The sequence below is a fragment of the Mustela erminea genome, chromosome 13 (genome assembly GCF_009829155.1).
Source record: "Mustela erminea isolate mMusErm1 chromosome 13, mMusErm1.Pri, whole genome shotgun sequence".
NCBI lineage: Eukaryota > Metazoa > Chordata > Mammalia > Carnivora > Mustelidae > Mustela > Mustela erminea.
The window spans coordinates 72,849,431-72,904,651 of record NC_045626.1 but is presented as its reverse complement, the minus strand read 5'-3'; the positions used below and the strand labels follow the sequence as shown (position 1 = coordinate 72,904,651).

The following is a 55,221-nucleotide window of genomic DNA, read 5'->3' as shown; positions in this document are numbered from 1 at the left end:
GTGAAAATGCAACCAGGCCTGTGGTCTGTGGGCTAGTTAAGAGCGCTGCGTTATGGTCAGTTTCCTGGTTCTTATAGGACACAACAGTTGGTCCAAGATGTCAGAGCTGGGGGAAGCTGTGTGAAGGATCCACGGGATCCTGGGTTGTACCTTTGCAACCTCATAGGAGTCTATCATTATTTTGAAACAAGAAGGCAATACAACAGCCCATTAAAAATACCAACTGTTACCATGGAAACAAGGTCAGATCAGAATAATCCACACTTGTGAATGGGTTTAAGCTGGTGGAGGGCACTTGGTCAGGAGCACTTGGTCAGGAATTAAGAGTGGGTGGAGCGAGGGCTTTCACCCAAAGGAATGGGATTCTTTGTTCATTGTCCTCAAAAGTGTTCCCTGAGAAGAGAGAATGAGGACGGGGGTTAAGAGATGTGTTCTTGGTTCTCAGCCCAGATGTGGGGCTTCGGGAGGCCTGGAATAGCTCCCTCCATGGGAAGAACTGCCCCTGCTCCCAAGGCAAAGTGTGGGCAACCAAAAACGCCTGGGTTTCTGGACAACTGAGCCTTTTGGGGATCTAGAATCACTGAGCTTTCAACAGTAAAGGAAAGAGAGGTCTTTAGTCTGTACCTACTGAAGAAAGGGAACATTTGGCTAACGTTGCATTTCCCAGAGAGAAATCTCATAATCTGAGGAATTCCTACATTATTCGACAACCTCACAGGACGCGAGAAACTGGCTTGGATGATGGCCGTGGCCAGCTTTGCTGTCCCAAGACGGCCACAACGACCTCCCTCACCCACCTGGACTTCTGCGTTGTGACTTTGCCGCTCCACCTCCAAGAGGGGGAACTTCTCTATTCTCTTGAACGTGGTGGGCAGGTGCCCTAGGCCTAGGACAAAATCAGTGGCAGTGACTCTGGGCCAGGCACATCCCTCAATGGACTGGCTCTTCTGTTGCTTCCAGCCTCCGGCAACACCTGCTCTGGGAGAAGCCAGCCACCACTGAAGAAGTCTGGCTGGCCTGCAACCACCATGCCATCAGGAAGCCCCAGCTCACCACGTGGACAAGGCCATGCAACAGAGAAATGCAGGAAAGTCTCGTGATGCTCCAACCACCCAGGCCCAGGCAGTAACCACACAGCCAGGAAGTTGGCCTGACTCCAAAATCTATGCTCCAAACCACTAGGAAACCGAAAAGCCTGGCTTTTTTTGCCTTTGCCTTCTCAAATCCTTGAAGCAAGGGACTGTGGATAAAACACTTTAACCCTTAAAGACATAAAACTGCTCTGGGCCCTGCTGGTCCCTCAGCATTTGCAGACCACAGAGCAAACTTAGCAGGCTGGTACTATTCACATCCTGCATGTGCCAAAGCAAACAATGACCCTCTACCAGTTCTTGGGAGAGGATCTCTAAGCCCTTGGGATATCCTGTCTAAAAAGTTTGCATACCAGGGACCCTGGGCCACACCAGGCCTGATGCTCCATTCTAACAATGTGATTTATAGTGGGGCCCGGGATCAGGCCAGATCACTTGACCTCTGCAGGGCCGGAGACAGAGTAATTGAGATCAGTCATACAGGTGCCCCGTGCCTACAACTGATGTCCAATAAATCGCCACACAGCAAGGCTCAGGCAAGCTTTGCTGATGGAATGCTTGTTGCCTGTCGTGACCAGTAGAATTAAGAGTGCCTGTAAGCCTCCACTGGGTGAGGATCCCTGAAGTTTATGCCTAATCTCCCTATACCAGCCCTGTGCACCTTTTTCTTTTGCAGACTTCAATCTGCATCTTTTCATGGTAACGAACTTGACTGTGAGTCCAGTAGTTTGTCTGGGAGTTCCTCTAGCAAGCAGCCTCAGGGGACCTGACACAGGAACTCAGGGTGCCCTGATGAGCACCCGAGATGGGAACCTTGTTCGTCTGTCATCAATCCACCCAACAAAAATCCAATATGGAGAAAAAATAAATCCGTTCATTCCATAAAGTCAAGCAAAGACAAATGAGTCTCTGTTCACTTTATTCAAATAATTTTTTTTTTCTCTGAATCTGAGTAAAACTGAGGAAGAATCAAAGAAAACCTCATATATTAAATTCTTAAATAGATTCTTTGAATTGAAAAGTGAGGGTCAAATAGGAGAGGCACAGGTGTGGGCCTTGTCCCCGCAAACAAAGCCACCAAGGCGGTCCTGCAAATGAAGAAAAATGGCAAATCCATTTCTTTAAAAAAAAGTTCTTGAGGGAAAAGATTAAAAAATACCTAGGTTTCAAAAGCCAGACTACCGCCCAACCTTCCGCTCTCTGCCCCGGAGTGGGTGGGGGGGCTTCCAAAGCTAGAGAGTCTCCAGGGAAGTTTTCAGTGAGGCAGCTTTTGCAAACATACGCAAATACATTCCTCAGTAGCGGTCCTGTTTGGGCGATTAATAGCAAGCAATATGCTTGGATTAGAGGTCCGATTTCCACTCGAATGCCAAGTGTCTGCTCCTCTCAGCAACAATCTGCAGAGATCTGAACAGGGAGACAACTGTGTTAGGCCCAAAGTCAGACAGACGTTTCCTATTATGTGTGACTAGGAACGTATGGCCTTTGTGCATATTCACAGAATGGGGCTTTCGGGGCACCCCAGATGGCCAGAGAGTTTAAATTTAAAAGCATTCTTGGGGTTCTCACCCGCATCCCAACCTGTATCCATCCCAGCCTGTATCCGCCTGACCTCAAACACAGACTCTTTCTACTTATGAAGGGAAAGTGGCGATGATTACATCATAAACACCAGTGGGTTTTTGGAGGGGAGGGAAGGATGGGCATTTGTTTCAGGCCAGCTGACTACCAGGGACAAGCTGAAGTGCCCTGTGTATGGTATCTCATTTAAGGAGGACAGTGGGAAATATATCAGGCTTTTGTCAGCAGGCAGGTTCAAAATTCTGCTAAAGAATCTGCGGAATGAGGGGCGCCTGGGTGGCTCAGTGGGTTAAGCCGCTGCCTTCAGCTCAGGTCATGATCTCAGGGTCCTGGGATCGAGCCCCGCATCGGGCTCTCTGCTCAGCAGGGAGCCTGCTTCCTCCTCTCTCTCTCTGTCTGCCTCTCTGCCTACTTGTGATCTCTGGCTGTCAACTAAATAAATAAAAATCTTTAAAAAAAAAAAAAAAAAAGAATCTGCGGAATGAGAACGAGGGGAAGATGTCAGGGAGGCTCATAGAGATAGGAGGCTTTCCATAGGAGGCTTCTTGCCTCGGGGATGGGGCAGAACCCTGGGATCTCAGCACCACCCAAGACGGGATCCCCGAAGAAGCAAGGGCCTGAGGCTGGTGCAAAGTGGATTTAAAAAAAAAAAAGGGAAGGAAGGAAGGAAGGCAGGAAGGAAGGAGGGGGAGGGAGGAAGGAAACTAGAAAATATGCCGATTATTTAAAAATGAGATTGGAAGACTAAAAATAGAGCCCAGGCTGGAAGCTTCTTCATAGTCTAGAGCAAAAGGGAGAACACCCATGCGAGTTGCTCGTAACCTCTCTGTGGGGTCACGGACACAGAGGAAGTTCACTTCCTGGGGCCTTAACTCCATGCCCACATGCATAGTGCAGGCGCATGGCCTCCTGGATTCCCAGGCGCCCACCTGGTCCAGCTCACTTCCTCTCTCGGCTGCCTGTGCAGCCCCCCACCCCATTCCCCTTCTCTGGTGTCACAAACGGAGGCTGGGAGAAGGTCAATTTGAAGTAGGTTCCTAAATCTTTGACTTCCCAAGGTCAGAACGTGTCCTCCTACCACTGCACAAGTTAACGAGTGGATAGACATGCCTTCAAATTGTTCCTCAAAAGCCAACCCTGGAAAAAGATGCCCGGGGAAGGAGGAAATGCTGCCATGTGCTGGCTGTGTGGTCTTGGGCAAGACCGGCCCCCCTCTGGGTTCTAGCTTCCTTCTGTGTCAGCAGCCATCCCAGGGATCCTCGGGGTTAAAGGAGTAACCCAGGAGCAGCACTTGGTCCAAAGCCCTGGGGGTTATTCTTAGACCAGACCTGCCTGGAGCTTTTCTTAGGACATTAATTGCTTTGAGCCAACTCGATTCTGTTTATAGAAGCAGGATAAACAGACAACATTCTGTGCCAAAATGTCTAGAACACCCCCTCCCCATCACATGGGTCCCTGGTGCCCCCTCCCCAAAGTACAAACCTTTTTCTGGTTGGTTCTGCAATGATCCCTGCCCCCACCTGATCCAGAGCTAGGAGACTAAGCTGTGATTCTATAAATAGCTCCCCAGCTTGTTGCCATGGAAACCCCCCTTGGGGCTGGGTCAGCCCACCTTGGTGGACACTCCTCCCCAGGGAGGCTCTGGAAGGGCAAGCTTTTCAGCAGAGTCCCTCCTGGGCTTAGAAGGCATTGGCAGGGAGGTGGGGGGACAGAAGGGAAGTCTGCAGGCCTACCTGGAAATCATGAGCTTCCTAAGTGGGAGGAGGTGGTGTTCTGGTTCACCTGGAGGAAGACAACACACAGAGGAAGGGGTCACAGCCAGGATGGGGGGCCAGGATCTCACTGCCCTGAGGCTGAGCCTCAACATCACGGGGGCAGGCACGTACTTGCTCATGGGGTATTTACTGCACACCTACTACCGGCCAGGTGCTGGGGGTGCTGTGAACATGACCAACCTGGTTCTACTCTGCAGCTTCTATGCCAGCGGGCAGAGCCTTTACAAACACATATGCAGATGATGTCCCCTCTACCTCCAGGCAACATAATGGGCTGATATGAGTGACTTCGGGGTCCAGGAAAGGCCACTATTAGGGGATGACATTTAAGCTGTATCATAATGAAAAATAAAACATATGCTCTTTGTCCCGCGGTTCCTGGCACACAGCTCCTAAAACCCTAGAAACTCCGGAGTGATAACAAGCAGCTTTTGTATGTTAATGAGATGACAGGTGTCTGGCTTCAGGATGGGCGCTGGTGGCTTAGAAAGACCAAAGCATGACTCTGGGAGGGGACAGGAGCTAGAAAGCAGGTTAATACCAATGATTTAATCAACCATACCTACTTCACGAATGCTCCATAGAAACCCCTACATAATAGCTTCAGAAAACTTCCAGACTGGTGAGTACACAGGAAGTTCAGGAGAGTGGTATGCCCGAAGAGGGCCTGGGAGCTCCACACCCCTTATACCCTGTACCTTGCCCTGTATACCTCTTCACGGCTGCTCCAGGGTCATACTCTTTATAATAAACCACTGATCTAGCAAGTAGTGTTTTCCTGAGTCCTGTGAGTTGTTCTAGCAAATTCTCGACGTGGGAGGGAGTCATAGGAACCCCCAAATGTTAGTTGGCTGGGCAGAAGTGTGGGTAACCTGGGATCCCCACAGTGGCTGGCATCCGAGGTGCCGACAGTCTTCTGGAACCGAGCCCTTAACCTGTGGGGTCTGACATGACCTCTGGGGGTCACTGTGCAAACAAATCCAGGTGGTGTCCGGAGAATCAGAACTCAGTTGCTGGGGTCAGGAAACACCCCATAATCCTAGATCTAAAAGATGCAAATGAGAAGTACACAAAGGTCTGGCCAGAAAAACATTCCCAGCAAAGGGAACAGCAAAGATCTGGAATGGGGCGCAGAGGGAGGAGGGTGTGTTTGGTGCCTCGAATGAGGATTCTGTTTTGGCATTCACTGCAATTCTAACATGTGAGCTGCTCTGTTTGGCTTGCTTACTTTCTTCCATCTCTTGGGTTTCAGGATGATTATTCCAGATGGCTAAAGAGGGGCCCGTGGAATGCACGTGCTGTCATGCATGGAACTGTTGCCTTAAGACTGTTTTCCAATTTTTTGCACTACCCTGAAGGAAGCCAGGTGCCCCGTGGAGGACAGAGAGGGAGATGAAGGTAGAAAGCAGGGGCCGGATGCAGCTGGCAGGGCAGCTCTCTGGAGCGTGGCAGTGTTCAAGATGACAGTGCATATGCCTGCCATTCCTCCACATTCATTTGTCCCCGACAGAGCAAGAAACAGTCCCAGGCCAGCCAGAGATCTTGAGTACGCCACATACCGCGAGAGGACGTAAACCGCTCGGACTCTTCTTTACGACAATTTACCCTTCTGGGTCAAGAGTCTTAAAAAGACTTAAAATGCCCTTCCACCCAACAAGTCCGGTCCATAATGATGTCTTCTAGTGGAACGGTTCGGCAAAGCCCTCTACCCCATCCCATAGAAGAGAGGCAAAATCAAGATGAAGTACATGTGCCATCATTCAGGACACTGCAGAAACTGGACACGATCTTAGGGCAACAGTAGCTCGTAATGCGTTCTACAGAACACTATGTCACCATCCCAAATGGCAACTGCGAAACCTGAAAGATGGGAAAACATGAGGAACACAAACCCAAGCAGCTCATTTGATAGAACTGCAAGGAATGTCAAGTGTCTATTCAGGTAGGCAAAAAAGGATACTCTGCAAAAATGAAAAGGCATTTCGAGTGGCAACTACTTCTCCCCACCCCCACTTCTGTGTGTGGTTCCTGTTACATCATCTTTTTGGTTAAAGCAGGCAATAAACTAGTGCTGACTAATCCTGGCAACATTTTTTTTCACAGCGGCAAGAAGATATGTTGGGTCTCAGACTCCCAAAAGGGGAGCATGAAGCCATCCCCAAAGAACTAGGATGGGCCCAAAAAGCCAAGGACCCCGGATAACGAGCACTCTGATTATTAAACTGGAGACTGGCACCCTTTCTCTCCCAATTTAAAAAAGAAAACAATACACACAAACTAAGACACCTCATTTAGGGGGGGCTATCATGTCAGTGAAGGGAGCAGTCCTTCTTGACATGATCCCCAGACTGCACGCCACGGACATACCAAGGATGTGTGGGAGGCACAGCCAGGGAGGTGGGTGCAGGGATGCAGGGGTATTTCTATGTCTACACTTGTGGGAATACCTACACCACGTGACCCTTATGGTTCTCGATTTTTGGTTGACTGATGAAAATTCTGGGCTGGGTCATGTTTGGGGACTGCCACTTTATATAAAACTGAATTTCAGGCTAGAGACAGAGAGCTTGACAGAAAGCCCCCACCAGTCCCTCCAACTGCTCTCAAGCCAGGAGACAAGGTGATGGAAGGGCCACAAGCAGAAGGGCTGGGATTTGGCTCCAGCTGGATCAGACAGTTGGGAGGGCCTGTGGCCCGACCTACCCTCCCCCCAATCCAACTTTCTAACAAGAAAATGATCAGCCAGATTGGAAAGCAAAGTGTCCAAGCTAGTGCAAGCAAGTGCAACAGTCCAATGAACAGATTTCAGAATTCCCCTTGGGGTTTCTAACCTGAAAATATCCTTTCAGATCGGCTGGTGTTTTATAGTCTCCTTTCAAGACCTAGGAAAGAAAAACGAAGTATTTCTATCATGGAAATGATTAAAAAAATTTTTTTTTAAATAAAATTCACCCTGTCACCTCCACCTTCTCATCCACCCATTTACCACCCACAAATCTATCCATCTACCCACTCACCCATCCCACCTATACATTCATCCTTCCTCCTATCCCACCCACCTCTCCACCCACCCATCCAGCCACCCTCCTGTCCATACACCTATCCACCCACCCATCCACCCACCCATCCACTCTCCTGTCCATCCACCCATCTACCCATTCATCACCTATTCACCCATCCATCCGTGCCTACACACACACACCCACCCATCCACCCAACCAACAAACATTTACTGACCTCCTCTTATTTCAGGCATTATTCTAAACTCTGGAGGTACAATATTAAGCAAACAATTAAAATTCCTTTTCTCCTAGAGCCTCCATTCTAGAGAGGAAGCCAGAGGATCCACAAGTAATAAGCACAAACAAAACTATATCAAACCACGGGAAGTACCAGGAAAAAAAATAAAGGGATGTGTTCAGGAGTGACCAAGGGGTTTATTTTGAGCAGGTGGTCCCAAAAGACCTCTCAGAACAAGTGATCTTTGAGCCAAGCCCTCCAGTGTCAACACTGGAAAACCAGACAAGCCGAGCTCTGAAGGAAAAGCATGCCAGGAAGAGGTCACAGCTAGGGTAAACAAAATCCCAGGCTTTTCCACCATCTCTTCATATATAAGCACCACACAGACCAGCACTGTCCAATAGAATGTAATGTGAACGAACTATGTCATTTTAAATTGTCTAGTAGTCACATTAAAAAAAAAAAAAAAAAAAACGGACCCCCCAAAAGTGAATCAAGTGAAATAATTCCAGTTCTATCTTGTATCTGACCTGAGATATCTAAAATATTCATACTTCAACGTATAATTAATGTAAAAATTATTCAGGAGAAACTTGACATACTGTCTTCGCTACCAGGAGCTCAAAATCCAATGTGTAGTTTACACTTAACAATGCCTCTCAACGTGGACCAGATATCAACCGTCACATCCTGTGGCCACAGGAGGTTAGTGACTGGTAGCTGCAATGTGCAGTGTAAGTGCAGACAAGTTCATTAGTACCGGGGTCCTCCCAGCGTCCGTGTGTCCCGGATGGCCAGATCTGTTACAGGATCACCCGGTGTCTACAGCGAAGCACGTATGCACGCATGCGCAAAAACACGCACGTGGGTACACATGCGCAGAAACACACACGCAGGAACATACGCACGCATGCGCAGAAACACACATGCATGCACAGAAATACACACGCATATGCATGTGCTGTTTTCAATGCAGGAACTTATTTTTGCAGTAATAGCAAAACTACCATAAAAACTAAACAAGTGTCGGGCAGCCGCCTGTGAAGAAACCAGGGACATTTCCCCTTTGAAACAAATTAAAAACAGACTCAGAGAGTAGATCTTGCTCATCAAAATGTTTAAATTTCTATACAATACACAAAGTCAGGCCTTACCGTGGGAGCTTCTGACCCACATCCTGGGACAAGCCAGGGGCTTCCCATCTTTTTATTTATTTACTTTTTTTTTTTAATGTTTATTTTTTTTAGAGAGAAAGTGTGTGAGAGCGAGCAGGGGAGGGGGAAAAGCAGAGAGAGAACCTTTAAGGGGACATCCTGCTGAGCAGAGAGCCCAACATGGGGCTCGATCTTACAACCCTGAGATCATGACCTGGGCCAAAATCAAGAGTCAGTAGCTAAACCTACTGAAGCACTCAGGCACCCTGGACCTCTCTTGCCTTTTAAGAGACTTCAGAGCAGTTGCTGCTGGGCCCCTAACTAAGAACACAGGGTACAGAGATTCCGTCACCACGGTCCTCATCCTGGCCCAGCCACTGCAGGTGCGAAGAGCCTGTGGGATGGAGTTCAAGATCATGCCCGGCTGCTGTTTCTTCTTTTTAACCCAGTTAAATGATTTTTTTTTAATTATATAAAGATATATGCAATAAATACAAAAATATTATATGAAATACATCATGTGTACAGAAAAGTGTATGAAACACATTTAAGTAAAGCCTAAAGAATACTCTTAAAAAATAAACATAACAAATAATAAAGATTTAAAACAACTGAATAATAAAAAATTGACCACATCCAGGTTGTGAATATTAACACTGTCAACACGGCCTGCACATCTACACTGCATCTCTGAGTATTTCCACAAACACATGTTTGCAAAATCTACAGACGTCAAGGGGGAGAGAAGCGCCCAGACCCACTTCAATCACAAGGGCAGAGCCCCTAAAGCTCCAAGTTAAGAGAGCCCACCTCTGTGGGAGAGGCGTTAAAGCCTTGTTAGCACCAATCGGAGTCTTTCTCCTTGAGTCACTGAAGAATCAAAGGGGAAGTGACAACAATTATGACTTTGTTCCTTGGCTTGTCAACATAAGAACTGTTTACTTTTTTGGACACCTGGGTGGCTCAGTCAGTTAAGCATCTGCCTTCAGCTCAGGTCAGCATCTTTGTGTCTTGGGACCAATCCCTGTGTCAGGCCCCCTCTTAGTGCTGTCTCTCTCTTTTTCTTGCTCTCTTTCTCTCAAATAAATAAATAAAATCTTTAAAAAAAGAAAGAAAGAAAGAAAGAAAGGTTTACTTTCTAAAATCAGCAGTGTGTTTGGAAATGCTGAGTGTAGCCAGAATTAAGACTCTGGATCTTAATGGTGTGAGGGTTAGCAGGGCCTCAGGCCTGGGCCCCATGCTCAAATACTTTCACTAACTCAGTGCCTCTAAGGAAGTCACAACACCGCACCCAAAGGAGACTCGATGCTGCATGACAGCAACATGTAAATAAGACCATGAACTTCCTAAATGTTCATTTATGCAGGATTAGCTGACTTTTAATGCTTTAAAAACATCTCATCTCAGTCGTTTTCCTTGACCACCTCAACTAAGGAGAGCTTAAAAAGTACTTGAAACTGCCCTGAGCTCACATTTGTCTGAGAAATCAACATTAAAATTTATGGGGGCAATAAAGGGACCAATAGTTAATTCATACTCTGTCTCAACAAAGACCTGATGAGCTTTACAGACACACAGCTAGGGACATAGTGGGAAAAGGGTGAAAAATCACAGAGAAATCAGATGAAATCAGTACATAAATGGACCCACTGTTAGATGCTCTAGTGTGAGACAGACTGGCTACCAACTGGTTTTGAGCTTCCTTGTGGCCCAAGCAAAAATGGAAATACAATACAGTTCCCCATGTCCCACCCCCACTGCAGGCCGAGAGTGCAGTATGCACGCACTCACCCGGTGTGTGTTGTTGACAACGATGGGGTCAGGGTTGCCGTAGTTGGGTGGGTTTGCATAGGGGTCATAGCCAAGCCGAGCCAGCATGGGGGCGATCTGGGCCATGTCCCTCACCACGTCCCCAGGGATGTGGCCGGTCCACTTGGAGAGGGCTTCCAGGTTCACAGGCTTGATGACCTGGTCTGTGGATCGTTCAATCCTGGGGAGAAAGAACAGGCTGGGCGGGGCACAGGGAGACCCTGATGGCACCTTCGGCAGCCAGACAGGCTGGGGGTACTGGGCCCCGGGGCAGCTGTGCCCCCCTCGATGTGAGGCTGTGGGCAAGTCACTTGGCCTCCTCATACCTCCTCTGTACATTGGGGATAAAAGCACGCAGCAAGAAGCCGGAAGACAGTATCAGGCGATGTGCACTTAAAATTCTGTTTCCTGGACTTCATGACTTTTTAAAAATAACATTTTATTTTTGTGGCTAAGAAGGATATTTTGTTCTTGAGAAAGAATTATAAAACATGAATGGTAAGGCTAAGAGTGGCCACGACTCCCAGCATCAGCTCCCTATAGGGACCTCGTCTTACCATTTGGGCGGCCCACCCTCTCAATCTGTTTTCTGTGCTTTATACAGGAGAGTGGCTAAGGGCAGACTCCGGGGCCAGACTGCCTGGGTTCAAATGCCACCTGGACTGACACTGGCTGTGTAGTCTTGGAAAGCTACTTTACCTCTCTGAACCTCCTCTATTAGTCCTTGCTTACAAATGGGAATAATGGCAGAACCCACCTCACCGAGCTGTTCTGGGGAGTAAAGGAGTTCTTCTCAGAGGAGTATATGGCATATTGTGAGGTCTCAGGAGGTGTTAGCTTTCTCTCTCACACACACACACAAGGAAATCCTATAGTTCGGTTTACAGGTTTTAAAGCAGAAATCATATGCTGTGCTTTTTGGTTTATGACTCTCATCATTGCCTTGTTCTTTTCTCCAGCTGTGTCGTGTCCCTGAATAGCTTATTTTCCCCATGCCCCTAAAGATGGCAACTTTGGTTCCTTTCACCCTCAGCTGCAACAGTGGAACCGCCAACCTGTTGAATGTGCTTCTCCACTCTCCCCTAGGACGAGCTCAACCAGCCATCTGAATCATGAGGATCCTACCGACTACAGGTCAAGGGCCTTGTACGTTGGAGGGAGGGGAACTCCCAGGATCCAGGGTCTGTTTCTAGATGCTTCCTTCAGATAACTTGGGAAGAGCGGGGGAAAAGAGGCCAGGACCAGGAGGGAGGAGAGCAGGGAGGATGAAGGGTGGGGATGGGTGGGAAGAGTAATAGGTTTGCAGTCTGCAGACTCGGATGGAAATCTCAACTCGGTTCACTTCGTCAAAGACCTCAGATATACACATGGCCTTTCCAGGGCCCCAGATCTCCAGGACTGTGTGAGGCAGAAATAACACAGACACATACATCCCAGAACACAAATGGGAGCAATACTTGATAGGAGTAAAGAAAGCTGGAAAGAACCCATGTGTCCACGAACAGGAGATGTTGACTAAAACACTGTGCTCCGCCAAGTGGAATATTACACAGCTGTCCAAAATGATGTCACGGTAGCAGGTCGGGGGCCATGGGCAAGTGGTCCCAAACACAAAGTGAAAAATGGTTATAGGGAGACATGCTGGGGTTCACTAGGACTCGTGTTCTCAACAGCCCCCGACAAAGGACCAACACATACCACATCAATGTGTGCATGGTGGGACTGTAGACTGTTTTTCCTTTCCCAGGGAAATCATCCCTATTTCCTACAACAAAGATATCCTCCTTCGGTCCTCTGATTCTTTTTGTCATGATAATTTACAAAATCCCAGCTCTAGCATCTCCGGGATGCCTGGGCCTGATCGTGATGGAGACAGAAAGACGGCGCACTCTGATCCTGCATTGCCCACACGCTCTGGGTCTCAGGAGAAGGACGGCTCACCAAAGGAAGAAGGCAGAGAGCAAGAGACAGAGGAGGGAAAGAGGAGAGGTCCCGGATGCAGACAGCTTGAGAGCACAGGCTCTGGAATCCCCAACAGACCTCGGTTCAAATCCTGGCACCACACTTTGCCAGCCATGTGGCCTTAGGTAACTTCTCTCTGAGACTCAGTTTCTTCACCTGTAAAATGGGGATAGGAGTTCTTATGTCCTCAGGTTGCTGTGGTGATTAAAGAAAATATGCGTTGGGGGCTTAACTGAATGCTTACCACACCTTGGCACTCCCTCCATGGTAACAAGGATGAGAACGATGTATGTGCCAATAAAAGTCATGTCAGTGCTAACGTGATAACAACAACTATGATAGGAATAATAGCACCTAACATGTATTAACCTATTTGATGCTCACAGGTAGCTAGAAGGTTGATAGACTATACTATATACATACTATATATATATATATATATATATATATATATATATATATACTATACCATATATATATATACACGTATATATACACGTTACAGATTAAGAAAATGGGGCACAACAGAGAGGCTGAGACACTTGCTCAAGGTCACATGGCAGGGAACCCAGACAACCCGGTTCTGGATTAGTGTTTTTAAGTTAACCTTTGCCCATGATGGCTCACTACAAAGCACATTCAAAGCCTGCTGATTCTCAGAAAAGGGAAGAGCAGATGGTCCCACTTTTGTGGATATTTAGCTGAGGCTCAGAGAGGCACAGTGGCTTGGTCAGGGCCACAGAACTACGAGGAGGGAGGTACAATTCAAGGCTCTGCTCTTAACCACTCCCTTCCCAGACCTCTTCCATGCCCAGAGAGGAGGCTGAGGCTCAGAGAGGCACAGCGACTTGCCCAAGGCCCCACAGCTCAGAGAGACAGCGCTATTCTTCCCACCTGCTGTCTCTGACTTGGGGCCAGGGGGCTAGGTGGAGGGCGAGGGCTCCACTCACTTGGACAGGGACACACCCCCTGGCTTGCCAATGAGGTCCTCGTGGTGCAGGACAGCGTCGCTCCAGGCGATGCCCAGGAAGTCCAGGATGATCTTGAGGGAGCGCCTGGGGTGCAACACCAGCTGCTCGTAGTACACGGGCAGGCACTTGTCCTTGCCCACCTCCATGCACTGGGCGTACATCACCTCAATGGCCTTGTTCCACTTAGTGAGGCAGTCACGGTAGCTGCTGAGGTCGAAGCCGGCAATGGTGACCTTGCGGGTAATCATGGAGTGCACGGACGCCCGACCGTCTCGCACCATCAGCAGGAACTTGGAGTTGGGGAACAGGCGAGACAGGTACACAGAGGATTTGAGCGTGAAGGGGTCCTTGTTGCACAGCACGCGCGCCGGCTCACCGTGCTTGGCAATCACCTCCAGGATGAAGGCCTGCATGGCGGCGTCTAGCACCTCGTCCGTCACGCCTGCCTCGTCTAGCCGCAGCTTCTCGCGGCCGGACTTGGACCAGGCCTGGCGCATGGCGAGCACACGCGGGATGATACGCGTCTCCTCACCGCAGCGCACCTCGGGGTGGGCGTCCAGCATGGCGCGCATCAGCGTCGTACCGCTGCGGGGCACGCCCCCCACGAAGATGAGCGGCATGGCCTTGCCATAGCGGTATTCCACGTGGTCGGCGCCCACCATCACCAGGTCCTCCTGCTCCGGCCGCATGGCCCGCCGGGGGCCGCTTGGACCCCCCAGCACCGCGCGGCACTCCAGCACCTGCTGCCCCACCTGGACTGCCAGCACTAGGGCCAGGGCGCAGCCAGCCGCCAGCAGCGCCCTCCGCACCGACAGGCGCATGCTGGGCCTGGGGTGGCAGGCCTGCTTCAGTGACTGGTCAGCGGGGGGCCGGCGGCGCTCGCATCTAGGGGGAGAGAGAGAGGGACACCTGTGAGCCGCCGACCCTAACCAACCTATCTCGATGGCAGGCTTCGCCGGACAGGTGGAGGGGAGTAAGTACTCTCAGATCGACTCTCAGAATGTTTGCATAGTTAACAGTGCTCTGGGACGTCCCAATTCAGCCGCATATCCACTCGGCAAGGGCATGGTTTTTGCGTGTTCTGTTCCTGGCTGTCTCTCCAGAGTCTGGCACCTCGCAGGGGCTCAGGAAGGATTTGGGGGATGTGCTTGGTTGAAGGAGCAGGGTGAAGCCAGAAGCGCTAGGACATGAGGACCTTAGAAAGAGGAGGAAAGGGGCTCCTGGGAGGCTCAGTCAGTTAGGCATCTGCCTTTGGCTCAGGTCATGATCCCAGGGTCCTGCGATCAAGTACCACATCAGGCTCCTTGCTCGGTGGGGAGCCTGCTTCTCCCTCTCCCTCTTGCTCCCTCTGCTTGTGTTCTCTCTGTCAAATAAATAAAATCAAGAAAAGAACGAAAGAAGGCGGGATGGAAGGAGGAAGGAGGGAGGGAGGAAGGAAAGAAAAGAAAGAAAGGGAAAGAGGAAAGAAAAGAAAGAGGAGGAAAGGGGTGCCTAACTGGGGAGCACTTGAGCTGGGGTCCCAGGCCGGCCTGCTCCAAGGGACCATAGTGCTATCCAGGAGACGGCTTGGAATATCCTGTCCTGTTCTGGGCCTCTTCTGGAATCACTACCCATTCACTCAGAGTAAAATAGTAAATGGGTAATTCATTCGATAAATGGGTACTAAGTATAAAAAGGTGCCAGGTACCGCTTCAGTGCTGGGGACAGGAAAGTGGATAAGACAGCAGGCCATCTGAACTCCAGCAGCTCACCTCCTAGTGGGGGAAGCAGCAGGACACAAGCTAGAGCCACAGGGTAAAAACCAGGCTTATACGGTGAGAGGGATCAAGTAGGGCAAGGAGAAGGGAGGTCAAGGAAGGCCTCCCGGAGGAGGTGGCATTCAAGCTGAGTCCTGGGTGAGAAGGAGTGGGCCATGTGAAGATGCATGGGAGGAGTGCTCCGGCAAAGGGAACAGAGAATACAAAGAGCCTCAGATGGAAGAGGGTGTGGGGTGTTCAAGAACCTCAGGAGGCAGATGGGAGGGAGAGGGAAAAACTGGGGGGGAGGGCACAGAAGCCACACAGGTTCTCAGGGGACAGGGGAAGGAGCTGCACTTAACTCTCAGGGAAGACCCTGGGGAGAGGGCCTGCAGGGGTGAGAATGGAGGTCAGGGACCGGGCTCCTGCTGGGATCCTGGTCCTGGGGGGACTCAGGGATGTAGGGAGGGGGTGACGGATTCTACCTGAGTAGGTGAGGGAAGGCTTCCTGCAGGGGGAGGGCTGGTTTTCAAAGAGCCAGGTGGGGAAGAGAGAGGGGCTTGTTCCTGGCAAAGGGAACAGCCAATGCAAAGGCGGGGGCTGGGGGGGTGGGAAGGTGGGGGCAGGGCTGGGGAGCTGCACACAGCCTGGTGAGTGGGGCTGGGTCTGTGGGAAGGGAGCCCAAGCTGGTGTTTCTCAAAGGACACGAGGTTCAGCCGAAACCACTGAAGGACCCGGTATGCAGCTGGACTGATCCACACCCAAGGGTCTGGGCTGCCCGGGGCCCCCCGGGGCCGCAGCAAGTGGGAAATCAACATCTGACCCACAATCTCAGGCCTGGGGTCCGAACCGCTGAGAGGCCTCAGCATTTCCTGGCCATGTGGCTTTGGGAGAGTCACTTCCCCCACGTAACCCACAGCTTCCTGGCTGCAAAGAGGGGTGGGGTGCACTGACCTCAAATCCTGCTGGGAGGGTTCTAGAAGCAACTGACACAGCACAGATTCATCTCAGTCTGGGCTCCCTGGCTTCTGGGAGCATTGAGGAATGGCTGGGGACCCTCTCCCCAGAAAACTGTATCTGTCCTAAGCTGCCAACAATGGTAGGGGTTCCCTGGTGCCCTGAAGTCAGGGTCTGGGATGAGGAAATCTGACTCCAGAGCTATTTTCAGGGCAAAGGCAGGCTGGACAAGACATAAAGCTTCTTGGAAACCCCTCCAAGGACCTATCAACTTGTTCACGTGCTCATGAGACTCGAGACTAGAATTCTGTTTATTATTTCATGTCGGTGCTTCTGGGGGACAATCACATTTAAGTTTGAATTAGAGCCACCACCCTTTCCGCCTGGCACTTGGTGGGGAGCGAGAGAATGGAGCTTTGGGGGAACAGAAGTGATGGGAGGGGCGGTACAGAGACAGGAAGAAAAGGGGTAATTTGGGAAGACTGTTTCCAGAAAGGATAGGTAGTGTGCATGGTCGTGTGTGTGTGTGTGTGTGTGTGTGTGTGTGTGTGTATACTCTCTAGCTTATGTTTGGGGTTGGAAGTGGTTTGGATCCCAAACATCAGGGAGAAAGGCCTGGAAGAAAGGACAGGCAAGAAAAGGAAAATGTTACTGACACACCAGATTTGCTTAATGCTGATCATTCATTTGGTTACAGCACTTTATTCCCTTTTTTGGGGGGGGGTGGGTAGGCTCCACGCCCAGTGTGTGGAGCCCAAGGCGGGGCTTGAACTCCGGACCCTGAGATCAAGATCTGAGTTGAGATCAAGACTCAGTGGCTAAACCCACTGAGCCATCCAGGCACCCAAGATTATTAACACTTTAAAACGAGGCGCCCGATTTTTGTGTTTTTACATTTATGAAGCACTTGCTCAACTAAAACTTTTATTATCATGCCTCATGTAAAGGGACCGTCTCTACCACCCGTGGGGGTAGGGAAGCCCCACCCTCAGCAGCTCAGAAAGAAGCCACTGGCTCAGGGTCACATGGCTGGAGTGGCAGGCCTGGAGCCGCCAGGCTGAGGCCGAGCTGTTCGCGGGTCCTCAGACAGGACACACCCACAGGCCCGTCTTTGCCACCAGAAGAAAACAGCTCAAAGCAGACAGGTCAGCCCTGAGCAGAAAACAGCAAAGAACTGGGGGATCCCTTGAGAATAAAAAGTAGGGTGACCTTGTAGAGAGATATAGCCAGTGACCCACAGAGCCAAAGGTAGCTTCCTGGCCATCCACAGCCAGGGGCCCCAACTCTGGAGAGGCCAGACCGGTCCCCACTGGACGCTGTCCAGCGAGGTGTCCCAGCATCCTGGCAGTGAGCATGGTGGGTGAGAGCCACAGCCGTGGCATCCGACGGCCCTGGGTTCAAATCCTCCCTCTGCCACTTGCCAGCTGGTAACTTACACAAGGGGCTTCACCCCTCTGAGCCTCTGTTCCCCCCTCAAAAAAGCAGGGGGAGCATAATAACCCTCTCTCAGAGAGCTATTATGAGGTTTAGGGAAATCTGGGGCTCAGCCAGCACACCAAGGCCCTGGGCAGATGGGACACAGAGGGTTTGGATTCTGGCCATGCCTGGAATCTGCTCCACAGTCCCCTGTGGGACTCAGCCTTCTTCTACCACCAGGTCTCTCTCTAAGAGACCAAGAGCTGCCGAGGCCTGCCCCCTGCATGCTGTCGGGACCCAGCTTGTTCCAGCACTGTATTTCTACCAGAGAGGACAATGCCAGCTGGGGGAATGTGGCTGCCCAGGAACACAGCCCGGGGGATTGGAGCAGCTCTTTCTAGGGCAGTGTCTGGAGGTACCCAGAATCTGCGGGAGCCTTCTGGATGCACTTACCTTCCCTGGGCACTCTCATCGCTGGGTCCCAGCCCTTGAGGCCGCTCGGCAAGACTGTCCACTGGCTGACCCCTGCGGAGGTGAAAAAGAGGGTGCATTACGGGTGGGTGTTGGGGAGGGGCTGGGTCCCATCAGAGGGGCAGAGGAGGGGGTCAGGATCCCCAGTGGGTATCTGGCGATGATTCTGGAGGGAAGTTTTCTGGGGGACGAGCTGGAGTGCCAGGGGAGGCCATCTGAGCCCAAGATCAGCTGGGGTCTGAACTTGCCTGGTCCTACAGGGAATGAAATGGCATGTTGCTTAGGCAGAGAGGTGTAAGCTGAGAATGTGAGCTAAGGCACTGCCACCTTAGGGAGCCCCTGGGCCTCTGCCAGCCAGGGTTCTTCCTTCCTCTCAGCCCAAGGACCTTGGACTTCAGGAAAAGGAAATGTAAGGATAAGCAACCACTACCACCACTATACCACTAACCACCATCTGGAGCTGCTGGGTATGGTTGAACAGATTGTACACTGCCCAACTCCAAAAGGGTACCACAAACCTAGCCTAGGATAAATATGGCACCCTGGCAGTGGGACATTCTCCTGCGGCTGCCACCCAGTAGTGACCAAATGCCTACCATGTGAGTGCCTTGTATCATTTAGTCCCCCTACGAGGAGAGAATGAGGATCCCAGTTTTAAAGAAGAGAAAAAGAGGAAGAGCAACTGACCCAGGGACTGCTGGAACCAGGATGCCCAGCTATATCTGTGAGACTCAGATGCCCAGCTCTTTTTTCATTTTTTAAAAGAGTTTAATTGTTTATTTGAGAGAGAGAGAGAGAGAGAGAGAGAGCATGAGCAAGGAGAGGGGCAAAGAAGAGGGAGAAGCATGCTCCCCTACTGAGCAGGGAGCCAGACACGCGGCTCCATCTAGGACCCCGGGATCATTAACTGAGCTGAAGGCAGGCGTTTAATTGACTAAGCCACCGAGGTGCCTCCAGGCATCCAGCTCTTAACCATTGCACTAAAGGAACCGGGCCACGAGTACAATGGGTTCTGGCAGGAAGCTAGGGTGAAGGTGGAACCAAGTGGGCTCCTGGTGTACATCCCACTGCTGTGTCCTTACCCTTCACAGTGGGGAGGAGTTCTAGCCTGGTTCTCCCCTTCCCCCACATTACAGATGGGATGACTGAGGCCCACAAGGGAAATCACATCACAGCCTCACACGTGGAGTCTGGGGCTCTTGGTCCCTTCGCAGGACGTGGGGGTTTCAGAACACAGCTCTGCAGCTGGACGACTCCCTGAATACATAAATCATCGGTCCTCTGGGCCTCAGTTTTCCCGTCTCATAAAATGTGTTGTTTGTTGAAAGCTCTCAACGACCCTTTCATAGTGAGTACCCAGACTCTCCAAAGTATTTGTGTGGTGCTGGTTGTCTGCCAGGTGTAAGGCCCTTGCTGCACTTCTGTCCTCGCTCCCTCTTCACTCACTCCTCGCATCGGTCCTTTGGGCCTGTCCTCGAAAAGCGGGCTGCTGAGTTCTCACAAATGGAGAAGGGGGATGTCCAGGTGTAACCACAACGACCAGCACCCCCTGAGCTCCTGGGGCCCAGGTGGCCCACAGCCGAAGCCTGCCTCTTGGAACAAATAAAAACAATTAGGGCCAGGGCCCTTGAAGCTCTTCCAGCCAAGAGCGAGATGGCTGGGGCCCAGATGCCCCCGGCAGGTCCTTGAAATGCCACAGTACTCTGTGCGGTGCTTGTGCTCTGGGAAGCCTGCCAGCCACAGGCTGGGTGGTGGGGAGGGTGGGGTGCTGCCACAGCCTCCCAACCACTGGTCAGGCATTTACATTTAAATTCAGCTCCTTGAGTGCCCCCACATTTCAAGAGCCTGGTAGCCCTGTGGGGGCCGGGCGGGCACCCTGCTGGATAGGGCAGGTGTGCGGCGAGGTGAGCAAACAGTGGCCCTAGTGCCAAATCCAACCTTCACCCTAAGAATGGCTTTTAGCTCAGGTCATGATCATAGAGTCCTGGGATCAAGCCCTGCATCAGGCTCCCTGTTCAGTCGGGGGGGGTGGGGGTGTGTGTCTTCTTCTCCCTCTCCCTCTGCTCCTCCCCTCCCTGCTCCCTGCTTGCTTTTTCTCTCTCTTTATCTCAAATAAATAAATAAATAAATAAATAAAATTTTAAAAAGTCTTACTTTTTTCTAAGGGGAGGAGGAGGGGGAGGACGGGAAGAGGAGGGGACCCGGGAAAAGAAGAGAAGCAGCAACAAAAACCATACCCACTCTGCAAAACCTGAACTACTTAGTATCTGGACATTTTTAGAACAGGTCTGGGGCTCCCGCTCTAGAACATTCCCATCAAGGACAGGAAGTTCTACCAGAGGGCACTGACTTGGAAGACAAATGAGATGCAGGGAACCCTCCCCGATCTCCAGTTTACAAGTGACGCAGGCCCTTGTGGGGACAGGATACATATAATTATGCCCAAGAGCAAAACTGCCACATCAGCCGAACCAAAGAGCAAACACAAACCACAAAAAGAAAGAAAGACAAGAAGGAAATACCGACAATTCGAAACACCACCAGGAGTGGTGTTTGACGATAACATGTTTCTCCTCAAGACATACTTTCAGAGTGTTGGCATCTTGTCTTTCTCTAGAATAAAGTAATAGAACTAGTACATTTAGAAATCTATGCCACACAAGGTTGGGGGGAGGGGGCGGGCAGGCTGCTTGGGCTGGCTCTGATCCAGGTTCCACCAGCTACTGGCTGTGTGACCTTGGGCAAGTCACGAAGCCTCTCTGAACCTCAGTTTCTGCATCTGTAAAATGGGGAGAAGAGCAATACCTGAGAGGGCATTTGCAGTGTGGTCAGTGCCAAAAAGGAACTCGCCTTCTAGGGGTGCTGGGAGGTGGAACTAAGTTAGAACATGTTAGACCAGCGCTCCACAAACAGCAAGTGCTGTTTCCCCTTTGCCCTTTCCCATTCTTGTTTCATGCTGGCCAGAACCTCTTAAGGTGAGGCCCTTTATGGTCATGTGATGGGTGAGGAGACTGAAAGGTGGAGAGCTGAAGTGGTTTGCAGAAGCCACACATCCAGCAGAGAGAAGAGTCAGTTTCCAAAGCTGGCTGTGTCCCCAAGATGCTGTCCTGGGCGTCACGTCACGTGACTCATAAAATGGGGGCAAGCAGGGGAGGCCAGCAGGGACTCTGCTTTCTCTCTCTCTCTGCACTGGCTCATGACCACTGGAAGGGAGGAACGGGGAGAGGGCTGTTCACGATCCCCTTAGGCCCACGTTCATTCATTCCCGGACGTTTATACCTACTGTGTGCGAGGCACTGACCGGGACGCTAGGACACATCGAGGGTAGCAGACAGAGGGCCCAGCCCTTGTGGAGCTAACACCCTGCTGGGGTAGCAAAAAAACTAGCGTGAGGGATAATGAGGCCTGTGACAAATGCTCAGAAGGAAATGCCCACAGTGGGGCAGGGAGACGGGCCATAACGTGTCACAGAAGGAAGTGACATTAACACTGAGACCACGCCAATCCAATCCCAGGTTCAGGCTCCTGTGAATTTTCAAACTCAGCATGGTTCCTTCAGGCTGAGAGGTGTATCCCCCCCCACCCCCCGCCTACCCTCCACCCCGCACTGGGGAGGGGGGCTGGACCACAGGATGCCAGGGAAGCAGGCAGGTGGCTGCACTTACAGAGTGGCCTTGGAGCATGGCCCAGGGCCCCTGTGGGCAGGCTCAGCCATCAGCCCTGCAAACTCTCTCTGTGGGCATCAGCTCCCAAACATTCCATTGCCGTGGCTACGCCCCCACCCCCACAGATGTCAACACCCCGACCCCCTGGGGAGACAGGAGACCAGTGCTCTCTGGAGCCAGGCCCCTGGGGATCAGAGACCTGTGCCCCACTCTGGAGGGGCACCAGCCAGAAGAAGAGGTCAAAGGTTAATTCTGGAGCATAAAAGCATTCTCAGTGCTTAAAAAGGGAAGAAGAGAAGGTGGGCTGGCTCTCTACATTCAAGTATGAGCTCTTACTGAGCACTTACTTATTTTTTTAAAGATTTTAGGTATTTGAGAGAGAGAAAGAGAATGCAGGCACACAAGCAGGGCATAGGGGCAGGCAGAGGGAGAGGGAGATGGCAGGGAGCCCAAAGTGGGGCTTGATCCCAGGACTCTAGAACTTTTTTGATCCCAGGACTCTTTACACTTTTTACCGAAAATGACCTAAGCAGGGTCCCCCACATGCAGTCCAGTATCCCCCTAAGAGGCCCAGTTCGGCCCCCTATTAGACACAAGTTGGGAATGGGAGTGATGAGGCCCAGGGCTCACATCCCAGCTCTCCCACTCAGAGGAGGCTGAGGTCACTGTGGTGTCACTCATGTGACTCTGGACTGGCTCTCTGAGCCCCAGTGTTCCCACCGGACAAATGGGAATAACAACGGGAGGAACTGCGGCCGGAAGACAGGAGTGGCCTGGGGAGGCTGGATCAGCAAGTCTCCTCTGTAAAGGGCCAGCGAGCCAAGGATCTTGGCCACGTGGGTCACATGGTCTGTGAGGCCACCTCTCCATTCACAAAAGCCGCTGTACATGAAAGGAAGGAGGGTGGCCGAGTTCCAATTTACAAAATCGAGCAGCGAGCTCGGTTTGTCCCGCAGGCCTCCGTTGGCCGACCCCCTGGTCTGCTGTGCTGCAATCAGGGCAGCACACGCCCCCACCTGGGGTCGGGGGGGGGGGGGGTGGGGGTGGGGGGGGCTCAGGCTCAGGCAACCCCAGGAAATGCAGATGCAATTCGCCCCAGTGGGAGTTGCTGTGTATTTTGGTTCTGGGCTCCATCCCAGAAGGGCCAGCGGGAGACCTCAGGTGGCCAGCCTCCAGTGGGTGAGAGAAAAATGCACAACTCGGGAAAACAAATAGTTCATTTAAAAAAAAATAAAAAAAGCAGTAGCAGCACAAGCACACACACAGAATCATCTGGCATCTGGTTCTGTCGCCAAGTAAAGCCTCGGGGAGAGAAATTCCTGTGTGCCCAGTGCTGCTCTGGGCATTCTGTTTCTCACCACCGCCCTGGGGGCAGATACTATGATTAGCCTCTGACAGAGAAGGTAAGGCTCAGAGAGGCAAGGGAGCTCAAGGTCACACAGATGGTTAACAGCCTGAGCTGGGACCCAGGTCTGACAGAGGCCAGAACCCAAGCTCTTCTTAATCACTTCCCTGAAACCCTACCCAACCCAGTGCACAGATGGGGAAGCCATTTGTGGCTGCTCAAGGTAGCCACCAGCTCAGCCCCCACCCTGTGCACCGCAACCCCCCCACTCCCAGCATGGCCCATTCAAGGCTTCCTGCTTGGGAACATGGGGGCCCCTGCTTGGTAAACAATGCGACGGGACACACACACACACACACGTACACATACACGCATGTACATGCACCCATGCAAACCCACAGGGGACCCTGTCTCCATTCCTCTGCCAAGAAGCTGCCAGGGGTGGGAAATGAGCACTGGAGTAAAAGTCCTGGTTCTGCAGATGACCAGCAATGCAGTCCCCGTCAGGGTAAAGGGTGGGGGGACGTATTCCCTAACTTCTCCGTGCCTGCTTCCTCATCTGTGAAATGGGGATACTAACGGAGCTATGAGGGTTAAACAAATAACCTGCCAGTGCTCACAAAAGGCTCTGTGATTGTACCACTGTGAGTCTTCCCCTTTCCTTTGGTTCTCAAACCCCCATGCTGCAGACCCCTGGGTCCCACACCCAAACATTTGATTTGGAAATCAGGTGATGAAGCCCAGGGATCTGCCTTTCACCTCCCACCCCATCGCTAGAGGAAATGCTGCTTAGGGCACTGGAGCTGGTGGTCGAGTTGCCCACTGCCCAGCTAGGTCCCCACACAATGGTGCAGGGCAGCATCAGGGCACAGACCCATGTCTAGCTGGTCCTTTGACACCTTTGTGCCACCGAGCCCTTTAACTGTCTGGTGACACTGACAGGCCCCTTCTGCAAAGAGTGCTGTATTTTTTTTCTTTTCTTTTTTTTTTGAGAGCGAGCGAGTATGCATAAGCAGCTGGGGGAGAGGGGAGCAGGGGAGAGAATCTCAAGCAGACTCCATGCCCAGCGTGGAGTCTGACACGGGGTTTGATCCCACGACCCTGATATCATGACCTGAGCCAAAATCGGGAGTTGGCCACTTAATGGACGGAGCCATCCAGGCACCCCTAGGGTGCTTTGAAATAGAATAAAATACAGAGGATCAAAAGAACACCAATTATAGTGGAATCTGGCTAAGGACAGCATTACCAAAAAAATGCTCTGATAAAGTAACCTACATACACATTTAATAAAACAATAAACATGATCTAGGGGCAGGCCCCACAGCAAATGTAAGGTGCATGCTATGATAAGAAGAGAAATCTGTAGCCACTGGCAAGCAATATAAAGATATATGTGGTTTCTGGGGCACCTGGGTAGCTCAGTCACTAAGCGTCTGCCTTGGGCTCAGGTCAGGATCCTGGGATTGAGCCCCACAATTGAGAGCAGGAAGCCTGCCTCTCCCTTTCCCACTCCCCCTGCTTGTGCTCCCTCTCTCACTGTGTCTCTCTCTGTCAAATAAATAAATAAAATCTTAAAAAAAAAAAAGATATACATGGTTTCTGTTGGTCACCAAGGCCCTGCTGTCTGGATCTGTGACCTACACAGACCAGGAAGAATTGTTAAATCGGAGTCAGGGAAATCTTCCTCCAAACTCCCAGGCCCCTCAGAGGCCATCCAAAGACTAAGCCTCCAGGAGCCAGAGAACGTGTACTCCTGCCTGGGGAGGGGCAGGGTCTCCAGTTCCCGCACATTGCCGCATGACACTGACCAACATAAGAGCAAGAGGGGAAAGCCTGAGGGCAGAACCTAGAGCGTGGCTTGGGTCTTTTGGTTTCACATAAAAAATAAAAGGAGGAGACAATATGACTAGTAGGAAGAAACATGACCTCCACCCATGCTGGCAACACACACCAGCACGTGACCTTGGCTATGAACTCAAGTTCAAAGCAAGTGGAGGACACCAGGGACTGGAGTTGGGGCAACCTTGGCCCCAGACACTGAACACAACCCTGCAGGGAAGGAGAACGAGTTGTGTGTCTCAGTCGTCAGCGGGGCACAGAGCCCCAGGCGGCCACTCAGCCAGCCTCTGTGCCTCAGCTTCCTCATCTGTAAAATGGGTCCAACCATCCTTAGGAGCAAGGCTGCTGTGAGGATTCAAAGAGATGGCGAGATGGCGACTTCACCGAAGAGCGAGCAGAGGGCAGGCCCGTCTTTCTCCAAACCACACATCCCGCATGTAAAGTTGAGACACACAGGCTGTGGCCTTTGTGGTCCACCAACCCGGAAGGCAGAGCAGAGAGTAACATTCTGTGACCCAGGACTAGGGGAAGGGGCTTTTAATCTTACATGCTCTGCTCAGGCACCGTGCCACCAGGACATACTTCTTCCCTCTCCGGGACTCAGTTTCCCTGCCAGTGACTTCCAGTGGGTGGCCGAACTCTGAGGTTCCTTTCCCTGCCCCATACCCAGCTTCAATGGCTAGAACCTTCTTTGAGGCAACCCCTCACAGGGTGCCCCATGGAAGATTTCACTTGACAAGGAACTCAGGGTTAGCATTTTATTTTTTTTAACACTTTATTTGAGATAGAACGAGAGTGAGAGAGCATAAGCACGGGTAGCAGCAGGCAGAGAGAGAAGCAGACTCCCTACCGAGCAGGGAGCCCGATGTGGGGCTTGTTCCCAGGACCCTGGGATCATGAGCTGAGCTGAAGGCAGACGCTTAACTGACTGAGCCACCCAGGTGCCCAGGGTTAAAGAGGACAAGAGAGGTGGTTTCCTTATCTGTAGAATGAGAACAGGGAGTGCCCACCTCCTTCGGCAGCGTAGAGGGAATAAGATAATACCTCCAAAGTGTTATCCACGCCCTGACTCATGCTGAGCCCCCAGTACAGTACACGTGGCCCAGGATACCCCCACGCTCCCGGCTCTCGATGACATGAGCCCTGAAGGCAACCTGGGACGAGGCTTTTCACCCCTCTGAAACTTAAGATGGAAACGGCATTCCAGGCTCATGCGAGGGCTCCCCTGCTCAGGGTGACCAAAGCAGACGGCCAGGTACCGGGTATCCTGATAACTCTCTGAGGACTAGAAGCCATGGATGCTCCAGCCACCTACACACTCAAGTTTTGGGAAATCTGTCCAGTCCAGCCTGTCTGGATTACACCCCACAGAGCTCTGGCAAATTCCCATGGCAGCCGAGTGGCTCTCCACACCAGGCAGAGGCACTGTTCCAAGCAGAATACTCCCCAGGGCTGCAGACGGGGCCACTGTACACTACCGTGGCTTCTCCTAATTGGTCTTCCTTCCTTCTGTCCTTGGCCAGCACCCAGCTCATGTGTCCGCCTCAAAGAGAACACGGGAGATGAGGCGAGGGGCGGGGTGGCCCAACAGTGGTTAAGGGCAGAGGTGGACGGCCCAGGGGGACCCAGTCCAAGTTTGATTCTGCCAAGGAATAGGCCATGAGACCTGGGGCCAGTTCACAGCAATGGCCTGTGTCATCTGTAGAATGAGCTGAGTGGCCTATCTCGGAGGGTTGCTGGGATGACTGTTGAGGCAAGTGCTCAGGGCAGGACCCGGCAGGAGGAGGATTCCAGTAAACGCCAGCTATTAAATTATCATCACCTGTAATTAGATATTCTCATTAACCTTTCCACGGTATACACAACAGACCTGGATGCAACCCTATAAAAATTCACTATGCTGTTGGTGCCCGAGTGGCTCAGCTGGCTGAGGGTTTGACCTGATTTCTGCTCAGGTTGTGGTTTCAGGGTTGTGGGATCAAGTCCCGCACTGGGCTCCAAGCTCAGCACAGAGTCTGCTTCTCTCTCGCCCTCTGCCCCTCCCCGCCTTCTCAATCTCTCTCTCTCAAATAAATAAAATCTTAAAAGAAAATTCATTACCCTGCAAGACATCCAAGGTAAGTTAGGTGACAGAAAGGCTGACTGATCCCATGCTGGTAAATATTTATGTTGGAAAAATACTCTAGAAAGATATACCCTAAAATGTTAACTGGAACTTCATGTATTTCTCCTTTTCTTCCCCCTAATTTTCTAGCTCTCCTACAAGGGATATGTTTCAATGGCGTGATACAGGAGAAAAGAGGGGAAAAATGAAATCGGGGTGATTTGCTGCATAACTTGGACACCTTCAGCCCTGGAATACAGAGCCAGTTTTTAAGAAAGCCCAGGGGAAGCCCAGAGAGCACAGTCTGGTCAAGGTCATGGAGCAGGCCAGGCCTGGGCCCAGCTCTCTAGACACCCAGCCTCCTCTCTGAGGGCATCCTAACAAGACTAGGGTAGGCTGGCCTCCTGATTAAAAGTCTGGCTCTAGAGTCAGGCTGAGGATCCCAGCAGAGCCAGAATCTACGTGACCTTGGGCAAGACACTCAACTACTGTGGACATCAGTCTCCTCATATGTAAGATGAGAATCAGACTTGCAGCAGCGCCAGATAGTTTCTGTCTGGATTAAATAAAATAATGCATGGAAAGCACTTTGTACCTTTCCTGAAAACAGTTGGTGCTCTGGGTCCTATTATTATAGTTATCACTATAATTAGTATTTGCAATTTAGTGATGTCATGGAAAATCTTTTGAAGGGCATGGAATTATAACCCAGCAGTAACAGGAAAGAAATTCAGACTTGGGTACTTGGGAGCCATGGCAGGTATTTGAGCGAGAGAGGTGCAATGTGACTCTGAAGCTGCACAAGGCTGGCAGCCAGTGGCCATCTCCAGGAGCCTTCTTGGCCAGGGTCCTCTGTCACAGGCTCCACATCCTAGGCTGTCCCGCTGGTGCTGCGGGGCAAACACAGCACAAGCCAGGCCCCCATCACTTCCAGTTCTGCCAGCTTCCTGGGCACCAGCTGGGCTGGTGAACATCAATCGAGCCCCAAGCTGGGGGACCTGAAGCAACCCAGATGGCCTCAGTCCACAGGTGGGATGACCAGGAGGTCCGAACACCTGGCAGGGTCCCCGGGGCGACAGGGAAGAAACGGCACCTACTTCAGGGCCACGAAGACTGGTGCCCTTCTACTTTCCCGTGTGACCTTGGGACAGTCCCCCCTCTCTCAGAGATAATTTGCCCACATGCAAATGGGGTCTTAATGTTTCCATGTGCTTAAGGGCTGCCGGTGGTGGGGAACGTGTGCAACAAAATACAGCAATAAAGCAACAGTGGTTTCCTTCGGCTGCACTCCCACCGCCTGCCAGGCACCGTGCTGGGTGCCGCAGGCACATACTTTAACCAAACCCTCACAATCTAGAAGAAGTCCTGTACCCTTCCTAGTTCTAAAATTTACTTAAGTAGTCAAGTCACAGGTATCATCTCCATATTAAAAAACAAAAACAAAAACAGAGAACGCTTAAGTCTCTTTGGAGCCAAGTCTCCAACCACTACTGACGGGTTTGGGGAAGCTGACCGCCCTTCTTTCCGGGGGGTCCCAGTGGAACCCGCATCTGAATGGACGCCACACAGGGCCTCTCTCCCACCCTCCCAAACACCCATCCTCCCCTCCTTCCATCCACACGCGGTCATATCCCACCACAGACCGATTTTCCTTGAGGGAAAATTGTCCCAATTGGCAATGTCTGGAGACAGTTTTCGTTGTCACAAGTAATAAGGCTCGTCTCACGAGCAGAGGTGAGGGATGCCGCCAAGCATCCTACGATGTCCAGTCAGCGCCCCCACCCCACAGACAATCATCGGACCCCCAAATGTCAGCGTGGCCAAGAAGGGCTCATCTCACGAGCAGAGGTGAGGGATGCCGCCAAGCATCCTAGGATGTCCAGTCAGCGCCCCCACCCCATAAACAATCACCGGACCCCCAAATGTCAGCGTGGCCAACACAAGCTTCTGAAACTTGCTGGGTCACAGAGGTATTTCCACGCCAGCACACTGGTTCGACCATCCAGGAAACACTGCTTGAGCACCTGCTGTGTGCCCCATAGCCCAGCCAGACAGTCTAGCATGGGTCACTTTGGCTAATGACACAGGGAAAGCCCCTGCACTCAGAGTGGGCTCATCCTCACACAAGACCCATATGAATCAGACTGGATCGTCCTCCCTCCTTTTAAATGCTCCAGAGCATCCCCTTCCTCCCCCAGCGGGGATGGCCCATCATGCAGGGCCAAACCCTCCCTGCCGGACATTTAGGCTTTCTCCTTTGCTGCAACCCGCCCTACCACACAGGAAAAGGCCTCCTTGAGCCCACGTTGAGAGGCCCCCTAGGGCTTCCTGGAAACCGGCCAGTCCCTCCTGGAGGTTCCACATCAAATTGCATTTCAACAGGCCGCAGGGATTCCCATGCACCTTAGAACTTGAGCAGCACAGATCTAGGGAGCTATGTATAAAGGGGGTCAGCTGCCTGGCCAGGCATCCTCAGATCACAGCAGAAACTGCCAGAGTGCCCCCAAAAGACCCTCTGGCCAGTGGTCTTTAAGGTCCACCACCCCCGCCCACTGTCTGTACTAACTTCATTTGCCAGACGCTGCTGTTTTGATGAGGCAGATGGATCTTCCCCTTTTCAGCTATAAGGCTGATCAACGTGTCCAGACAACCAGGACCCAGGTCCGGTGACCTGTAAGGCCTCTCCCAGCTCTGGCTTTTTAGAATTTGGCCACGTCCCGGGCATGTTCCCTGCCAGCTTCCTGCCCGCCCACTCTGGCTGTCGGCACATGGCTCAAAGTGGGAAGGCGGAAAGGTTACAGCTCACCTAGCAAGGGAGGGAAAGTTCCTGAGGGAGGGAACAGGCTCCGTGGGCTGGGCATCCGTGAGTGCCCCTGGGGAGGCCGCCCTGTGCCCACTCATGTCCAGTCACCTGGGACAGAGGACCAGGCTGGGAGACAGGGCAAGCCTGCCCTCATGGAGCACAGGAGGTCATGTTGGGGTACTGGGGTGAGAACAGGGCCCAGGTGGGGAAGGGATGGTTGGGGCCCCAGCTTTGACTGACTAGGCACACATCTCGGCCCCATGTTCCTCCCCCGAAAGTGGGCTCATACCACTCACTGCAGAGCTACTGGGAAGAATGGAAGGTAGGGATCGGCCAACAAATAGTAGTGCTATCTGAAGGCCTGTCTCCCATCTCGAGCAGGCACTGTGCTGCTTCCCTCAACTACTCCCTCCTCGCAGCTGCCAGCTGCAGTCAACACTGCCATTCGCCCCACCAGACAGATGAAGACCTGGAGCCCAGCTCCTGTCCCTTGATCCAACACTGAGACATGGTCCTGGGAGTGGTGGCCTGGCACTGAGAAGGTCTGCATTCCCCATCTGAATCCTGCCCCTGCTGAGCTATGTGGACTTAGGCAATCTCCTTCACCTCTCTGAGCCTCAGTTTCCGAAGCAGTGCAGCCGGAACATAATCCAGAGATGGGAGATACCCAGTGAACAGGAGGGTGTCATGCCCCCCCCACCCAGAGCTCCACATGGTCACCCCTCAAAAGACCCAACCCTGAAAGACCAATCATCCATGGGCATCATAGATCTCTCCTATGCCCTAGGTGCGACAAGGGTGAGGCCATGCAGAGCGGGCAGCCCCCAGAGAGGGAGAGCCACTTGCTCAAGGTCACACAGCAGGCTAAACAGTGGAGCGCAGGGCAGGGAAGGAGGAAGTGGCGTATCAAACCTGAGAGGGGTGTGGGCTTCAGTCAGGGTGGCAGGGGAGGACCAGGTTGGGGCTGGCAGGTGTCTGGAGTGGAGACCAGCAGAAGGCTGACTTGTGGTGGCCAACATTACTCCTGCAGTCTCTCAGCTATGAGGCCCTTTGAAGAACCAGTCAGTCCTTGATGTGCCTGCCCCTCCCCAAAGGCTCCTCTCCTCTGGGCCCAGCCTGGTCACCTGCCTGTGCACTATCTGTCTGGGGCATCAGGGCTCCTTTCTGTGGCCACAGGCCAAGAATTTCAGGCTATGCAGTCTCCCCATAGATGGACACATCCCATCTTCTGGAATCTTCTCTCACCATGGTGGCCAGAGGGTATAACTACCATGGAAAGCTGACCACATCGCTTCTCTTCCTAAACCCTTCCATGAGCCCTCAGACTCAGCCTGATATTCCAGCCCTTTCCCAGGGTCCATAACAGTGATGTCCAGATTACGTCCAGGGTAAGCCACACGTGGAATTCAATTTTCCAGAAGCCACATTCAAGGAAAAAAAAAAAAAAAAACCACATGAAAAAGAAAATGGTGAAATGAAATCTGATTCTAGATTTCGTTTCACCCAACCTACCCAAAATATTACCATTAACCAATGTGAAAATTTAAATAAAGTCAACATCAACTATAAGTATCGTTTAAAATCAATATAAAAATTAAGATTATTGAGACATGTCCCCCTTAGTACTAGGTCTCTGAAATCCGGGGTGTACATTCCACTTTTCAGTAGGCATATCTGATCTGTATTTAGAGTTCATAAAATTTACAGTTGAAAAAGTACATTTGCATCCCGAAATAGTTCCACACATGCTTAAAAGTTTCCCAAGAACGGAATGAAGTGTCTGTTTTGAGATCTAAATTTAAGTTCAATTGAAATAAAAAATTCAGTTCCTTGGCTATGTTGGCCACACTCTAAGGGTTCAGCAACCGCATGTGGCTTACAGCTCCAGGGGGAGGGCGGGGAGGGGGGAGGACAGACAGGATACACAGACCGATTAAGTCCTTGACTGCCATCCACAGTCCCCACAGTCTGCTCCCGTCCCATTTCTAAGCCTGCCCTCGGGAGTGAAACCCCCAAGCACGTGAGCTCCCATCCGTACATCTCCATGATTCACCAGTGCCCTTCCTCAGCACCTCCAGCTTCCTGCTAGTTCCTACCCAACCCTTCAAAATTCAGCTTCAGGTTCCCCCCTCCCGCGATGGCATCTCTGACATCCTCTGGCTGGGGTGACATTCCCAGTCCTTCTGCTCATCGCCACCACTGTCCTTACTGTAACGCCGCAGGGTATTACAACTGTCTGGCTTAAGGCTTCCCAAACTCAGGGCCACAGACATTCGGGCAGCATCCCTCGCCTCTACTCATTAGATAACAGTAGTGCCCCCCTCCCCTGCCAAGAAGCAACAACCAAAAATATCTCCAGGCATCACCAGTGATCCCAGGGGGCACAATCATGCCTGGTTAAGAACTAGGGCCTGGCACACAGAAGACACTCAAGCATGTGCCTGATCACAAGAGGTGTACTTAACAATGCTCAACCCCCTGATGCCTGCCTCCTCCAGGAAGCCTTCCATGATGCTCTAGCCCAGTCAGTGCTTCCCCGGGGACTCCCGCAGCCCCCGGGGCACTCGCCCCTGGAGCAACATCCTCCAAGGGTAGGCACTGGGTCTTGTTCAGTGCTGTACTTTCAATGAATAACCTGTAGAATGGCATAAGGTAGGTGCTTAATAGATATTTATAGAACTGACCTGAGAAACACAAATGACTTGGGTTGAAAAAGCCCCCACAGGGTGAGTTTTACCTGTTTTAGTTCAGGGTTCTTTCATCCCAGCAAAGGTGCCAATAACAGCCAGAGCTCCATTTATGAAGCAAGCTCTGAGCTAAATATAAACACTCTGCAGGGTTTAGTGAGGGAAACTAAGGCTTACACAGGTGAAGGGCTGGCGTTGCCTTCAAATCAATGATTTGGAGGCTTGAAAAACCCAGTTCTTCCTCTTACTGACTGCAAGAATTTACAAATGGAAGAAGATATCTGCAATATACAAATAACATGAGGTATTTCTAACCAGAATATATAAAGAGCTCTTTGAAATCTATAAGAATAGGCGACTCAAGAGAAAAATGGGCAAATTTGAAGAAAGACACTTCATACAAAAGATCATCTGAATGTCAATAAGCATATGAAAGAGCACTTACTGTTATGAGTGAGTGATACTCATTAGATAACAGCAGCACCCACCCCCCAACCCAGTAGCAACTACCAAAAATATCTCCAGGCATCGCCAGTGATCCCAGGGGGCACAATCACGTCTGGTTGAGAACCAGGGCTTGGCACACAGAAAGCACTCAGGCATGTGCTATGACTGAGCAATTCTACTGCTAAGTACACATCCATCAGAAATGCACCGAACTGGGGCACCTGGGTGGCTCTGTTGGTTAAGCATTCGACTCTTGATCTCAGCTCAGATCATGATTACCAGGGAAATAAATGCAAATTAAAAGTCTACTATAAGACCACCATACATGCGAATAGCTTGGAAAAATATAAAAGATAACATGAGGTGTTACCAAGGACATGATGCAACCACAACCTTCATGCTCAGGGGACAGGGGAACCTGGCAATTTCCTTTGGGAAAATGGCATAACAGAGCCAAAAGCAGAACGTGCACCTTTTCTATGACTGAGCAATTCTACTGTTAAGTACACATCCATCAGAACTAGGGCACCTGGGTGGCTCCGTCGGTTAAGCATCCGACTCTTGCTCTCAGCTCAGATCATGATCTCACAGCTGTGAGATCCAGCCCTCCATCAGGCTCAGAGCTCATCACTGCTTACAAATCTCCCTCTCTCTCGCACTGCCCCTCCTGTTGTGTGCTCTTTCTCTCTCTCAAATAAACAAATAAATCTTTAAAAAAAAAAAAAGAAAAAAAAAGAAATGCATCTAACTGTTCACCAAAGAATACCTACCGAAGAGGCCCAGCCCCCAACTAGAAACTAGCCAAATGCCCATTAACAAGAGAATAAATATGTAAACACTAATAAGTTATATATACGGAACAGCCAGGCAAAAGAACAAGCCAGAACTTCACAGAACGATCTGGATGAATCTCACAAATTTATGCTGAGCCAAAAAAAATACAAAAGAGAGCACCTGCGTTTTTATGTACATAAGGTACTTTATATGTCTATAAAGTACAAAGACAGGCAAAATTATCTTCTAATAGAGATGTAAAGATCATGGCTACCCTCTGGGGAGGCCTTACCGGAGCAGGTACCAGGCATCTTTTTGGAGCCGGTACAAGGCATGTGCCTTTTTTCTTGATCTGGTACCTTCATGCCTTTTGAAAATTCATCGAGCTGTCCTCTTAGGAGTTATGCACCTTTCTGCACATATGACAGACTTCAACAAAAATAGTCTTCCAGAGCCACACTTGGTCCAACGCTGAGGAATAGTGGTGCCGGCTGGGGGCCCTCCCACGCACGTACCTTCCCATCAGCTACAGAGGAACACACAAGCCTCCATTCATTCCCTTCATCAACACCGGCCAGCAGGCGCTCTCCCAGGCCCAGGCTTGGTGCCGGGCGCTGGGAACAGAAAGGTCAACAGAGCGCAGGCCTCCAGTCGCGCCACCCAGAGCTCAGTTCCTGGCACACACCTCTGCCCCCAAAGGACTCGCAGTAAAGGAGTAGCCAGGCTGGGCTGGTTTTCATGAGAGGCCAAGGAGGTGATGTCTGCTTGTCTTCCTCTCTCTCTGTGTCCCCCACAGGAGAATGGTTTCAGGCTTTTTCCTTCCTGACACGGGACCAAAACTGATGATGCTGGCACAGGTCGCAGGAGCTTCCTACTGGATTAACACCTCCAGCCCAAAACTCCCTCTGCAACATCAGACTTCGGCAGGCAACAACCATCTCGTCACCTCCAACTGGGAGCTGAGCTGGCAGCTCAAACTTAGCGTATCCAAAGCTGATCTCCTGGCCGCCACCCCCCCCACCAAATACATTCTACCCCTACTTGGTGGCAGTATACTCTGCTCAGGCCAAAAGGCTTGAAGGCAGCCAGACTCTCCCTTCTCTTTCCCTCCCCAAACCAAACCAGCAGCAAATCCTGCCAACTTCACCTTCAAGATGCAGCCATGCAACCATTTCTTGGCTCTGTCACCAAAGGCACAGGTAACAAAAGAAAAAAGAAACAAACGAATGTCATGAAAATGAAAATATTTTGTGCCTCAAAAGGCACTATCCACACAGTAAAAAGACAATCGACAAAAACAGGAGAAAATATTTGCAAAGCCCGTATCTTACGAGGGATTAATTAATAACCAAAATATATAAGGAACTTCTAAAACTTAACAACAAACCCCAAACCACCTGATGCAAAAATGGGCAAAGGACTTTAACGGAAGTTCCTCCAAAGAGGATCTACAAATGGCTGACAAGCACATGGAAAGATGGCTCAGTATCACTGACCATCAGGGAAATGCAAATCAAAAGTGCAAAGAGAAGGCATCTTACAGGAACGGTGTGAATATCTCCCCCTCCCACCTAGTCCCCCAGCCTCCACCCTGCAACTCTCCAACAGTACACAGGCTCCCCACTATCCTTAAGATACAAATTTTTTTTTTTTAGGAGAGGGAGAGAAAGAAGGTAGGGAGGGGCAAAGGGAGAGGGGGAGAGAGAGAATCTTAAGCAGGCTCCATGCCCAGCACAGAGCCAGAGGCAAGACTACATCTCACAACCCTGAGATCATGACCAGAACCAAAATTATGAGTGGGACTCTTACCAATTGAGCCACCCAGGCACTTCAGAATGTGTTTCTCCACTTGGGCTTGTGGGGGGTCTTGTGATCACCCTCCTGTGCTCCAGACAAATGGAACATCTATCAACCCAATGGATGCCACACACCCCTGATTTTCCTAACCATTTTCTCTGTCTACCTCAGACTCTAGGCGTGGACATGTGCCCTAGGCCTGGAAAATCGCCATTTTCTGTTCCCAGGCCACAGTGTTAGCTTAGGGGGATACATAACTCATTCTAGGTCAATGAAGTCAGCTAGAGACTTCTGCAGGAACTTCTGGGGAGGCTAAGCAGGTAGGGTGTGGGGTTGAAGGTATAGGGACATCTCCAGTTACCACCTGTGGAGTCTAAGAAGCCAATCTAAGAAGATGAAACCAAAAGATGGAGCTGTGGCTCCCTGGTATTAGTTGAGCTCCTGGATCCAGCCATGCCTGAAGCCATCCCTACCCCTCAACTTTTTAGTTATGAGGCAATAAACTTATTACTTTGCTTAATTCCATGAGAGCTGGGTTTCTTTGTCAATCAAGAGTCCTATCTAACATGGACCTATATACCCTCTCCCCTACTTTATCTTGGCTTGTTATCACCTCAGCTCAAGCACTACCTTGTCCGGGAAACCTTCCATGAACACCCAGATTAGATTAAACACCTCTTATGTCTCACATTCCCCTCTACCTACCCTTCATCATTCTCCGTAGGAACTGCTATTTGCCCCTTCGTCTCCCACACTTGACTCACTTGACTGTGGAGAGCTTATGGGCTGAGGGAATCTGCCTTGCTTTTACAATTTCTCTCTTTTGTATTCCCACCCTTAACACAGAGCCTGGCACACCCCCCGGCATTCAAATTTTATTTTTCCAGCTCACTTTATTGATTGGTAAGTGTCCTCAGGTATCAGGGAGTGGTAAAAGAATGGGTTTTGCAGGAAGATGGACCTGAGTCTGAATTTTTCCCTATTAGCTTTGGTAATAGCTTAGGTAAGTCGCTTAGCTTTTCTAAGCCTCATTTTCTTATCCGTAAAAGGCAAACAGCAACTAAGTACACATAAAGGCCTCAATACCATAATGGAGCAGAGTAAATGCTCAATGAATGACGGTGCCTGCCTCCACTTTTCCCTCCAGGGTAGAAATCCTCCCTCTCCCTTTTATTTCTGCCCCGCCACTAGTATGAATATCTGTCAAACTGCCTGCCAAGCATACATTCTCTCATCTTCTGGGATCAGTCCTTGTGACCAGGATGGGGCTGATCCCATGCACAGAACCAGTGACGGAGGGCTGGTTAATACGAGGGTACAGACGTTCATGCACAGGCACAAGACCCCAGGTGGGTGAAGAGGAGTCAATCCGAGGATTTGCAAGAATTACTAGAGAAATGGCTCTTTTGCAGCCAAGACTGCTACTGTTAGGAGGATGTATGCCCAGAGGTGTTACTGGGGAGAGCATGCCTGAGAATGAAGCCACAAATGAAGAAAGCCCATCTGAGACATATCCTGATACGTTGGAGTACCTGGATCCAGCTATACCTGAAGGCGGTATGATTCCAGACTTTCCATTTACCTGACCCCCAAAATACAGATAGACAGTAGGCTCTTTGACCTCTGCCTACTTACCACTCCATAGTCTTCTCCTGGGCCCCAGGATGCTTTTTCCTTTCCGAATGTTTCAGTAAGACTAAATAAAACTGATCTCCAAAGCCTTACACGATGATGGTTGAACCTAGCTAAGCACTCGCACCCCTGCCCCAAAGGCATGGAAATGAGTTTTCTACGTGGGAAGCCAACTCTTACAAAAAGGTCAGGTTGTTCCCATGTATTTTTTTGGCTTACAAAAGAGCCAGGTTGTTCCATATATTCTGCTCACAAGGTGTTTGGCTAATTTCCCCCTTCCCCTGCTCCCGGTTGCAGCTTAGGGCAGGGCTTTTTTGATTGCATTACCCTCCACTTCTTTGTTGCGTTGGTTTTGCAATGGCCAATGGCCAAACAGTGAAAAGGCCTGACCAGGAACAAAGCGAGCAATAACCATTTGTGGGAGGTAATGTCCCCAGATAAGAAGGCCTACACCTTTTTTTATGGTTCATCCAAGGAGGGGGAGGGGGTCAGGCACACAATTAGCACACTTTGTTCTGGGGCTGTACCTACCTGGGCATCCAGTTTACTGACACTTCAACCTGCCCCTGTCTCCGTCTCAGACAAACCCAGCCCCGGACCAGAAGAGGTTCCTCCCTCACCTACTCACCAAGCAGGGAGAGGAGCCACGGTTTCAAACTCAAGAGCTATTCAAGAACACTTAACATATCACAACCCATGAGGAAGAAGGGGCGGCTCGTCAGCGTTCACAGTCTTCTGGGGGAGAGTTGGAGGGGAGACTCCAGATTCAGAGTGAGGGAGTGAACAGTCTTTCCCTACAGGAAAATGGTTTGGGTCCCAAGGACGCCGGGGACCTTGCTGGAGAGTACTTCTATCTGCAGACTTGCCTGGACATCAGTAGGAAGAGGGTCAGCTCAGGAGACAGTGCCTGAACTTCTCTGAGCCTGTTTCCTCATCTGTGAAATAGGTGAACAACATAATCCCTATCGCTGTGAATTACCGAGCATCTCTATGCCTCTAGCCCCAGAAAACCTTATTATCTATCATCTTCCCAATAACCCAACAGATGGTCACGACTGTGATCTCCGTTTTACGGTGAGGAAGATGGGGCCCAGAGAGGGGAAGTGACTGGCCCAAGGTCTCACAGCTTGGGCACCAGCCAGCTGGCATTCTGACTCCCATGTGTCTGACTCAGAAGGCCCCATTTTCCCACTGTATCAGGGCTCCTCCCGATGCCTGCCTCGCATCCCTGTGAGTTTTCAGGGATACCACACGCAAAAAGGTAAACGTGCGCCTGTTTGCCCAGGATCCGGGAAGTCTTAGGGATTCAGGGATCTGGGAACTGCATGCCTGGAGGCAGGTGCAGCTGGAGTCCTCACTTTCATCTGGGCTCTCTGTCCCCAGTGCGAGGTGGAGAAGGTCCCTAAAGATCACAGCTTGTCAAAGTGTCTGTAAGTGAGTAATCACCTTTCAGTGAAGCAGCACACACCTGGGCATCTGTGCCCTCCAGAACCTGGGCTTCCACCCACATGTCTGGCTGTGCTCATCACTTCCAGCCCCATTAGGAATCTGCCACACACTGGCAGCCCCAAGAAGTCAGATCTGGAGAAGTTTGTGGATCAGCCCAGGAAAGGGACACTCTAGTAACTGCATAACGGGCAGAATGAAAGGAGAGAGCCAGATCAGCGGAATAAGTAAGTCATGTGACCAAGGAGGTCGGAGGAAGGGGCTGTGGATTCTGGCTGAGGCAGGATGGGAAGGTGGCCAGGCAGGAATCTGAGAAGGACGCCCAGCACGGAACATGAGCAGAGGATGGGCAAGGGTGAGGGAGGAGCTTGAGCACAAAGGCCCAGAGGCATCCAAGCGCACTGGGAATCAAGAGTGGCAAAGGATTCACTATGAGCACAACAGTGTCAAGGTTGCGGTGGGGTTATAAAAATAACCATAGCAAGAACAGTAATAACAGCAAAGGCGCAGGTACTGCTAACTTCCTGCCCAGACATCGTTCCAGGTGGGACGGGGGGTGGGGGGGTGGTTAGGAGCACAATTTGCACGTGTACTAGTGTACTAGTCCAATCGATCCTCACAACTGATCTGTCAGAATGGTGCAGCTATTATCCCATTTCATAGACGAGGAAACTGAGGCACAGAGCAGTTCAAGTCCTGGCCTCAGAGCTCAAAGGTGGCGTGTGGGTGAGCAGGGTTTTGCTCCTACACTGTCTGGTTTTTAGAGTATGCTTAACCTCTACCACAGTGGTTCCCAAAGTGGGTTCCCAGACCAGCACTGGTAGCTCCCCTTCCAGACCTGCTGAATAAGCAGTGGCGGGGCGGGGGGTGTAGATTCTGGGTATGGGGTACAGCACTGCTCTTTACCTGTTCAAGAGGGGAGGGAGGCAGGAGAGGAGGGTGGCAGCCAGATCTTGGGGCCTCGAGAGCCATGAGAAGGGACTCCCCCAACTCCTTTGTAGGCAATACGATGCTAGTGAAGGCTTTTGAGGGCGGGAGCCATCTCTCCTCCTTTTGGGTTTTCCCAGCTAAGGCACAGAAGACCTTGTGATATAATGGTATCCTCGTGACCCAAGATAGAACAGGCAATATCTAACCAGAACACTGAGGCTCCTAAGGCCAAGGCAGCCACTGCCCTTGCCTGAGAGCAAGTGATCTCTGACCCCACTGATCTGATCCCCTATGCTAGTCTCAGGATCCTTGTGCTTCATTCCCTGGAGGATAAGTAGAGACCCCCCCAAGGATCTCAGGGGAGGAACCTGACCAGACTCCCACAGCAGGCGGGTTATAAGGAGCCAGCCTCAAAGCCTAGTGCCCCACCTAGGAGTGGGTGTTCACAGGACACCCACAGAGGGCCACCAGAGTACCTACCAGCTAAAGGCTCTCCCACACGGCATCCACCTTGGGGAACCCAGGCCTGCTCTGTAACTCCAAATCCATTTTCATGACCCAAGCAAATCACCTCCCCTCGCTGAGCCTCTGTCTCGGAGGCCTCTGTGAAAGGAAGAGGCTGGACTTATTTTCTACTATTGCTAGGATCCCCCAAATTTGCCAACAAATGTGCACTGCTGACGTACTGTGTGCCCCAGTAGAGCCGGGAACATAGCATGGGGCCTGCCCCCGGGAGCAGGGCCAGGGCCAGGGCCCAGGGCCACTGAGACAGAAAGAAAGGTGAAGGCAATGACCCACCCTGGCCCTGCACCTGCTGTGTGTGGACGCAGGGGGAGTCAGTCCCCAGAGGCAGGGTGGGTGATCAACATCTCCACCTCAGGTGACAGACCCCTGCTGAGCCCCCAAACCAAGTTAAACCCAAAGCTGCACTCTGCCCCCTCACTGCCAACCCAGGCTTTCCCGTTCCACTGCCTCCCCCACAGCTCCGGGTCCTGCCCTCTGGGGGCCCCCACCCCTGTACTAAGGGCCCTAGGGGCGGGGCTGTTGTAGGGAGGCGCCTCCAGACTTCTCTGGGCCTCCGCCTCCCTGCGCAGCATCCGCACACCACCTACTCCCACGCTACCCAAGGCCAGGTGATCACGGAGTCCTCGCGATCTGTGTAGGTTCGGTTCCGAAGGTTCTGGGGGCAGGATGTCACTCACAGCCAAAGGAAGTGGGACAGAGAGTTTCTAATGAGATAAAGGAAGAGCGGGGGTGGGGAGAGGGGAGGTGGGAGGGTGGAGGGGAAGTAGTGCCGGTTGGGGAGGGAGAAGACAAACAGATGGAGAGCGCCAGGCAGAGATAGAGAGAGACAGTGATGGAGGAGACAGAGTCTGAGAGACCTGAGCAGAGGGAGATAGGGATGGGAAGGAGACAGGGAAAGACAAAAATAGAGACCCAACCAGACGCAGGGAGCAGGAACGAGATGGGGGAGCAGCAACAGCCTGGAACCGGAACCGCAGCCCGTGTCCTTCCCCACCTCGCAGTCAAGGCTCCTGGGGCTTGAGGGAGGAACAGAACCTTAAGAGGAAGGTCACTTGCCAGCCTGGCCCCTGTGAGCCCCACCCCCTGTCACAGGGCTGCCCAGATTCCCACCTGCTGAGGGCCACCTTCCCCATTACTCTCACCCGTTTTGTACTTTTGTTCAGTGGCTTCAATATTACTAGAACATTTTCAAAGGAAACTAGAACCCACTGGCTTAAATGAAAAACATGCCCTAATTAAAAAGAAACTACAAAAATAAATGCAAATGAAGTGATCTTTCAGCCTCCTAGCTGGGGGCAGCCACCCAGGGAGCCCAGGGGGAGGTGGGGATGGGGGGAGGAGGAACCTAGGACGGGTGTGCTCCGCCTTAAACAGCAGGAGCTCGAGAGAAGTACTGGGTTAGCACCCAGCGGTGACTCCCTAGGAGTCAACAGAGGCTAAAGGGAGACCTGGAGAGGAAAACTCTCATTCTCCAGGGGAAACCCAGGTCCTCCAGGGTGCCACTGTGTTGTGACTCAACTCCTGCTGACCCACTCCACCCCCATGGGCACATCAAGCTTCCAGAAGTCTAAGCCATGAATTCTAGCAGAACTGCCAGGCCACGGGGTCACACAGTTCCCAACTTTTGCACCAGCGGTTCCCTCCCCCTGGAACACCTTTCCTGCCCTCTCTACCCAGATAACTCCTACTGGCACAATGTGTACTCCCCTCCGCCCACCTCCAGAAAGCCTTCCCTGACTGTCTCACATCCTTGTACCAGTATCCCCCAAAGCACTTAGCACCTGTACGACCTGTCTGGCCTGCTGTCTTCTCCACAGAAATGCACAGGGTCAGACATTCCTCACATCCTCGCAGGACCCGGCATAGCCCCCTCTGTTGACTAAATGCAAGAACAGACTAAAAAAAGAAGCGAAGGCCCCCGATGCCCACGGAACAGTCGAAATCAAAACAAAACCTTCTCTGAGCTGTGTGGGAAAATTTCAGGCAGAAGCCCCAAGAGCCAAGTATCCAGCACGCGTTCAAATATTACTATTTTACTCTCACCTTACAAAATATTATAACCTAAAGAGACCCAAGAGATAATCAGATCAGGGGTTGGCAGACTTTCTGTAAAGGCCCCAGCAATAAATATTATCAATTTTGTTGGATCTCACAGTCTCTGGCAGAACCATGAAACTCTGCCCCGTAGTACAGAAGCAGCCCCAGACAGAATGGAAATAAATGAGTGTGGTTGTATTCCAACAAAACTTTATTCACAAAAACAAGCCATGGGTCAGACTCAGCCCCGGGCACTGTAGTTTGTCAACTTTCCAGGCAGGCACCTAGGTGAGAGGTGTGGTTGACTTTTTTCTTGTCTGATGCCTCCACTGGAGAGTAAACTCCAGGAAAAATGGGACCTGCACCCCAGCATCTAGTTGAGAAACTTCTACACATTCCTGTTCTACAAGTAGTTCAGTGACCCAGGGCCATTGCCAGGTGCTAGGTCCGCATATGCCCATGGAGGGCAGTCCTCAGTGATTTCTGTGCAGTGACAGGATGGATGGGTGACTCCTTCGGGCGGCCTCTAGAGCTGGGGCAGATCTGAGTTAAAATTTCTACTGCTGTCACATCAGGCCTGTGTGACCTCAGGGCAAGTGACTCAATGGTCTCTGAGCCTCAGTTTCCAGGAAATGGAGTGGTCAGTCACAAATGGCCCCCTGATCCCTTGCAAGGACAGAGAAAGTATGGGATGGTGTTCCTGGAGCCATGCAGCTAGTGTAGATACACTGGGACACAGACACACACTCACCACGGCACAGGGACCTCTGCAGGCCCCGAGTATCTCACTGTGGGTTATGTGGAGACATGAATCAGGTAAAGTGGGGCCCTGGGGCCCAGAGACAGGGGCTTCCCACCCAGGGAACATGGAATGGGGACAAGCTCCCAATTTGTCAAAAGCCTCGAGGCTTCTAGGGGCAGACTAGGTATCAGGAGGCCTCAGACAACCTCCAATGTCCTAGAAAAGCAGAGCTGGAAGGACTCTTGACAAGGGTGGAAACCAGGGGTTAAAAATCTTTGTTTTTAAAGCAATGAACTATGTGTTCATGTGACACCCACCCAGGCAGGCCCATGGTGTTCTCAGAGCCCTGAAAACCTGTACTGGACCAGAGGGCCCTTGGGGCCAGACTGGTCATGCATGCAATGGTGGGGAATGGTGTGGTGGGGATCACAATGATCAGGAGAGCCCAAGACATTTAAGGGGGAGCTTCAGGCCACTCCAGTTTGGCCCAGGCTCCTGAGTTCCCAAAAGAAGTGGGAAATTGGATGATTCTCTAAAAATAATTGAATGGGAGCTAAATAGGAACCGCCTTGTGGGTAAAAGGCATCAGCTGGCAGCTTGTTACAGTCCAACCTGCCCATTTCATAGGTGGGGAAACTGAGTTTCAGAGAGAGAAAGCACCTCACCAATGTCACACAGGAAGCCCAGCTGGGACTCAGCCACCAACCAGCCCATAGCCGGCCCCAACTGCTCAGAAGAATTGGGGGGAATAGGAGGGAGTGGAGGGATCAGGGTTGGGGGGTAGGAATCTGGACTTCACAAGCCAGAACCCTGCTTGTTCTGTCATCCAGGATGGAGTGTAGACAAGTGGGCAGGGAAAGGGATAAACGTGCATTAATAATACATAACAATTTGTAACAGTATATGACAATACAGTTAATAATAACCGACACCTTCTAAGTATTTTCTATGGGTTGGGCATTAAGACAGGGTATCCAGGGGGAGTAAGATGGTAATTAGGAGTGCAGGCTCTGGATTCAAATCCTGTCTCTCCCACTTCCTAGCAAGATGCCCTGTGCAAGTGACTTCGTCTCTTGATGTCTCAGCTTGTCCTATTCCTATGGGCACTGGGAGGATCAAATGAGTTCATGTACACAGAGCGCCAAGAACACTGACTCGCGTATGGTGAGCTCCAGGAGTATCAGCTGTAATTATGGCCTTCTAACAGATGGGGAAGCTGAGGCTCCCCAAGGGACATGCGTCACTCAAGGCTCCAGCAGCTTACCTGACCCTGAGCTGTCGTCACATTCTGCCTTGCAACAAGGTAAGCACTTGAGCCCCGTCCGCTCTCGTCCAATCCGGGAGGCTGGTCATATCTGCACCTCAGTTCTATAGATGGGAAAACTGATGCAGCAGGAAGGCAGCCAGGGAACACAAATGCACACTGGTTGAGCGGAACAACTGGATTCTGATGGAGATGCAAGCCCTTGAGCGTGCACGCTGCCACCAGCCCTGCTTTCTGGCCACAGCAGCCCGGTCAAAAGTCTGGTGGATGCACGAATGCACTTGGCAGACAGACTGGCTGCCCTGTGCTTGCCTCCCACCATCTGCGCACACGGGATGACATGAAGCTCCTCCCCAGGGCAGGTGGGCACTGCCCTTGGCCACCCTTCCCTGCCATTTCTGGGGCTCGGCTCACCTCACAGGCTGTTCTCAATGAATTACTCCCATGAATCCTCCTCATGCCACAACTCAGGGTGGAAGAGACCAGAGAAGGGCCGTGGGAGGGCGCAGGCATCTCAGAACCTTCTCCAGAGTGGCCCCAGACAAGATGAATGCATAGCTGCGGAGCACAGAGAAGGGGCCTTGCAGATGGCAGGAACAGGTGGCTGGGGGTAGGGGGCGGTGGGCAGGGGGCGGGGGAGCTGCTGTTACCCAGACAAGTTTCTGCAGGGCCACAGGGCCATGCCCGGGCTCTCAAATTGCTACCATCAGCCACTGCTGACCCACCTCTCTTACTACGAATCCGTTCACAAAGCCACATCGATAACACGGTTAGACAGCCTTACCAATCCCAAGGTGGCACTAGATCCAAGTTCTGACTCAATCTACACCCATTTCCCCAGCAGGATACACTGAGGCCCAGAGACTCTTGCCTAGTCTCCTGAACCCTTATTCCATTTCTCCAGGCTACCCAGGAATGCTTGGTTTTACAAAGACAAGGAAGGGAAAGTATGCACAAATGAATAAAGGCAGGAGGGGCTGGCGACAGGTGTCAGAGGCCCATCTCAACGACCATCCCAAACAGCAGCTGTCCAGGTAGGATGAGGCTGCTCGACAGGAACCCAGAATGCACAGAGGGATGCAGGGTTCAGTTCCAGAACCAACACACGACAGGCTTAAGAACTTAAAGAGGGGGGCACCTGGGTGGCTCAGTGGGTTGAAGCTTCTGCCTTCGGCTCAGGTCATGATCCCAGGGTTCTGGTATCGAGTCCCGCATCGGGCTCTCTGCTCAGCGGGGAGCCTGCTTCCTCCTCTCTCTCTGCCTGCCTCTCTGCCTACTTATGATCTCTCTGTCAAATAAATAAATAAAATCTTAAAAAAAAAAAAAAAAAAGAACATAAAGAGGAATGGGTGACCTTCAAGAAACTTGGTTCTTCAGTGAAAATGCCGTGCTCTGACCTGGGCTCTCCCCCAGGCAACTTCACTCTCACAGAAGGCAAAGAGCATGACAGAAGAGGTGGAGTCCTAGGCATGGGGGCGATACCAAGAGAAGGAAGGGGATGTCTGCGTGTCATTCCAAGGGGCACCAATGGACCTGTGTAACTCAGGACTGCAGGTCTCAGGTCTGAGGGCAGACGCAGCAGGGAGGTGGCATCTGTTGAAACAAGCAATGGGTCCCTGAGGCTGCTCAGATGGCCCACCCCACATGGCCACCAGGGGAGGTCACCTTCAGAATGAGCAAAGGTGGCCAGGCTGGGGCCCCGGGCAGGACCAGACTCCCTTCTTGCCGCTGAGGGTCTGGCCTCTGCAGCTGGCCTTGGGTGGGAAGGTCTGGGCAGTTCCCACTCTCTTCCCTCCTCCCATGCACAGGCTCCTAACAGGCTCCACCAGGTCCTGGGGCAGGCACTGCAAGTCCCTCGGCCCCTCAGTGCCCCCCCGCCCATCTGCACAGAGCCCAGGAGAATGCCCTCAGCAAGTTTGTCCCTGGTGGTCCCAGAGATGCTCCCGCTGACCCGCAGGACACTCCTTATTCTGCTAATGAGGCATTTAACTCGATGCGTATTGGAAAATAATTTATAATGAGCACATCAAAGCCAGTAATTTCAAAGACTATAACTGCTTTGCAGAGTACATTTATTTAAGATGATCGGTACCTTCCTCCGCCGCTGGTGAGATTATAAAATGGGGCAGCTGCTCTGGGAACCTGGCACTTCTTCAAAAGGTTAAACACAGAATTACCATCCGATCCAGCAATTCCACTCTCAGGGATATACTAGGGAGAACTGAAGACACAGGGGCACACACAGACTGGTACAAGGATGTTCACAGCGGCAATGTTCGTAACAGCCGAAAGACAGAAATAACCCAAATGTCCACTAGCCGAGAACTGCATACCCATGCAATGGAGCATTAATCAACCATTAAAAGGTAAGGAAGCACAACTAATGAAACAAATAGAACACTGTATGTTAACTAAACTGGAATTAAAATTAAGAAAAAAGGGGCACCTGGGTGGCTCAGTGGGTTAAAGCCTCTGCCTTCAGCTCCAGTCATGACCCCAGGGTCCTGGGATCGAGCCCCACATCAGGCTCTCTGCTCGGCAGGGAGCCTGCTTCCTCCTCTTTCTCTGCCTGCCTCTCCACCTACTTGTGATCTCTGTCTGTCAAAACAAATTAAAAAAAAATTAAAATTAAGAAAAAAAAACTTAAAAAATAAAAGGTAATGAAATACCAAGGGGGCGTGGGTAGCTCAGTCAGTTCGGTGTCTGGCTCTTGGTTTCAGCTCAGGTCAAGATCTCTGGGTTGTGAGATCAAGCCCTCATCTGGCTCCACGTTCAGCAGGGAGTCTGCTTCCCCTCCCCCTGGCCCTGCCCCAACTCATGTTCTCTCTCTCTATCTCAAATAAATAAATAAATAAATAAATAATTTTTTTAAAAAGGTTTAAAAAAAAAAAAAAGGAAGAACTGCTACACACAGCCACATGGATGGACCTCAGAATCCTCCTAAGTGAAAGCCACCAGGCACCAAAGGCCACATTGTGCACGACTCCGTTTACAAGAAACGTCCAGCACAGGCAAATTCATAGAGGCAGAAAATACATTAGTGGTTGCCAGGGGCTGGGAAAAGAGGGATTGAGGAGTGATTGTGGATGGGTCCAGGGTTTCTTTTTGGGTGATGAAAATGTTCTAGAATTAGGTAGCCGTGGTGGTTACACAACTCTGTGAATATCCTAAAAACAAAAAACAAAAAAAAACAAAAAAAAAACAACCTACTGAATTGAATGCTTTAGAAGGGTGAATTGTAGGATATATGAATTCTGTCTGTAAAGCTGCTATGAAGAGATTTCATGAGGTTTTAAAAAATAAGGCGATACAGACACATTCACTGAGTACATAATAGAACAATAGGGATTCAGTACAGTAAATGGGTTCATGAATGACTCAAACCCAATTCCACAGTCATGGAAACTGAGGCTGGATGAGGAGGAATGACTCCCACAGACTACATCACTACTAAACCAGAGTGAGTCACCCCGAGATTTGCCAAACTCCAGAAGCCTGGCCTAACCATCAGGCCACCCAGCTGAATGAAAGGAAAAGACATGGGGTATGGAGAGAGACATCTGCAGTCCAGGATGGGAGGTTGATGAGTGAGGGAAAGGGCCAATCACCTCTGTGGGTTTCAAAACAGGAAGTATCCGACAATGCCCTACAGAGTGCCAGAGAAGGCTTCCAGGATGGGGCACTGCCTGAGTCTTCTGAAGGATGAGTAGGAGTTTGCCAGCTCCCCTCCCCAACAACCATACATGACACATGAGGTCAGGAGGTCTGAAGGTGGGTTTCATCTCTGCCACATCCTACCTGTGGGACCTACTAGGGCTGTGGGCACATGACCTTTCTGAGCCTCAGTTTCCCTATCTATAAAAGGGGAAGAAGACAAATGATAGGCACAGTGCCTTATAACCACTGCACTCCATTGGATGGTTCCCACCCTTCCTCCCGAGGGGACGGGCATTTGAGTGGGAAAGTCAGACCTGACCTCTGCCCCACATAATAACGAGTCTGCCAAGTCCAGCAAAGCAAGCCTGGGTGATCAAGCCCCCCTTCCCTCGCTGCCACTCCCAGTCTCAGCTTTATCAAGCACCTCCCTGCAGCCCACACTAAGAGGGGGAGTTTGCCGGGCCTGGGTTTTCTGGCGGAATTTCGCCTCTTCCTACCCAGCGACCCCAAGTTCACCAGGGCTCCCCCTACCCCACGCTCTCAGCGGCCCCCTCCCTAGCCAGAGATTTCGCCCCCCAATGCCTCCACTCTGGACACGCCTCGCAACTGCACGGCGTTGCAAGTTAACTTCCACGCGCCCCCCGCGCGTCCCGGAGCCCTCCCGGGGGTCCCCGCACGCCGCGGAGGGGCCGGGGACGCCGACGGCGGTGACACGCCGCCGCCCCCTCACTCCCGACACACACACGGGCGCTGAGTGCCGCCCGGGCGCGGGGCCCGAGGCGAGAAGACCGGTCAGGGGGCCGGGACTCTGCCGCACCCCGTGGACAGCGCTCGGGGCGCCCGGCGCCTGCGGATCCTCGAACCGGCCGCGCGCGCGCCACCTCCCGCCCAGCTCCCAGCTCCGGAGCCCCAGCAGCCGCGTCGGGCCCGGGAAGAAGCCGCTCGGGCTGAGGGTTCCCCCGCCCCCGAGGCCAACCTACAGACGCCCCCCTGCCGACGGCCGCGGCCTGGGCCCCACGCGCCATCCCACAGCCACCTACCGTGCAGAGGCGCTAACAGGCGACCCAGCGCGCTGGGCTACTCCGGGCTGGCCAGCCGCCCCGGTAGGGGAGGGGGAGTCGCCCGCGCGCGGGGGCGGGGCCGCGGCGCCGTGACGTCTAGAGGGGGCGTGTCCGGAGCGCGGTCCCGCCCACGGCCCCGCCCCGCCCCCGCGGACAGCCTCCGGACAGCGCGGAGGGGCGGGACGGCCCAGGAGCTGACCCCGCCCCGGAAGTCCTGTTTTGCGGGTTCATTTACCCCCAGGACGGGCGGCTCACTCTTCTTCCTGTAGGGACAGGTCTGTTTCAGAGAAGTTCTCTTCTGTGTGTAAGCAGCGAAGTGGAAGTTCGTCAAGAAGTGGTGTAAAAGACTAGACCCTGGACAGAACAGTGCTACTGTGTGTGTAACACAGGAAAAAAGAGGGAGGGGCTATCATACAGATTCATAGACATCTTGGGTTCTGAAGAAGGGGCTGATTTTGCCCTGCTCCTCCAGCCCCACCCCAAGGACAATATCTGAAGACATTTTTGGTTGTCACAGCTGGGGTGCAGGAGTGTACTACTGGTGTCTAGTGGCTAGAGACCTGAGATGCTGCTAAACATCGTGCAGTAACACAGGGTAGCCCCTTCCCCACCCACCCACCCCCCGGGGCTGAAATGTCAGTTGTACTGAGGGTGAGAAACCCAGACATACATGAGTAAAATAAAACTACAGGCTTGGGGGTACCTGGGTGGCTCAGTGGGTTAAGCCTCTGCCTTCCGCTCGGGTCACGATCCCGGGGTCATGGAATCGAGCCCCACATCGGGTTCTCTGCTCGGCGATGAGCCTGCTTCCTCCTCTCTCCCTCTACCTGCCTCTCTGCCTACTTGTGGTCTCTCTGTCAAATAAATAAATAAAATCTATTTTTTAAAAAAACAACTACAGGCTTGTAGGTCCCAAGATATTTAACCTCTCTGTACCTCTCTTTCTTCATCGTAAAATGAGTATATAATAGATCTATATGTGCGTTACATGCATATGCATTGAAGGAAGGGGAAGGAAGGGATGCAGGTTTACCTTTCATTGTGAAAAGTTTTGTGTGTGTGTTTTTTTAAATAAATCTGTAGCAGTTACAACCATAACAGCAAACACAGACACAAAATGAGAAGCATTTATCTAAACATTTCATCTATATTTACATATTTAAACTATAAAGAGCCTGTGTGATAGGTATATTATCATCCCCATCTCACAGATAAGAAAACCAAGGCATACGGATATTAAGTAATTTGCCCCTGGCTAGCCATGCATTCACTCATAGCTCTTCATTAATTCATTCATGGGTCCAGTGAATAGTGCCTCCCATGTAGAAAGTGTTGGGACTGACAATATGAAATCCCCTGTCCCCATGAAACTGGCTGTTACTGAAAAACAAAAACAAAAACAAAAACACACATCATATAGTGTTTGTTGTGCATATAGTAGAGGTTTTGTATGACTAACTGCATAGTAACTCTGCTGGGTTAGAATAACATTCTAGCTAGCATTTCCTGAGCGCCTTGTGTCAGGCACTGGGATTCTGCAGGTGACAGGAAGACAAAGGCCCCTGCGTCAAAGGGGGAAACCAGACCCTTCAACAAGCATTCACGATAAAGTGGGCACCTCTAATTGGAGAAGAGGAAATGGGCAGATTTAACGTGAGCCAGGGAGGAAGGGCCAGGAGTGTTCACACTAAGTCCTGAAGCCTCAAAGAGTGTGCCAGTCACAGAGACCAGCAGGTACAAAGGCCCAGCAGGAAGCACCTTTCAGATGCAGACTTGTGAGAAGTACAGTGGACAGGATGTGGGGAGAGGGGGACATAGGAGGTCAGAGGGGTCTGCAGGGGCTGGATGCAGCAGGTGACTGTGGGAAGGAGTTAGGACTTTGTCTTGTAGCAATGGAGAAACAAGGAAGGTATTCCGTTATGGTTAGTTTTGCTTTCCACACAGATCCACAGAGCAGGACAGCAGGAAAGCTGCTCTGGAGGCTCTTGAAGTACTCCAGGGGAGGTGGCCAACCCAGGGTGGGGCCAGAGGCGTGGAGGGAGTGTTCAGGATCCAGAAACATCTGGAAGACAGAGTTAGCAGATCTTGGTTTGGGGGCTAAGGAAAGGGACCGGATGATCAGGTTTCCAGGTTGGACCTTCTCCTATCAGCCCTCTGACTCAACAAGTCTCAAGCTAGCTGTCCCCTCCTTGAGGAAGCCTATGTGCCCCCCAGGAGGTCCTGAGGTGGCCACTGGCCCATGCCACCCAGGAATCTGATGTGACTTTGAAAGGAAATGAAGGATCTCATCCTGTCTGCTCCTCCAGTCTGTGAACAGCCCTGTGGGGGCCTTCTCTGTCTTCTCCCCCAACATTTTCCCCCAGCACTCAGGAGGCCATCAGCCAGTATTTGTCAGAAGCAGGAAGAATAAATGTAGCATAAATGTGATTCCAAAACTCCAGCTCTGACGTTGAGGAAGATGATGCTAATGATGATTCAGGGACTTGCTGTGCTTTAAGGTCCTTAATATGTGTTATATTCAAGTTGATCCTTTATTCCTCCCAACAACCTCCTTACTCCCATTCTACAGATGAGGAAACAGAGGCTTCATAGGTTATTTGTCTTGATCACAGGCAACAGCTTGTAAATGTCAGAGCTGAGTTGCCAACTCAGGACAGTGGTGGGAGGAAATGGCCCTGCAGGGGACAGGAAGAAGCTAAGATAGAGGGGCAGGTTGTTTTCTCCAGCTGGAAGGACCTGCACCCCTCCTGGGTGGGTACCCAAGTTTCAGAAAGCACTCTGATATTACATAGCTGATCCAGATGCCTGGCTGTCATGACAACGAGGCTCTAAAGAGATGCTCACCTCTCTAGAAGTTCTTCGGGATACCCTGGCACAACATCCCTTTGCCAAAACTCGATTGCTATGCGTCCCTCAGCGTCTGGCTCTGGCCACCTCTTCTGGGTGGCCCTTCGACCCGCACAACTCCCTACCCCAACACACACACACTGCTGACTTGGAATCCGTACCCTGTTGCCCGGAACATGGTGGTTTGCCTTCTGTTGCGGTGGACGGGAGGGAACATTCCATAACCAAGGTGCTTTGTCTCCCCAAAGGCTCATGACTCTGAGATTCTTGAGCTGCGATCTGATGTTGGAATGTGATGCCATCCCAGCTGGCATGGCATTTGGAAGCCAGCCTTTAGGGCAAAGCTCCTGCAGGGTCAAAACTAGCAAAGAGAAGCCCCCCAGAAAGCTGTGGGCACTGTAGCCATGGGGCCAAGTCTGGCTCCAGGGGTTACCTCCAGCAGGGTGCCCATCAGCATGACTGAGAAAGTAAAAAACTCAGAGTTTCAGTCTCAAGATGAAACGTGTGACTTATCTTTAAGCTCTGAAACTCTATTCCTGGTGGTGAGACGCTCACATCTTGTTGGAAGTAGGACCCATGGCAGGAGAAACAGGTCCATAACTCTTATGTACTTCTCCATCCTGGCCTTTTTCCATGTTCCGGTCTTGGACTTGCTTGTACTTTGTATTTGCTCTTGTTTTTGATACATGATGTGTTTATTCATAAATTTGTTAATAAAAGTTAAACAGGGGCACCTGGTGGCTCAGCGTCTGCCTTTGGCTCAGGTCACAATCCTGGAGTCCTGGGATCGAGTCTTGCACTGGGCTCCCTGTTCAGCGGGGAGTCTGCTTCTCTCTCTCTCTGCTCCCCTCCTTCTCACCCCTTCTCCCCCCTCCCACTCTCTCTCTCTCAAATAAATAAATAAAATCTTTTTTAAAAAGCTAAATAAAAGGGGTGCCTGGGTGGCTCAGTTGGTTAAGTGACTGGCTTCAGCTCAGGTCATGATCCTGGAGTCCCGGGATCTAGTCCTGCATCAGGCTCCCAGCTCCATGGAGAGTCTGCTTCTCCCTCTGACCTTCTCCCTTCTCATGCTCTCTTTCTCACTCTCTCTCTCTCAAATAAATAAATAAAATCTTTTTTAAAAAGCTAAATAAATGTATAGATATGACAACAAATCAAATATAAAATAATTACCTTGTTATTTCTGTCCTAGCTCTTGCTGGTTGGTCTTGCAAAGTGCTTGTCTCATGTTTTAGCACTGCTGACACTCACCTTGTTTGTAAGAAACACCCGTAAGAAAATGAGGGCTTTGACACCTTTCTTTGAGTTAGAGCAATCTGGAAAATCTAGATTCATAATCTGTATTCATAATACACGTAAGTTTTACCACTCACCGATCCAGTGGGTTTCTGTTCTGTTCGCCTTTTATGGGAATCACAAGATGGATATCCAGAAGAAAACAAAACACCCGCTATGTCCAAAATAGTTCTTCCAAGAAGTATGAAATACAAATTCTAAGTGATCAGAAAGCAGTGGTGTTATATTTGAATAGAGAGTGTTTCTCTTTCCCTTTCTCTTTCTCATCAAATCAGGTGTCTTGTGGTCCATGAGGCCTTGGAATTGGTTTCATGTGCACCATGTGACTGGAAGGCTTGACTCCACCTTAGTAGAATTTTAAAGCTGTACCAATAGACCTTGGGAATTGAGGATGGGAATCTATGTAGCTTGACTTGGGAGTCAGAGAATCAGGGAAGCTTAGAGATGAATTGCAGAATCTTACAGCATCATGGAATTTGGGAACCATGGAATCCCATGGTTAGACAGAATCTTGGGGCTGGTTGGACATTGGAGCTGCCTTTGTAAAGAACGGAACAAGTCTCAGGGAACAGAAGCCATTTGCCCAACACTTTGTAGCTTCTAACAGTAAGTCAGGGCAAACCCCCGTAGCTTCAGTTTCCTGCCTGGGGATCCCGTCTTCTAGTCCAAGACAGGAGAACCTGTCTTCTAATGCAAGACACTGATCTTATTGGAGGGTGGAGGCAGAGAGAAGGAGGGTGGGAGGGAGAGGAAGCCTGCATGCCCCAGAGTTCAAGACCTTCTGAGTCAGGTGGTGCCTCAACTTTGAAGCTCAGCAAAACCACAGAGTGGGGTGTCATGAGGCCCCACCTTTCTTTCCAGCTTCATCTCCCCCGCTTCTGCCCACACAACCACCAAGCTAGTGCTCTCCATTTCAGTAAGCCTGGCCTGGCCTCACCACACACTCTCTCAACCTCTGTGCCTTTCCCATGGCACTCCAGGCCGGCCAGGTACAGCTGTGTAAGTTGGGCACAGCACAAGGGTATTGCATTCACACAGCAGACATATAAATTCTGGCAGATGGCAGTCAAGTGTCTTGAGGAAGAGGCATCTTTTTATCTTTTGTACAAAGGTGCCATGTGGGGTAGTAAGTTCCCTGCTGTTTGTTCTGCCTGGAATGTTATCTTTCCTCTTCTCTACCAAGCGAGTTCCTGTCCCATCCCTCAAGGCCCCCTCAAATATACCCTCCTCCATGACAACACCTTCCCTAGCCTTCCTGTGTGGATTAAAGTTTAATAACATCAATCAATAATAAGTGTTGATACAGGAGTCAATATAGCCTGGTACAGATTTCCAGAGAGCAGGCCATGTTCCACTTACAGTGAGACAGATGATTCTCAGTGGAACTTGGACCCAGGATTAAATAACACAGCATCAGATACAAGAAAATAATGCTCTTTTTAATCTTTTTTTATTATATCAGGGGAAAAACTCTGTTTGGAGCAAGCATGTCTTTCATATCTCTCTCCAACACTTGCTAATCACCATTTTATCAAAGAGCACGTGGGGAACAGGCTTAGAGCCTTCCGCAGGCGGTGGTGTCTGTTCTATACTTGGCCTTCTTAAAATTGTATTTACACAGTTGCTTTCTATCTGTGGAGTAGGATGCTGATTTTCCACTTCCTGTAGTGTTACAAAGCTTTATTTACAAATCAATGCCTCTAAGCACAAAACAGGAGGTCTATTAAAAAATACACACACACACACACACACACACACACATATATACATATAGAGAAAGAGAGAGAGCAAGAGAGAGAGAGAGAGAGAGAGTAAATAATACACCAGGTGTTAAGCTGAGAAGGCAAAAAATCATGAGTGTGCGTGAAAGAGTAGAGTTTGAAACCACAGATTTGTTTAAGAGCGTGGGCTCAGCAGCCAGCCTGCCTAGGTTCAAATTTCAACTGGCTGTGTGACCTTGACCAAGTCACTTTCCCTCTCTGAGCCTCAATTTCTTCACCTGTTATATGGGAATGATTATAATACCCACTGCCTAGAGTAGTCCAAAAGGTACACTAAAAGAATGTGTGTAAAGAACTTTGCAGTACTTGCTGTTTTTATTACTAGCATACGTAATTATTAACACTGAGGGTGGGGCGCCTGGGTAGCTCAGTCATT

The 55,221-nt window shown here is 51.1% G+C and overlaps 1 protein-coding gene across 7 annotated transcripts; it reads right to left on the bottom strand.

Annotated features, from left to right (window-relative positions):
• Positions 1–1,993: 1,993 nt before the first annotated feature.
• On the bottom strand, positions 1,994–53,245 carry TPST2 (tyrosylprotein sulfotransferase 2). Of its 7 annotated transcripts, XM_032311260.1 has the most exons (8): positions 48,901–49,000; positions 44,618–44,761; positions 18,146–18,217; positions 13,563–14,468; positions 10,633–10,849; positions 7,279–7,329; positions 4,406–4,454; positions 1,994–2,498 (listed from the first exon to the last, which is right to left on the bottom strand). In XM_032311260.1, the coding sequence occupies exons 4-7, from the start codon at positions 14,402–14,404 to the stop codon at positions 4,413–4,415; spliced, it is 1,152 nt and encodes a 383-aa protein (XP_032167151.1). In that variant the 5' UTR covers positions 14,405–14,468; positions 18,146–18,217; positions 44,618–44,761; positions 48,901–49,000; the 3' UTR covers positions 1,994–2,498; positions 4,406–4,412. The 7 variants fall into 7 exon arrangements, 5 of the variants coding, with proteins under 5 accessions (XP_032167151.1, XP_032167152.1, XP_032167150.1 ...); XM_032311261.1 differs by lacking the exons at positions 44,618–44,761; positions 48,901–49,000 and adding an exon at positions 53,142–53,245; XM_032311259.1 differs by lacking the exon at positions 44,618–44,761 and having other exon boundaries at positions 48,901–49,003.
• Positions 53,246–55,221: the final 1,976 nt, after the last annotated feature.

Bases quoted from the DNA above. Each gene is read 5' to 3' on its own strand.
- TPST2 (XM_032311257.1), bottom strand. From the start codon at position 21,878: ATGGCTGAGCCTGCCCACAGGGGCCCTGGGCCATGCTCCAAGGCCACT. The intron at 18,218-21,828 runs GTAAGTGCAGCC...TCACCTCCGCAG, and splicing joins CCATGCTCCAAGGCCACTCT to GGGTCAGCCAGTGGACAGTC. The intron at 10,850-13,562 runs GTGAGTGGAGCC...TGCCCCGCCCAG, and splicing joins GGGGGTGTGTCCCTGTCCAA to CCTGTTCTTTCTCCCCAGGA.